General features: G+C 38.9%; 1 protein-coding gene across 1 annotated transcript; it reads right to left on the bottom strand.

The window, feature by feature from the left end:
- Positions 1 to 509: 509 nt before the first annotated feature.
- On the bottom strand, positions 510 to 46189 carry LOC135496239 (FMRFamide receptor-like). Its single transcript, XM_064785432.1, has 2 exons — positions 45859 to 46189; positions 510 to 2326 (listed from the first exon to the last, which is right to left on the bottom strand). The coding sequence occupies exon 2, from the start codon at positions 2323 to 2325 to the stop codon at positions 1024 to 1026; it is 1302 nt and encodes a 433-aa protein (XP_064641502.1). The 5' UTR covers position 2326; positions 45859 to 46189; the 3' UTR covers positions 510 to 1023.
- Between the last annotated feature and the right edge of the window lie 14759 nt (positions 46190 to 60948).

The following is a 60948-nucleotide window of genomic DNA, read 5'->3' as shown; positions in this document are numbered from 1 at the left end:
ATATGCATCCATCTGGTGCCTTCAAAAGTAATATCATTAACCGTGAAATTTTCCTGAGCTCAGTTGTTTTCGTTTTAAACGTGCAAAAATTTAAACAACAGCATTTTATAGTATTACGTTTCAGCAGCAAACAAAGATTTTATTATGTACAGCCATTGAAAAAGATAAATTTTGTCAGCTTTAGGCATCGTGGAAATTTCACGGTTACCAATCAAGATAATAAACTTGTCCGGATTAGAACACAATATGCAGATAATCTGAGAGTCGACTGAAATGAATGGGCTATGTTGACATCGTAAGTGCTCCGCGAACATGTGATTTCTATTACCGCGACCGGCAACTTACGTAACCATGACAACGTTGCAATTAAATGCAGTTTTACAGGTTGGTGGCTGCTTTCAAATCACTCTCATCATTTTGTCATTGTGAAGATTGCCGCTTTTATATTGAAATCACTTTGCTCAGCGTGTTATTGACAAAATTACACAACGGGGGTCAACCATAATAACAATATTTCAATCGATGTATTGAAGACATGATTTAAGACAGCTTATTTACAAATCAGCATAGAAAACACAATTATTCAGAAATTGTCATCTAATGTATTTTCCGTGTGATCATGTTCCAGAGGCTCTTTCCAACTTGGTTGACCTTGTCACCTTTTGTTACTTTCCTTCCGCAACTTTCCCCAGTCATTTCTCATAGAAATCATTGATGGAAGAGCCCAAGATCCATATATCAGCCAGGTTTTCTCACAATTTGGGTTGTCTTCGATCGTTGTTTTTCAGTTTCCTGGCATTCTCAAAATCTATTTAGAAAGAGCCTTCGGGGCATGCAACAGTACTGGGAAACCTCCACAACATTTCGAAAATGGATATCCGATTTGATTGGTTCTGGTCAATGTTTGATCTGAAGGGTCTCCACTTGGTCCGGACAGCACTGATTCCAATTTGGACCCCCTGGATCGACAGCTTCACCCCTGCTGCAACAGGGCCTTCAAATCCCTGATAGAGAGGTACTGCTCTATGTCACAGTTCGGTTTAGAAGACACTGTTTACCGGACCTGTTATTCACATCAATCATCTCAGTTTGATCAGCGTTCCGGGAGCGATATGTACAGTTGTAGGTCCCACCATTTACCGTCATGCTTTCAGAAACCATTTGTGATCTGTACTGGTTCATTTCAGTTTTCCAGCAAGCCAGACGAGAAAGTTGTTGACGGAATTTCTGCCCTGTTGCGCAATACAGGAAAAAGTTCATAGAGTGATTTATATACATGAGGTACTCCGTAATCGTGCTCGCTAGCGATATCTGCGCTATGACTTTCAGATCGGTATCTGATTGCAGTATGGCGCCAATGATCATACAAATTACCATTGGTAATGTTGTTAAGAGGAAGGTGAAAGATATTGACAAAAGCATGACAGTGATTTTGTAGCCAGTGTCTTGAGAGGTTGTGCGGCGTTGTGAGTCATTGGATAGAAATTGTTCCCGGTCACGATGTGCAAGAAACACTTGCCGTATGATTAGAAAATTTAGACTCATGATTAGAATGAAAGGGAGAAATGAATAGATGAACGCATCAACCCACGGCCAAATGCGGATGAAATCCTGGTACCGCTCCCCTCCTGTGCACTTCTTAACATGTTCACCAAATTCTTTGAACTCTACGACTTTTACTGTCCACAGGAAGTGTAGGTTTATAGTTAATATCACGGCCAGTATCGCCAAAATCACAAATAAGGCGCGTTTTGTGTTGCACATGACGTTTGCCTGTAGCGGAAAACAGACGGCAATGTAACGTTCAACAGTCACAGCAACAATTATCCATACAGAAAAATCGCTGGCTGTGTAACCCAACAGCATAAATATCTTGCAGATAGCATCGTGTTTTCCCATTATATTGAAATCGGCCACTTCTCCTAACCATATTCGAAACAGCCCCATGTAGAGGACGAAGGTATCCACAATTGCTAGAGCACCAAGATAGACATAGGTTGAAATCCGTGCCATTTGCCGCCGAAGCAATATGATACAGGATAGGATGTTTCCTATTGTGCCGATCACTATCAATATTGGTGGAACAATCAGCCGTAGATGCTTGCTTAACCAATACTCTGTGATGTTCATAAGTTGCTCTTCGTACGGTTCGACATGCATCTCGTTTTGCGATAGGAACAGCGACTCTAAATCTCTGATACTTTTGATGCCTAGTTTATCGAAGAGGATGTCTCGCTCTTTTGGGAGGAGGGTGTTGATGTACTCAGTTAGGATGGTGAGGTTGAGTGCCCAGTTTGGCAACTCACCAGAGCTTGACCCTTGCATCCTGCAAAGAGAAAAAAAATGTTGTATGGTATTTTTGTCAACTTATTGAAACTTGAATTGAAAACAAATGGTGAATGTGACTTGTTGAATTTAGGGCCAAATCTTGCTGCTCACCTCTGAGCATGATAGGTATTGTATCCTAAAAATTTACAGAAAAATATTTTAAATAATAGTATATAGACATAAAATCAGTTACAGAAGTAGCGTGCTCAATACTTGCGCCACTCCTTTTACCCCTAGTGACATCATAGCTTGTACTGGCGGCAATGAATTCGAGAAGAGTTCAAGCTAATCATTTATGTTCTTGATTACGTCCCATCATGTACCACTTGCTCCGCACGCGGAAAATAATCAATATAATCTCCAGTGAATTGATGAAGTTTTGGGTAGGCTTTCCTTTGACTTGTCTTATCATGATCGCTTTTCTTGATTGTGATGAAAGACAGATTCTAGTTACTTGTATATACCTTTAATTTAGCCTGGAGGTATAATGAAAGTAATTTTGTTTGAAGTTGTCTTAGTTTGATAGGACCACTTTAAACAATTTATGCATGTAACAATATGAAGTTCAGAGAGCCAAGATTGCGCACCCCAAAACATTAATAAAGTGGTCTTATCTCCTGGACGAAGAGATTCATCTTTGTGTCCTTGACCAAGGAACCAAACCCCGGACCTAATCCTGAACTGCTTCTCTTTGCAAAGGAGTATATAATCGGCAGTAGTTTTACTTAGGATGTTAATCCAGCTACTGGACTGGCAGTTGGACAAGTGGAAGGGATACAGATATACAATGTGAAGCTTTACTCTTGACACTCCGAGTATTTTATTGGTATGGGATACCAGGATAAGTCTGTCTTCAATTTAATCCACTAGTCATCAAATTGTTGGTCTTGTCTGGAAGAACTATTATTGATGACAGTATTGACATCGTAGAGTGCCAGAAGCCTGTTCTGCCAGTTTTGAGCACATCCGCTCCGAGTTGGCCATGTCGTCTGGAGTGCGTCCCTGGCGTATTTAGTGAGACAAGAGTTTGTCAGGGATCACTGTCTTTATTGTTGAGAGCTTGCTATCGTATGGTCACAGTGACAACAGTGATTTATTGGTCCGGGACTTACACCCTGGTATGGCAGCTTGATCCGAAGATATGATGGCAATTATACAAGGTATTCAGGGGAATACCTTGTTGCGCTGAGAATTATTAGGGAATACGTGACCTTTCGATTCTCAGTCACGGCATTGATTGGTTCTATTTCCATGCCTCCGCTGTGACATCCACAAAAGAGTTGTATACAGAAATGGCAAATGACATTTCCAACTCTGGTTCTGATATATCAGTCTTCAAGATGGATTTGGTTTGATACGGAATTTGGGGATAAAGTCTTAGTTGACCTGTTTCCATTGTCTCTTGGAGACCTAGATGTAAAGCCAACTTTGTTGTAAAAAAGCAAAATTTGAAAATGTCTAGATATGACAATACATACTTAATACATAACTTTCAACAGTGCCGTTGTGTAGACGGTGTACACTACCTGATTCGTGGCAATTGTAATCATTCACCTGATAGTTGTTTTCTGTGGTGAATAATCCTCAGTTCATACCATGATCATAACTTAGCAAATCATGGTCCGCAGGGAAATTATCGCCAGTTTTACGCCATTTCATCGCCATTACATTGCTATTCTAATGCCGTTTGTGCAAACAAATTCAGCTTAAAGGCGGCCATCATGATTGTCGTCCCAAATTGCAATATTGCCGATTCCAGTTCATTGACCATTTATGCAGTCATAGAGGAAATAATACCCGTTCTTTTGTTTATATCGTGAACGCTGACGTGATTGAAATGATGATTGTTAGCCATCAGCTTTCGGTGCAATGTTCTGCTCGGAGGCAGTTGGGTGATGAAGTGTTTGAAAGCAAAAGCATGTCGCAATCTGACAACAAATTGTCCTTAATGGAAATTTTTCAATGGAGTCAACAAGTCAGATTTGATCTCTCCAGTGGTCTGCTGTTGTGGATGATTATTTGCGTTAAATGTTTATGTGAATACGTACGAATGAAACACGAAAAAAAATCACGAAGAAATATCTCGATTGATGGACTTATTATCTCGAGCGATCGAGATATTATCTTGAGCGATCGTGGTAATCTCTCGATCGCGGCACTGTATGGAGTATCTGAGGTAATCAGGGGTATAATGTTCGCTTCCACCCCCCCCCCCCCCCTCTATGAAATTGCTGATCCGTGGAAATATCTTTTTCATTTCAGACATGATTTTCTTGGATTGCTCATTGGTAATGGATGAAAGAATGAACCACTCACAGACAATTTCTACCCTATTAGAATGTATTTCTTGGACAATCAAGCACGACCTCTTTAAACAGCAAGGCCATGAAGTTTGTAAGGTTAGATCTTTGAAGCATTGAATTGTCTAACCTGGTCTTGCATGTTTACTCCTAACCTCTCATTAGCTCACCTCTGGGGAGCTTATATGATACCGTGGCATCTGTCGTCTGTCGTCCGTCGTCCATCGTCATCTGTGTTTGCAAACAGTAGCAAAGGTGGTCATTTTCATCTTCATTGGACTCTTGTGTGGTCATTTTCCCTTTGGTGGTTCACCACTTAAGAAAAGCTAATGCAATGTGCCGAGCTTGCCTTAAGTAGTTTATTTCAGACAGTTGTTCTTAGGTGGTTAAGCATGGACTTGTCCATTTTCTGTTTTTTTACCTTGTAAGTGAAGATTGGAAACAAGGAATGACCTCCTAAGCAAGAGTTCATAGGCGGTAACCACCTAAGGTACTTACAGTTGCTTCATCCATCGTCGTCGTTAGCGTAGCACGTTTTGTCACCTTTAGGGCTAGATGGCTAAAACTTGGTGTGATGGTAGCTTTGGGCAATATGCCCGGAATTATTTTTCTTTTTCGCGATATGACCAACTTTCTGGCCTCCAGGCGGCCATCTTGGAAATTGGTTTTTTTCCTTTTTGAAGTTAATGGTTTTACATAGAGTGACAACATTTTTATGGTTGGTATATCTAATAAGGTTAATGACGTATCACCTGGGTTTTTGATTTGACCTACTTTTCAAGGTCATCGGTCAAAGTTCACTAAATCACCGATAGGTGGCACGTTTCGTTTCTATTTGAGCTAGACGGTTCTAAACTTATGAGGACATGTATCTGAGGACCCTCTATTCTATCCAAAAATTTGTCCTGGTCGGACTTCAAATATGGCTGCCAGGCGGCCATCTTGAAAATTAAACAAAGTTGGATTGCAACCAAATTTCATGTGATTGTATATCTTTGTACTCTCTACAATATCCCTTATTTTCAGTCAAATCCATCCACCAATATGGCCGCCAGGCCGCCATCTTGAAAATCCAATGAAGTGCTATTACTCCTAAACTGTTGAACAGATGTCAACCGATTTCCATGTGACATGTACACTCTTCAATAACCCTTAAATTCAGTCAACTTTATAACCAAAATGCTATACTTAGATGGTACTGGTAATTTTCTTTCGCTACTATTGAGCCGAGAAGAATAATATTATTCAATGGAATCAAAACTGGTGAAACTAGCCAGAAACTGTTCTCCCCATTTCCACTGCAAATGACATGCATTACATTACCCGAGAGCACATGGTCCCTAGACCATTTCATGTACTTGCAATATGTTTTGTATAATGTTTACCACTTTTGCTCAGTATGGCCGCAGACACTAGAATACAGAGACAAGTCTCAGCACCTTTCTGCTCTCTCGGGCAATTTACTTGAAGTCTTATAGGGAGGCCCATTTTAATTTAGCTACAAACTGAGTAGAATGTGCAATTCAATATCAGAACCATCAACAATTCAATGAAAAATATTCTCTGCACAGACTGTATACACATAATTTATCTGATAATAAATACATACACTATAAATTCTTGCCTTATATTGATATGAACAAGCTAAAAATTAAGCCAGTTCTGTTATACAAATGAGCTACTTACTTATTGCCTTGCAAAATAATAATAACAATAATAAAAATATGAAAATAATGATCGAACTGCAATTAAACAGAGTGTACTCATCACTGATCGCTATGCAATTTGTCGTTAAAATATTCGTTATCAGTTTGAAATTAATGGCCAACTGAAGAAAGGGACGAATAACTCTTATATCAATTAGATGACTCAAAATCAATGTTCACATCACGAAATATGGTATGAGCCAAATGGCGTTTCCAACGATGTTGGTACGGTACCCTACATTACATTTAAATGTTTTTCAAAACAATCTCACTGATTGGAAAATGGACCATTTTCTAGTCATAAAAACCAAGAAACTAGGCTAACAATGTGAAAAAACTGTTAACTATCCTATCATACTGTTGCAATTAAATGAAAATATTTGAATAAAAGTAAAATCAAATTTCTAATCATGTTAACGGTTGATGAAAAAATTCGACACATTTTGCAGTTTTTAGACATCCGTTTTCTTTCTTTTTACCACAAGCGAAATTAAACTCACATGAAAACTTGTTGTAGTAGGTCAAAATAAAAATGATTGGAACCCGTGTATCCTATGAGAGGACAACAAATAAAATCATATGATAACCTTAGATATCCTAAAACCAACAACAACAACATTCATTTTTACAGATGTTTGGAGTAGGAAATTAAAATGCTAACTACAAAAATATATGTGAAAATGTGGAGAAGAAAAATATTTTTACGCATTTAGAAAATTATTGTTTTGTCCCAATCCCCTTTTTTTTCAAAACTGTCAGTGGCTTTGATGTTGATGCCATACGTTAGTCTGTGTATTCTAGTGTTCGCGGTATAGATCATGAGAATACGTCGATTTTATCAATTGTTGTTCATTCGAAAACATCACATCGCGAAAATTTGACAACGTATCTATGAGCAAGAAGTTTTTTAGACAATGTACCTGGGGAAAATACTGAGGATCTCCCGTCCACAAAGAAGTAAAAATGTGTCAGTCCGACACGAGGTGGAGATAACTTCAGGGAAGAAGCAAGGAAGACCAAGGAAAACATGATGGATGGACATCATCAAAGGACTGGCCCCACCACATCTCAGCATCCGGAATGCTGGAAAAAATGGATCTACTTGGGGAAGCTTCTCTGCTACCAGCTGCCATGATCTTATACGACCTTAGGGAGCATGTTTGTCTCTCCTGGACCCTTCCCCACAGAAAGACGATCAACAGCTTTTGTTAGTTACACGTAATATCAAAAGAATCACATAGACGAAAAGATGGTGTGGTTTTCCACATAAACGAAAAGATGGTGCGGTTTTCGTCCCCCTCCCTCCAGACAAAAGTGCTTGTTTTTTGGCTTCAATAGGATTTAGACATGGCCCTTTTTGGCTCACCGTAGGGGAGTCTTTACAACACCGCTGTGTCCGTTGTCCGTCATCTGTCGTCATCGTCTGTTGTCGTCTGTCGCCGTCGTCGTCCGTCGTCGTTGTTGTTCGTCGTCGTCGTCTGTATCCTGGTTCAAAAGCAGTGGCACATTTCTTAGTTGCTAGAGCTATGAACTTGAAAATTTGTACGCAGAACCCCCCAGGTCAGGTGACCTCTGACAATGAATTTTGGTCCGATTTGATTCTTGACTTGGCCACCAGGGGGCCAAAAGTGGAAACCCATTAAGTGTTATATCTCTCTTATGAGTGACTTGTTTTCTGTGATATTTTTATGGTAGGTTCTCTTAGCAAGGATACGTCACATATCCTATGGGTCTTTGGTTTGACCTAATTTTCAAGGTCACGGGGGTCAAATGGTGTAAATTGGCTGTTTGAGTGTAACTATGACACGATTCTCTACCGCTTAAGCTATGAACTTTAAATTTGGTGCACATGACTCCCTCTGTCATGTAACCTCTGCCACTGAATTTTGATCCGATCTGAATCTCGACTTGGCCACCAGGAGGCCAAACCTAAAAAAGGAAAAAAGTGTAATATCTCGCTTATTTGTGGCTTGTTTTGGATGATTTTTATGGTAGGTACTCCAAGCAAGTATACATCACATGTCATACCAACTTTGGTTTGACCTATGTACTATACATGTAGCATGTTTCTTAACCAGGATAAATTCCTAACTACCAAATATCTATATGGTGAGCACAATGGCCCCTGACCATTTCATTAAGAACATGGGACAAAGAAGAAGTAGCAGTAGTAGGTGAACACCCTTTAGATGAAACAAGAAATGTTACGTCATAGGACCATTTCATTTGACTTCACCAGTTTGAGAATTCGGAGAGCTGGACTTACCAGGAACGCTCTCACTGCCGCCAGTAGTCAGCCACAGAAAGTTTGAAAACATAGTCAGATTCAGCAGAGAATATCTCTTGTTATATGAAACCAAATGTGGATTTACTGGTAGGTACCTTCAGATGGTAACTTTTAACATGTTTTAGGTTAATGTTAGTGTGTCTGTTTTGGGCTTTGCCTTATTTAGGATGTCATGTGAATTTATTTCTTCAATATCTTCCTAATTTGTGAATATTATGGCATTGTGTTGTGTGGCACGTATGCTTGAATAGGCCTATGAGACAGCAAGTATTGCGTGCAAGTGTTGTAACAAGTAAATTGATAGAAAGCAGACTGTCTGGTATGGTTGCCACTGGACCTGAATAGGATGATTGAAGTTGTAGTTTGCTTATCCCATGACATACTGCAAATTAAGCAAAACTCTTCCCAATGGCTTCATTCAACACTAGTAATGATAGTAGTAATGATGATAATAGGAAAAATGATTTATTACCCCCAGATTAGGAAAAAGTTGCAATTTTAGGTATAACAATACAAGACCATTGCATCAGATCAGTATCATATGTTAGATCAGTACAATATGTCATACAAAAAAAAGGTTGAAATCAATGAAGAATCCCTTGATATAACCAGAGAATGTAACAAAATTACAGATACGCATAAGACCAGTATTCACTGGGGTTCAATTTGTGCACAGGCCACTTTGTTAGGAACAGACATAATCGAGCGAGATGATCAAGCAAGAAAATCACCGGTCCTGATATTCCAGGAACAATTAAATAACTTCTTTCTGTCATTCCAGATAACATGCGCGAATGTTCTCGATGTCGCCACAAATCGATGTCACCAGAAGCTTCACTCAAGATTGTCATCAACCACAAGTTTCACCATCATCTTCAGACCCAAATTCAGCTGCAAGAGCAGTATCTCTGTAAGGAGACGAATTTGCTGTGCCGGGAGCTTCACAGGTTCAATATTATTCAAGATCAAGTGACAGGTTTCCATAAAGGATGCTGACAAGACAGGCTGCAGTCTTCTCTAGATTCTCAATAGGATGTTGTCAGGTGCTGATATTTGGAAGCCAGTATGAAGCTTCCATTCTGTGCAAGACTCCATGAAGGAGAAAGACAGGTAAGACATCTTCATTAAAAAGTTTCTTGAGTAGTTTGTCCTGCAAGCTTCCCTAGACCAGCAACTGACACCAGTACAGGTCTATAGTAATGTGTTAACTAGTACACACTGACATCCGATACACTGATTTCTAGTCAAGCTAGCCAAACCAGGCGAGGAAGGGATGAATGAGCTTGTTCTTACCACATTCCTTTGGAATGATATGTCTGACAAGAGATCTATCAGATGTCTATTAGACAGTTGATCTCTTTTGCACATCTAACTAACTTGATGGAAGTCATTTCACGTGTTATAGACATCACCAGATTTTCCCTGTGAGAGACTAAACAATGAATCCATCAATGTGCTCATAGATGCCAGCTAGTCCGACTGATGAAGTCTTTTTCTCTTGACAAGTCGAGGAAAGTGATGAAGATACGGTTGCCTGGTAGATTGATTTCCGGAACATGACACGAGTGGCAATGCTGGGGTTTCCAGCCCAACTGCATAACTTGTCCATTATAATGTCTTCTTTATAATAGACTGGTGATACCATGGAGTGACTTAGGAAAAATCCTGTAGTCAAACAGGAACCAGCAAATAATACTGTAACCCAGAAATGTGCATTTATTGTCGCATGTACAGATAATTGCAAAATTATATACCCTGAGAGTTGTCAGAATGCTAAAGGGAAGTAAGGTCAAAGTTGCTCAAAATGGATGGCCACAAAAAATAATTTTTGGTTTACAGTATCTTCTGTCAGCAGTGTTGATCCTTGTATCCTATTGCAGGTAAGGTTTTCACTATAAAGAGGATTTAGTGAAAATTCTTTACAATATGACAGGCCTCATTTGCCATCTAATGATGCAGTGCATGCAATTGCATGACACATTATCGAGTCGTAGGTGCCCTTAGTATGTAGCATGATGTCACACTGTGTCGTTATTAGGGCCAGACTCGCGGTATATTTTTTATTTGTAAAGGCCATGTCTCAAAATAACTGTTTTGCCAAAAAGGCTGTCAGAGCTATTGAAAATCCCTTTAACTGCAATGTTTATTGCCCGATAATTTCAAAATACATGTATTTTCAAAGAAAGGTCAACAAAATGTCATCAAAATTGCCTTCTAATTGCAATGTTTGTTTTTATTTCAGATAATAAGAAAGATACACAGCTTGCTGGACCATAGATTTGTCTCACAGCAGCAAACATTAAAAAAAAAGATTGTGCAACAAAGGTCTAAAATAAATAATGTAAGTATAATAGTCTGATCTTTGTCATCTCATATGACCGTCATTCTCGTACCGTCATCGAGAGTGGCACTCTATCACTACACTCTCTTGGGCAACAGTCTGCAATACGAGTGGATTTAGTTATAAAAATATCCAAACCCGAAGAGACTGTTAAAGAGAGTCAAGTGAGTGATCCATTTTATCCAATTTCGGGAACACTACCAGCCTGTCAGATACATAAAATGGATGGAAATTCGAGTTTAAGTTGGTGTGCTTTGTTAACAGCTTTCAAATTTCTTTTTCAGCTTATTTCAATTGTAAGTGGTGGTCTCCTGGGTTTTCGACCTGTTTTGCATCCCATTCAGGTTTTTATGACAGGCAAGTTGTTGAGGGAAGTGCTTGAAGAATATTGGTAAAGAGAGATTACATCAGTTTGTTTTTAACTAAAATTCGATGATGGGTGCCGATTTACAACTGAAAAATGATCTCTTGTATTATCGCTTGAGGATGTTTGCTTCTGATGATATACCCTGACCTCAAAATTGGCGGTGTCTGCAAACTTAATTTGGTTTTGCATCAATGGGATAAGGATGCGTGAATTTGATTGACTTTGAAGATTTGTGATAATCATAAGCACAGGTGTACATCCAGGAACAGATCTTGCCACAGAAAAGGGTTTCAGCTGAATAACCATGTGTGTACTTTGGTCGGGGGGGGGGGTTAGGGGCAGATAGAGGATTTAAAAAAATTAGTACATTAAGTTTGGACTGCCTATGAAAAAGATGGTAAAATAGATATTTGTTTGCCTGATTTGATAAAAATCCTTTTTTGTGAGGAGAATTGGTGATTAAGATCCAGATCAGTGTGAATTTTCATCCCTTGCCCCTTTTATCAAGCAACAAGCCATTCCATGTGAACGCATACTCCTTCCCCTGATATTTTCGTTTCAATCTGCGAGCAATCCTGATTAACGGCCCTGCTTCAACAAGTCTAAAATTTTGTGCCCAGACTCTCTTGAGGACTGACGACAATCCAGTTATACGTGTTTAGATGACATGATTGAGTGTGCCAATATAAAGCTAGCGGTCTGTGGTCACTCGGGCTTGTTCAAATAGTTCCCGCCTGCGGTATATTTGCATGTTGAGGGGTGCTTCTGGCTGGTCCATTCATGCTTAAGCTTGTTAATCCCTGGTCCCACATGACCTTTGGCCATGGTAAATTTAGCAGGTATCTGTTCCTGTGATAGGGTTGGTTACATTTTGAGAGGGTAGCCTAGGTCACGAAACGAAAATTTCAATTTCAGAGTTTACTGATTAAGATGACGTTAGCACAAAGGGCGCTTTAAAGTACCTCGCTGCTGTTAAGAATCATATTTTTGCTGATGAGTCGGCTTCTATCTATGAAAAATCTTATTCACAGTTCATTTAACAGATCCAGATCTCCTCGATTCTTGTAGAGTAGAAGTTTCTGAAATCAGCCTCTGCTCCACGTGGTAGCAAATTTCATTTTAATTGCCCAGTTAGAAAATGAGATTGGATCTTGGGTAGAATCAATCAAATGGGTCTCGTTTCTGTAGTGGTGGAAACCCTATATTAGATTTCTACTGTTTCCAGTGTGTGGTAATAAACTCGTGTTCTTGTGTAATTAGCAGTTTCTTCTTATTGGGAGAGGATCATGTTTGAAAAAATTGGGCTCATCATGTTGAGGATTGAAAAGTTTATGATATTTTTTATTGTTGAGGGGGCGGCCGAGCTGTTCAAAACAAGTTAGTCACTAACTTATACTTTTTTTGCTACGATGGACCAATTTTGCGATCCAGGTCTTGTCGCAATGCAATGACGTCACTTCATGCTTTGCGTCATGCAAAGTGTATTTGGTGTATGATGCCACGAGACTGCCAAACTGCTGGTCTCATGGTGACATTGTTGTCTAACGAGCACAGTCCGACTGAATTATGCTATTCTCTTGTCAATCCCGACTGGACCATATGCACCAAATTGCTGAGTTTTCCGTCATCTAAGAACTCTCTTTATATGTCTCGGCGATAAGTATTCTGCTCAGATTGGTATCTTCTTCATTCAGGGTTGGTCAAGCAAGTGAAAATTGCTGATGGATTTATCAGCTCTCTCAAAACAAGATTCTGTTTGTCTAATCATCATTGGGATCTATCCTAGATGAGACCCTGCTGGATCCAATTTCATGATAAATGGAGGTATGTTGTTGTCTGGATTGACTTATTGGGTCGTATCGATTGAATCGTCGGTGCAGCTGTTTATCAATCTGTGAACATATAGTTTTCCGTTAATTTACAATTGATCACAGCGAAAGGGATTGGAGTTACTGATGAATTGGTAACGACGGTCAGGAAAGGGACGGTTGGACGGAATCCCTATCTGGAATTATTCTTCCTGTTTGCGTTGAGGCTGCCAGTATACGTTATATGCTGATTTTCACTGACTAGGGTGCCGGCAAAGTCACTTGAATCCGAGTCCATTCCTCCCGAGTACATTCGCTGGTTGTGCTCATTGTTGTGTCATAATTTCTACAGGAAAGTAAAGAAGATGACACTATATTTTGTTCGAAGACCCGACCCAAGCTTTCGGCACTAACTGTGTCTTCATGTCTTATATCGATCACAAGGCAACCATTTAATCCAGGTAATCTTTGGCAGGCTGTTTGTAGAATACAAAGCAATAATTACCAATGGCGAGGCTTGGATATTGTAATATTTCGTGACAGATATTCTTGTTGGGTTGATATCTGCCCTTTGCCTTGTCTGTGATGAACACTTTTAATTCCTTCCACTGTCCAACAGAAGTGCGTGATTAGCCTACACTGCCCCTCACAATGACCTGCGCCGCAGAATATTTCCCATTAACTCCCCATTGATTGACTTGATAGTAGTCAGGAAGATGGGAAGTAGGAGATTGCTGCATCTTTCATCACCTTTCAGGAAATGTGAGATCCGGGAGGGTCTGACTGCCTCTGGCAACCAGTATAATCAATACAACGAATCAATACAGTTTAAGTGACACTCTGCCAACATGTACGTTTCACAAGACAGGACACAATCGAAGGGTTTCAGAAGACTTCAGATTCAGACATAAGGACAAAATGCCGTGGTGCAATAGTCTCAAATAGCGCATTTTATTTGTTCATCACGTTTTCCGATGGAGCTCTTTACATGAGAGGCGTTGATGTACTGGAAGGAATTGCCGTGTGTGGCCCATTGATAAACGATATTGTATATGATCTTAACCTTGGCATGTTGGATCGATTTGATTGGATGAAATAAGTTGTGAACGGAACGTAACTTCCGGGCTTGCGTTGTTGCAGAAACTATTCGTCCTTGAAAGACGGCTGATCATAACAAACCTTCAATTCTGAATCTTGGTGACGCAAGTCATGCTTAATCTTCGCCTATGGCTTTCCATACTCCAAGAAATTAGCAAGATGCCCTAAGTTGACAATCACTGAACATCATCGATACGAGCAAACCTAATGCACTTTGGCAATTTGATCCGACAAGAAAAAGTCTTACTTTTGGAAATTCGAAACTAAAAGGAATAATTGAATTCGGTCGGAACTGGTATGCTGTCTTGCGTGATTCCCTTTGAGTAAAACCAATCTTTTTCCGTTTGATATTATCGAGATTGAGGGCGGGAGACAGTTTGATCCTTGGATGGAGTCAGCATGTGCCTTTTCACGGATAATTTCACCAATCAGACTATAGGTCTTGTTTGGTTTGATCAAAGACCCTTGCTTTCTGACCAAGAGTTTTCCTCACATTTGAGTTAAGGACACTGGAGGCAGTCAGTTGTTATTTGTCTTCCTTATTGTTGATGAGCACGTTTACTTTCGCCGCCTGGCTAACGGAAAGTCACTTATTAATTGCTGTTGCTATTATGCTGGTTGCTGGAAGGAAATTTGTTTGTTAGGTGTCATCCGCTGGGACGATTGTCATTGGGTATGTTTATTACAAAAAGGATTATTCTTCCACACACTGTTGTCAGTTCCCTTCTGTTGATAAGAGAACTACAATACAGCCTTACTCAAGTTTCATTCACTTAAAAAGGTTAGATTTTCAGGGTGAAGTTGCTGGTTGTAAGAAGTGTTTAAATGTTTAAAGAGATCCACTACAGTGTCAACGATTTTGGTCTGGTTGCATGTTCTTCTTTTGTCTGTTAGTAAATATAAAAGTTAGATTATGGTTATGTGGCATACTGGACCACTGACAGCAGACTACAATATCCAAGAATCCGGCCCTAAAAGAGTTAGGCAATGTCAGGTTTATAATGCCTATTCCAAATGATCAGCTAGGTTCTTGTAAGGAAGAGGTTTTTAACAATTCTGCTTTAAGAAATAATAGGTGTTTTGATCCCAATGATATAAACAACTTGTATACAGTTATTTGGCATTGTCTGGACAGATCTGTTGGAAACATAAAATCCCCTGCCAATTGCAGAAAAAAAACCCTGATAATTAGCCACATGTTCCATCAAAAAATTCTCTTTTTGACGTTGACAGACGATTGCCGATTGTGTTGTGATCTATGAGAACCGTAAAAATATTGTGTTTGCCAAGTTCCTTTCTTCCAAACGAATGATGCCATTGACCGCCAAGAAAATTTTGCTTTGTACAGAACAGATTGGGCCGATTAATCTTCTGAGTGCCATTTGTTGTCATCGGGTCATTCATCATAACCCAAGTGGGAACTTGCTGCAAGAAGTTGTGACAACTTCGTTGCCATGCATCATGAAAGTTCACGGAGGAATATGACTGAACAAGGACTCATGTTTTTTATCATGCAACCTGTTGCTGTGTATGAAAGATGAAAGTCAGCTGGGGGTATTGGTGGAGTCAAAGCGTAGTCGAGTTTCTATAGCATTGGGTGACTAGGAGTATTGTTCCCCTGGATTATTCGGTTCTATTACAGCTAAAGTTCAAAGGGTTGAAAAATGCAATGTAGGGTTGACGTCTTACGGTTTTTACGCAAGGTTGGCAAACAAATTATTTTTCTACATGCGAACATTCTTGAAAAACTTGAAGCTAGTCAATATTACCAATAACGTATGGTTTTAATAATGATCTTATAAACCTCATCCAGTGTATTATCAATGTTCAAAACGAGCTTGTCTATCTTGACAGTAGTTTGATGAATTATGTCCTCCCAACAGACTGACAAGTGCTCAATAATTAAAAGGCAGTAATAACCATTCTCGTATCCGTACATTTTTCTTATTGACCAACAAGCGTCATATAGTTGACATGTATTTTTCCAGCCATGGTCATTATCCTTGGGACTGCTCCCCTGTCGCGGAGCTATAATTGTATCGTTATATTGCCGACTGATGCAATTTTGGGTGCCAGAACGTCATTATTATTTCTCTCCAGGCGGCGGCTATTGCCCTGATATGGCTCACAAACAAGCTATGGTATCAAATGGATAAGTGCATCTTGAAGCTTCAAGCCTTATAATTGACCGTTTTGATTTGTTCTTTACCATTATTTCAAATAAGCAGATATATAGTGCATAAGTTTATAAAAACCCTTGATTGGTTCAAATGGCAGAGCTGAAGTTTTTTTGTTTTTTTGCGGATTAAAATCCTTTCGGTTTTCCCATCAAAAGAATAATTTTTTGAGTTCCCCTCCCCCCGAAAGTCAGTTATCCTCAAAATCCGTGATAATAGAACGCTGTGTGAAAATATAGCAGCGTGTAGCAGATCGTACAGATGATAATCCTAATAAAATTTTTCTTATTAGTACACTTTCCCGGCAATCTGCCACCACGATTGCATGTTCTCATTCAAAATACAATTAGTGGTCTTGCCTTATAATCTCGAGACAGACTAATGAAGCTGGGGACCGAATCGTCCCATATCTATTAAAAGATTTAATTTAATGATGGGATTGTTTCTTGAATGATGTACTCTGCATCGAGGGAGAATTATTTTGTCACTTGAATAACATCGATTCAGGTAGAGAAATGCTTTAATACTTGGAGGATTTGTGATACAACTATTTGCTTTTACTTCACAACATCTGTTTAGTTTATACCAAAAAGCTGAGGAGGTGGGTCAACATCTTTGGATCTATTGCAAGCTGCCTCGATTGGAGGCATTGCCCCATATGTTGAGCAGTCATTTCACAGAAAGGTTAAACACTTTTAACCAAAACTTGTCAAAGTTAACAAGTATAAGTAATAAGAACAAAGCTGTTTAAGAGTAAAATTCTTCGATCAACAGCTATTCCCTTAAAATGTACGATACAATTTATGGGTAAGAAAGACATGTCGTTTAGGATAAAAGCGAAACCACCTTTAGTCATTGGAAAACAACTTTCTTAATTGCAACATGTTCAGTTAAGTAGGATTTTCAAAATTTAAGAATATTGCGTTCCTCATCTGGCACCTTTTTCTAATGTATTTGAATATTTTTCCTAATTAGAAATTAAAGTTTCGTTAATAAGATATTAGTTGCAATCACTTGTTTGTCTTTACCTCCTCTGGTTATGGAACTTCAGGATTGAAAAAAAAGCTAAAAAAATCCGTTAAAGTAAAGGAATTTTGCATTACATGTTGTATGGCTCTCTATTTTCGCCACCCAGTTCAACTCACCATCGGTCGATTCAGTCTCCTTCTTCAGCATCGTATATCAGCCTAATGTGAACTTAATGGGCCATTAATCCTGCAGCATTCGGGTAAAAAATGATCTATTGGCATTGCAGATTGACCAATCAAGAATCAAGGCACATAGAAAAGGGACCGATCTTGATAAGTGGGGTGAATAGTCCTAGTACAGGGGTTTCACACATTGAGGCTTTTGGGCCACCCGTGACGTGACTGATATTATAACAGATTGACCCCCATGTTGTATACATGTATATCACCCTGCATATGCGCATGCCGATCCACCGTCGTTGTGCGTATATCGGTGAAAGGAGGAGACTTTAGGACTGATGTTCACCGCCGATAAGTCGGTATGGCATATGCGTAGCAATAAGTGAAATAGATACCAATTATCGTGGACAGAATCTATTTTGCCCATACTGGATTTTGACTTATTTTAAACAAAACGAAGTTTTGTCTTTAATAAGCGTACCTTTCAATGAAGGCTGAACCGTCGATTTTGTAGTTTTTCAGGCTTATAACTGGTGTGGAATGATCACACGTGGTTTGATCGAATTTCCAACGGGTCTGTGACATTAAATCCGGTTGACTGACCATACTCACAGCATGCATAATGCGTCATTGTGACTGGCTGCATGGGGAGCAAGATAGAAAAAGATCAACGGATGCTGTGGATGGCGGGTTCAAGATGAGATGTGATAAGACATAGGATTAGGATGGGGGAAGGAATATTGCCTTTGATGGTCGCGTTGATATTGGAAATGTGAGAATGCATTATTCAGCTTTCTTGGTTTGATATGCGTTTGTCCATTTGGCTTGTGACTGGAGTGATGAATAAGGCTCAATGCAATGCCACAAGTGAAAGTTGGCTTTTACCATATTGGCCACTCATTTACAACAATAATTGAATTTATTTTCTCCTCATCTGGTGTTTTACTTGGCACTAGTTACTTTTAGGCTGCAACTATAACCCATGTTTCAAACTTCTACCCCGTTCCTAATTTTCGAAGTAAAATGTGTATGTTGTAAACACCACAATGCCACACTGACTGCTTGGAAAAGAAACATCTTGACTCTGCTTCACTGAGTTACACAAGGCTTCCTACTTAATTCCTATGCAGAGAGAACACTATACATCTTACTGATGGTCATCGATGATTAGCTGAAATCCCTCAAATGTAAATGCAAGATATTTCTAGTTGAATAGCAAACTGCGTTCAATTGTGATTGCAGGAATTGATGCATAAAGATGCAATTCAGAATTGGATCAAACTTTTAAGTCAGCCGTGCAGCAATGATGTCACAAACGTGATGGCAAGAATTAGACTCTTGATCTTCCATAATATGATCTCGAAGTGATTTTTGATTAGTTGGGCGATGTAAAAACAAATACATTTTCTGAACACGAAGAGAGACTTTTTGTGTTGTGTTTTGCGTTGAGAGTGGTTATTGTTGAGTTTAGTTAAATGAGAGACGTGAAGCAATTTTATTATTTTATGCAAGGTTCGTTTGTTCAAATATTTGTAGTAATTCTGAGCAAAATTACTCTTTTATGAAATGAAAACTTCCGTTCAGTTTTCCAATCCAAAAATCTGGCGTATCAAGGTTAATTCGACGAAATAAAACTCCTGTGAAAAATATTGGTTTACAGTACTCAGAAAATTATTTATCTTCTGAACAATCTAATTTTAAAATCAGATTTTCAGTCACCACTGGGATATCAAATGAATTTGCTGACTTTCCGATGAAGCTAAAGGACTTAATTTCAAAAGGATATTAGAATAATCCTGTTATCAACATCTGCAGTCTTCTTTGAGTTCAAAGTAGCTTTTCTTCATATCCAATATCATCTGATTGTCTGTTCTGTCTGTAGAAAATTGCATAGAGAGCTCATCAGTGTCCATAAACAATCTTAATTGGTTAGCAATGTGATGCAAATGCAGACTTGAGGGGACAAATCTGTCTGACCTTGATTGCTACGAAAATGTGATTGGCAAAAATGCTGTTGTTGCTTATGAATCTATTCAAGTTAGTCTATGAGTGCGCGATGGCACAGTGAAAGAATGTCAGTCTTGCCATCGGCTACCAGTGGAAGAATGTCCGGCTTGCCATCGGATGACCGTGGGGTTCGTTTTTGGAGCGTTGCGAAGTTTCTCTATTGAAAAACTAATTTGAATTCCTGATCAGACCTGTGCATAAGCTAGAAATAATGAAGTCGTATTTCAAGTGTCGTAGTGATGTCCTAAGACTTGAATAACGACTTCTTTATATCCATTTCTTATCCGTCCAATAGTTTGGAATTTAGAATATAACGGTAAAGATGCAGGTAGAATATCAATATGAAAACTTTCGTGAATTTAATCAAATCCAATATATCACTAGATTACTGTAATACAACCTGTGCGATAAGGTCAGAGGAGCACGCAATCTTTTTTATTAATTTCACTGTGAGCAAGAATTAACGGAGTGCCGTTCTTGATGCTCACGAACTCGTAGAGTGATGGAACTTAATGCCAGGATTATTGGGCACGCATTGCTTTAATAATAGAGAAGTGCTAGGGACCATATCAAGGTTGAATCTTGGTGAAAACTGACACATATAACTACTTCTTTATCAGAAGGTCATCGCTTTCAACTGCTGACTTACGTCTTGCAACGCAACGGTGCATATTTCTAATGGGAAGCAAAGTGTGAAACGATTTCAGCAACCCTCGACAACCGCAACACTATTCTATCAGTAAGAAACCGTATATTTGCTTTATATGGCCTTGCCACTCATTTCATTTGATTTCCGTTATTTGATAATCATGACCTTACGATGGCGCCTTGTTTGTGCAAACAGGCGAAATTGACCATTCGATGGACCAACATTGGGCTGCGCTTAATGAATACATTATCAACGGCTGTCACAGGAGAATGATTTGGGACCATGTTTACTGTAATGGTGTGCCATGTTGGTGTATCCCTTGGGGTGACCTGTTTCATGGAAGTGTTGCTGCAGGTTGCTATTTCGCTAGTATCAACCCTGCTACACCTCCCCTGTGATAAGGGCGCTGCCATTTTTGTTCTCTCTTGGATGGTCTATTGTTGCCAGTCAGACTTATGTTAGATCGCTTATGCAAGTATCAATGCACGTCTTGCCCTCCCCTCCCTAACAGCAATGCTGAAAACATGTCGAAGGTTATGTGTGTCTTGTCAGGCACTTTAGTGGACGATTTTTGCGAACTTATAGGTTGTGATAAGAGGTCGATGATCGAGGAGTCACATGAGATGTATTGTGTCACAATGATGATAACATATATCGAAATGGGGCCTCGCGCCTTAAAATGTCTTAATGTAACGCAAAGTGGTGTAAATTTTAAAACAAAATTATGTTACTTTTTTGAGACTTACTGTAGGAATTGATCGACGTGAAATGTAAATTTTGACATTTTGCCAAACGAGACCTGCCATTTCCACATTTCCTTGTTTTACGAAAATCAAGCATCATTTTTCACCGCAAGGAACAAATACATCATTGGAGGAAGTCATGTTTACCTGTAAATGTGCATGACAACTGTTTCCTGACTGAAATAGCCTTTTAGGCATGTCAAGAGAGATGGGGAAGTTTTCAAGGGCATTTTGGAACCAAGATTTGTCCTAAATCTGAAAAAGAATTTAAAAACCATCCAAATTAGCCATCGAGGAGTCATCATAATCTAACAGCCATAAATAGAACTGAGGCTATCAATTCTTGTCGTTCCATTTAGAGGTTTATCTGTCGTGGTGGTGAAGCCAGGCATTGCCTCAAATGCAATGTCGGCAATTTAATCGTAAATCACCCCGAAAACGAATAATTATTGTTGTTGTAGCCTGCAATCATCATCGTAGGCGACAAAACCCTCTCATTTCATCATCATCAAAAAGCCATCGTGGCCCAGGAATTGGCCTTTGCGGTAGGGGTGTTCGCAGGTGCTTGTGACAAGAGTGGTTGATCGCTGCAACCTGTAATAATATGAAACCAAGCAGTTCAAAAATGGCTCGTTTGCGAAGCACTTTAACTGAATTATGAATACATGTAGATAAAAAACAAGATCAAGTTACCGAAAACAAATGGATGCAGTATAAACAAAGTTAAAACACTTTAAATTTCTTTATAAAATAAGACAGGTCTCTTCCTGAGTGCATGACATCACTCACTGCTCTGTTCTAAAGGCAAAACTATTCAAGTTTATCAATAAAGGATGTGTCTGCCCCAATTAACTCTAAAGAAAGCCGAGATGGGTTTCAGCTAACTGGATAAAGGACTGCTTGTCCCCCAACAACAATGGACCCTACCTTTGACCTTGGAAATGGATAATGGATTCTTTATACTCACCTGAAATTACAAGGTTAATATAACAGTTAATTTTTTATGACACAACTAAAATCTATGAAGAACCCTTGTATTATCTGGTTGATTGCTGATACATGCATTATCACATCAAGAAAAGCAAAAAAATCATAGGTTAGCGCCCATGTTAGCCTTCAATAGCTGTTCACATCACTTTATCATACTCGGTCGTCTTGTCACTTCATCATCTCAGAGTTGTCTTCGTCTTTTTGAGCAGAAGTTTTAATAAATCATGCAAACAGTTTTCGTATTATGGATGAAAATGGCTGCTCTGAGGCATGCTGTAAGAAAATGATTGTCTGGCCGCCAGTCAGAGAATTGTAAAGTCACTACACTTGAAAATAATGAGCCCTGTCAGGCACATTCCGTTCTTAGCGTCCTAATTTGGTGATTAGCGGGGATGTAGTCGAAGGTTTATAAAAACCCTAAGCCTCCTTATTTTCACTAATGAGCGGTGTTGAGTGAAACCTCGGCTAGCTATCATGCATAATGAATTCTGTAAGCCGCATTTGCACCTCTTTATTTCAGTCATTCGTGAAGATTTCTGAAAAAGAAAAATTCACGATTTTGATTTTTACAAATTGCGAAATCTCTTTCGGTTTCATTATTAGAGTCACCTGAGATTATCCAAAGGTCTGTTGTTCGAATCCCAGCCAACTTTTCTCTTTGCTGTAAATGCGCTTGATAATGCTGTTGATTCCTTCATACTACTAACAGCAAGTGTAAATGGCAACCATTAGGTCAGTAGCCTGGGGATGGCAGTTCATTACCAAGTCTTCTAACTAAAATTTGATATCATATGGGTTGAAAAAATACCTTTTAGTTTTCATTCATGTTGTAACTAGCTCCGGGCATGGAATTCAATATTTCTGATGTCGGACTCCCGAATGAAGCAAGGATGAGAAGAAAATATTTAATCTGTCAGAGTCACGGAAATATACAGTTGCTTTTCCTTTATTCAAAATTCAACGTTGCATTATAATATAAGCCAATTCTTGATTATTGCACCACCTTAATGTAATATTAGGATATTCTGCCTTACAAATCTTTAGACCTAACTGAACTATCTGCAACGGTAGTAGATAATTGGGCGTAATCAGTAGCCCTTCCAGACATGTGAACATAAGACTCTAACTACTTGGTCATGACAAGCCTCCCCAAGGCCAGCGTCATTTTGAAAGAAACCCCTAAGTTGCAGAATAATTTGCACAAATACTGCCTCTGGTGCTAATATGGCCTTCCGATTTTCGGTTTCTAGCCTTTCTGGCCAAGGAGACTTTCAGGGCTGATAAGCCGAAGTTTAGGCAGGCAAAGTGTGTTGTTGTGTTTGGTGTAAGGCGGTCTGTCCGTTGGTTGGTCGTTTGGTCTGTTTGTCAGTTAGCGTAACTCTCTACAGTCTTGATCTAGATAATATCAAAACCTTTTCTTTGTGGATCGACATGTAAAGATATGACCCTTTGATATTACTATATCGAAAAGCAGTTGTCAGTCTGTCTTATTATTTTGAAACGAAGAAACGATTGAAGTTTTCCACTGATATGTTAGCGATACTTTTTTCCTCCAAACGCTGCCAGAAATGAAAGACTTCATAACTTAGCAAACCCTAGATTAAACTCGGTACAATTTATGACTCCCCAAAGTGTATCGTGCCTTTATGCAGAAAAGGCAGAGTGGTGTATCACGTTGCCTGTGTCTGACTGATAAGTGGAATTGATCTCTTCAAGTCGCACACTGCATTTAGAATTTCAGGCAAGATGAATTTGTCGATGACCTTCTGTAGTGCATCTTGCATTTCATTTTATTCTAATTGTTGAATTCTTTTTTGTTTGTAAATATTCACGCAAATACAAAACAGCGGATTTTTTCAATAATTTTGTAAAGAGTTAACATACTTCCTAATGCATGCTAAAAGAACTTGCATTCATATATTTACAGGTGAGAACAGTGAAATAGGTGCTGGGAAACCTGCTTTAGAGTTCCTGTCATGTTCAAAGTGATTTCCATCAGATACAATATCAAAATATCTTCTTTTATATTCGTCTGCATGTAAGTCGTCAGTCAATGCGATTGATGGTTCATAGCCGTGACGCTTTTTTGAGGCTGTTTGCCGAATAAAAACATGTTACCTAACTAGTCCGCAGAAATACGATGCCGAATGAATTCTGCGCGGCTATTCACCATATTCCATACTCTGCACCTCATAATACAATCCGCAATAACATCGTGTAATCCCACTTGGAGTATTGCATTCAGTAACTCTATATCAACCCTTTAATCATATTGCTTCGCGGCAGTCAATTCTGAACCTTTTCGCCACAGACATGTAATAAGTCTATGTCGTTGCAGCTTTTGTTGGCGGGTATTTCTTTTCACGTTGTTGGCGATACATCACTTTTCATCGAAGGATATAATCCATCAGCTAGCATTCATTGACATGAGGTTATTAAATTACTAATGGACAATTTTCATGCGGAACAATATCGCCATATTTTTATGAGCATACTCTGAGAGTTAAAAGCTGCATTCTATAATCTGCAATAAACGGGAGATTTTTGTTGCAGCAATGGCTATAATTATCGCCTCAATGTACAATGAAAGTATCTTTCATTTGTTTGGTAAAACTAGAAATTGTTGGAATGATTTTTATTGCAGTTCATCACAACGACAACTGATTCTTGTTGCTGGCTCGGAACCAAGAGTTTTTGTCATCTTGGGTTGCCTTGGAACCAAAGTTGTTCACTTGCGGGGCGCTTTGAATGCCAACACGCCGTTTATTAAAAATTTGTAATTGAATTTGAAAATTTGGAATGCATAAGTACGTACTATATAATAATAACTAATATGAATTTCAGCATTGCCGTTGTGTGGACAGATATACAAAAATACAAATATATAGATACTAAGTTTCCGTAATTTTGTATCCATAATAACTGCAATACAGCGTTGTGTATAACTGCATTAATTTCCTGGACCACCAATAAAAGTAGTTACGAACGGCGTACCGGTGTCAACATGTCTTGCCTCTACATTCCCTCACCTTCGAAATGTCACCATATCCAACTAGCTATACGAAATACTTGTGTTCTTCATAAAACATGTAGAAATGGTCCTACAAATCTATCATTTTTCTGTATGCCCACGGGCCACATTTGCCATATGAAGCTGTGTTTGTGGTAGTCATTGTAGGTGAATGTTGAATGATTGTGTACATGTTTACACACTGATTACTAAGTAGTTTGTGCTTTCCCCTGAACATCCAAATGACCCGTATTGTACAGGGCGTTGATGAACAAGTCCTCCTTATAAAGAAAAACAAAGATTCATCCTTCTTGAATTAAGTGATATTTGTTCAGAGTTAATGGCTGATACGAATAAAGCTAATGCTTTTACTTCCGTTTTGTACAGAAAGTGTAAATGTACGTGGAGCTTTAGATAAAAGTATTTGCTAGTCTTTATTCATATCACCCATTGTCTGTAAATTGTTCTTCTTTACCTTCATAGGCTTTTAGCCAAAAGCTGTTTCTGAGATATGATGTTCTTTGAGTTCTTCTTTATGTTTTTGCTAGGAGGCAAAAGCCTGTGATATTACAATACCTAAATATATACCAAAAGATTCCATCATGATATAATCAAGGGTTGATGTTTTTATCTTCTGCAACAGCAAACAGGATCTTCTTGTTTTCAGGACCATACAACAACAAAAAACGTTTTCAGGACCATACAAAAAAACCCCGGATCTATTTAGCTGAAAAGCTGGGGTCAGGATAAGGAGAAGGGTTCAAAACTGAATTGAGGACTCATGTTAAAGTAGCCAGTGTGGCAAAGGAAGTGGATTTCAGGACTCACATAAAATTAGGCGCAGATGATATCTATATCTGCCAGATTTATCGATTGTCAAAATACTTTGTAATCACCCTTTCCTCGCTTATGGATGAATCCTCAATTCAAACTGAAATGCTATTATTTACTGCGGAGTCGGTTTGAGCATGGTAATTGTGGCTTAACTAGAACTCATTTATTTAGTGTCGCTGTATCGAGGATGTCGGTGCATGAAGGTGGTTTTGACTATTGCTAATTCAATTTTTACGATAATGGGACTTTAGAGTGCCATTGTCGTGAAAGTGTCACTATCATCCAAATTGAGTTCAGTAATGTAGCCCTCTCCAGGTCCGCTGTGAATACAAAAATGTCGTCATGGCCAATAAGCCAGTGAGAAGCATTGAAGTTGGATGTTCTAATGCATTTCCCATTACTCTCATTGAGGTTTTTGCCGATTTTTTCAAAATGGCATTTGGCCTTCTTTTTTCCCTAGCATCTTCAATTTGAAAACAGACACTTTTCTCATATAGGGAATAATACTTGATTTGTTTCACCCTATTGTTATAACAATATGCTACTCCCAAAGCCTCCGTATTTGACTGTTAAAGGTCGTGTCAAGAAACTGGTTGCAAGTCTCTCACAGCAGGGGTTGCTCTCGTGTTGTAGTTTTCGATGTAATGACGGTCAATGATCCCCAAGTCCATTCTGATATCAGTCATGTGACGTGCGGACCAGAAGCTTCATTAGTTTCACTCGGTTTAGTGATCTTGTACGTCATGTCTGCACCACTGCTTCCATCACTTCATCAAGCATGAATGAACGAGTATGTCATGAGATTATATCAGCCAACCGATATTCATGCGTCATTTGTGTGATAGTGAAAAGAATATTCCGAATTGAAAGGTCAGATGCTCTATACCTTCATTAAATGAGGTTTGCACAACTGAAGCAATATACAGTAAGCTGATCATGTCTGATATAGAATTCCTTAGAATGTCTTATTTTATGATGTTTATGTGACATAACATTACATTTTCATTTGGAGTGTCTGTTTGAATTAACATGACAAAAAAGCTCAGAACAATGTTTTAGATCATATGTTCTTCCTGCACCAAGGTAACTCAACATTTGCAGAAGCAGCCATGAGAAAAAAATTATACTAGTCCAGAAAAAAATTGAAGTTTTCTTTGGCTTAGCCCAAGCTAAAAATAAAATAAGATAAGAGGATTTGACATACCTGACATCGTGAAATATTTTTGTGGCTTGATATGATACGTGTCAAAAGAGTCTGTAAATGTACGTGATAGTCAGCAGGTGGAGCCAAGTAATACAATATCTTTGTAACAATTTGTGGATGCGTGCCGTTTTCTGGATCTTCTTGATTGAACAAGTTCTGTGTCGTCTGGATAATAATCATAGCAATTGCTTGTCATAATTGCTTACCTAATAAGGAACTGGTGACACGTCTTTCGTTCTTGGTTTAATCACAAACTGCTGGCATAGTGGCCACATGTAATCAAGGTTATTACTGTTGATCTTGTTCTATGGACTGTCAACTCATGAGCTGATGTAATAGCCTAGTTATCTCTACTGAGTTATTACTGTTGAACGTGTGGGCGTGTCAGCTTTCCATCTTTAACAGTGTTAAAGCTGATAGAGTATGATGGCCATTGTGTTCACTTGAAAAACTCCACTGATTTAATAGGTGAAAGGTGTCATCCCTTGCAAGATGCCTTAGTAGAGCACGGGGCATGTTGAGAGTTCGGAATGATAACACTGAAGTCATGTCATTAATGTAAGGTGACAGCCAAAGGTTATCTTCATCAATGATCTATCAAACATTACCTTGAAAATGGCATATCATAAACCTGAGGGTGTTGCCGAATATTGCCATTTGAGCTCTCATTTAGCAAGAGAATAGATTTAATGCTGATTTTTATGGGAGAGAGTGGCTCTGGTATTTGAGTACAGATACAACATATAGCAAAAAACATCCTCGTCTGTATCATCGCAGTTGGTCTTCATTAAATTGTGGTGTAAAGGTATCCCCAATAGGACGAAATGCCAACGTTTGCAGTGTTAATATGGGGGGGGGGGGGGGGGGGAGGAAGCAGCCTGTCAAAAAACGACGTGACATTGACAGCAGCTGACCCCTTAACATGGCAGTTTCCGCCCACGGCGCTGTGTATGCTGATCTTGAAAAAGGCGAATTAAGCTTCATCTAAATGCTCACGTTTCACTGTAACACTACACTTGTATTACAGTTTCATTTCCTCATTAGGATTTATCAAGGCTTTTCCCTCAGGCCATTCGCTCAAAGTTAGAATTTTTGAAAGCAAGCAATAGTTATATTATAAACATTAAGTAGTTTTTCGCCAACTTATAACACAGTATCATCTTCTGCTTTTTCTCCCCTTTATCTTCATTTTAATTTGACCATGTACATTGTAGTCTTAAAAGGATGTTAATCTATTGGAGTATACTGCTCCCAGAAAAATATTGTTTGCAGGGCACTTTACTCAAATGCCGCTTCAAAGAAGGCAACCTACAATACATTAACTGACACTTCTGTTTTTGGCGAATTCAATTCAAAATCAAAGCAGGGTTTCTACTGCCATTCACAAATTTCAAAGAATTTCTTTATCTCTGGTTTATAGTCTCATTACTTCCTCTTTGAGTGAGTATTGATAGAATTTTCAGGCAAGTGACTGATCGATCGATGATCAGAATGTGATTTCTTTCACCTTACACATGCTTGATGGGATCTTTCTGATCTTCCATCTGAACTTCCAGTATGGATATTTCATAATGTTTATCAAGATGATTTAGAGGTATTGATAAATGACGCAGAATCGATGTGCTTATTGCTTCAGAGCAATATTCTTTCAAACAAGATTGATGAAATAAGCCCTGGCTTTCGTTTGAGTGTGAAATCGGTCGCGAAACCAATTTGCTTTCTACGACTGGGACAAATGAGTTCATTCACTTGTCTGGGAGTTGCTTTATACTGGAGATGTTTCTGTATTGGTGAATTGATTTCCGACCAGTAAATTTACAGTTTGGTGTTACTGTGAAGTGTGGGCTAGTACATCGATCTGTGTTTAAGGAATTAATACCGAGCTGGCGGTCATTGGTTGTATAATCAAGACCGCTCGGGTAGACCGAAAATGCAGTCCAAAACCCGAGGCGCTTCGCCGAGGGTTTTGGACGTAATTTGAGGTCTACCCGAGCGGTCTTGATTATACAACCAATGACCGACAGCGAGGTATTAATTTCTATTCTAAAAGGTTTCAAAATTAAACAAATTAAATACGATTTGAAAGGTATATATGTTCCGTTTTCGTCAAAGAATGATCCAGCCTGGTGTCCGGAACTCCGCCATATTGTTGCTTGTGAAGATGACGTCACGCAGCAAGGGAATTCCCAGTCTGCTAGCTCGATTTCTACCATTTCCTCGTCTTTGACCTCTTCTGAATCCTGACTGACGACCTCGAAAGAGTCCTCGGGTATCCTCCCTACTTCACAAATCACAATATCGGGGAATACTACAAAATCTCGTGTTCTTGTCATTGTTTTGTGGGGCTGAGTCGTTGCTTCTTGGTGAAAATAATTCGTCTGCTAAAATTCAGAATTTTATACCTACCCAGGCGGTCATTGGTTACGATACCAAGACCCGCGCTCCGATCAAAACGAGGCGTAATGTATTTTGTATTAGAAACAATGATATACTGTGACTAAGGCCTTTTAGAATAACATGTACAGTACCAGGCAGGTTCCATTTAAAGACCAGTAATTTTACAGTTTGGTGTTGCTGTCAAATGTGGGCTGGTACATCGATATGTATTTGGACTTGAAAACTTTTTTTTCATCATGACAAATTTGCCTCAATCAATTTCTTAACAGAAATCATCGCAGCATTCGTCTTTTCAGTTCCAATCATTCCACTTTTTAGAATGCTCCAAATGTGTTGGGTGATAAACGGAACCTGCCTGGTACATGTATAGCGATACTGTGCTTAATACGGAATTGCACCATCATCTATGATCGTAGCACACCACCCTCGTACTGATCACCCCCTTAGATGCAGAAGGCGTTTGAAACCATCTGTCTTGATCATTTGGTAACTGCTGCTGGGATCGGTTGGCACAATGCTAAGTGTTATTTAGCATGAGCAATCAGATACGTCCTTCCCACAAGCTGTTTTCTTATACTGGTGATGTGCTGTGGCCAATTGTGGTGTCAATATAGTATGTTTGCTGATGCTTTGTCGTTTTGTAGTTTACTTGGTGAGGCACGTCCTACATTTGGAACTTCCAGGGGTATTTTCTCTGTTGCTTTGTTGTACCAGGGGTCATGCTATGGAGAATGGATTCAACGCCACAAGTCCAAATGTTAACAAGCAGACATTACATGGATACACACCCTAGCAGAGAATGGCCCCGTTCTACAATAAACATTAACTTACAATAATGTAGCTTGTCTATATGTCATTGCGCAGGAAGCAGTTCAACCTTGCCTCATATTCTTGGTCACAGATTATTGTCTATTTTTTGGAGAGCAGATGGGTTAAGTGCCAAGATCCCTTACTTAATGGCATAGTTTTATTGATGATAAGTGTTAGTCACGGTCATCAGTAACCCAAACCGGATGGCATCCGGTGGGTGACAAAAGCCATAACCAGAAGATGTGGTGTTAGGCTTACTCTATCAATTGAACTGATCAGTACGAATGGCAATTCCAGACATCGTTGCATCCATTTTAGCACAATGCAATGAAAATTGATGAGAGTCGTAGCTATCAGTATTCAACCGAGGTTCTGTTACATCGGTTCATGTTGTAAGCCTTGTGTTTGAGTAACGCCGTTTGAATATAAAGCGTTTTTGTGGGAAAATAGGTCCAAGTAGAGATAATCTTCTTTATGCCCATTAATGATAAATAAATTTTATTTTTTGTGCCAATCAAAACACTTTTTCACTGTTTTGTGACTATTCCTCTGATGCAACGCCTACATGATTTCTCCTCTCTAAGCCTACGCTCATTTCGCTTGAAGTTGAGTTGTTAATGGCATATAGACACCCTGGCAAATCAAGGGTGTCTACCGGTCGTCACATGTTATTCTCCATTGCCATTATTTATTTGTCTGGTTAGTGAGGCTGGGAAACTGAGCATTTGTTCAAAAACCCTTTCTGCACTGCATCCATTGTTTCGCTGTGATAAAATCAAGGTCCTAAGGGGTAGCAGCGCTTTGTCAGAAGGCTAATCCGTTATGGCTGTCAGTTATAGATATGTTTAGAACCGTGGGGCAGGTTTCTAAACGTCTCTCGGGAAAACCTCAACCGGGTCATGACAGTTTACTCTGACTTGTATCGTCTTGTTGCAGTAATTCATATCTGTGGTGGTGTTTTCTTTTAATGAAAGAAAAAGTCATGAGGAAATGACTTGGTGATTTATTGGTTGCTGAATCATAGTTAACAGCGATTTATTGACCGTTTGGGCGGATTTCTGCGGAAAGTTGGATTTATGAGGTTTCTGTGCAAGAAAACTCATCATAATGGCGGTTAGTCCGATATGCAGTTATAGCTCTTGCGTCATGCATAGTGACCAGGCAAATTACACAATAGGAAGAGCAGTGCAGCTGGAGCAGCATGAATAGTACAATGTTTATTCCTAAATGGCTAAATTTTAGGACAATTTTAAATGTGAAACCGTTTGAACAGGTCGTTTAAAACAGGATATGGTTAAGAATATGAATTTCATCGCCCTGTCTTGGTCCGTAATTAGGGATATTGAATACATCTTTTGATATTATTTTTTTCCGAAAACTATAATTTAGAAGATTAGGTATGGATGAGTATCTGTCTGCGCAGTTGGGGTGATATGGTCAACAGGGTTGGTTGAAAGATTTTAATAAAGCTTTCAGTGTCATGCCATTTCTTGCTTTTCCCATGATGTACAGCCTGGCCTCTAAGGAAACGGCAACATTAGGGATTGTCCTGTCTCAGATGGATAGAAAACTTGTCGAATTTGATTGTACTTCAAGAAGTATTTGGGGTTTGAAGGAAAGGTTCTTTTTATTGCTTTATTTATGCCAACTGGCTTGATTGGAGTATTTGTTAGAAGTGGCGTACTTTTTTCATGCCAGAAGATAACTCCTATCCATAATGCGCCCACGCGTCGATGTCATTTTCTTTGACAAGGTTGACTGGCTGAGGTCACTTGGTGCCAAGAAAATCGTCTGAGTGATCACCACTCTGAGATTATTCCTTTGATTTCTTTTGGTCTTGGATATTTCCTCGAATAAAAAAACACTTTCTTTGATGAAAGAATCAAAATAATCGCATGAGGAGGTTGTGCTACATCAAGTTTATAAAATCCTCTTTAAACTATGAACCATGCAAAAGGTACATTTTCGCCGTGATGTTGTCGAAGTGAGAATTCCTCTGTTTTCACTTTTGACACTCGCTCCAATTTGAATTAACATTCGCAAAGTGCCGTATTCACGACCTGTCTGTTAGAAGATATACTAGAATCTATATGACAGTATTACGTTTATCAATGTGTTATCTTGTGAATGAATTGTCAAAGTTTCAAACATTTTTTGTCAATTCGTAGTGACAAAAATGTCTCTTTCACTTGAGTCGAAATTGTGATGGAGATCTAAGGAAGAGATAAGATAATGGGTGATATGAATAAAGACTAGCAAATGCTTTTACTTCAATTTTGTACAGAAAGGCCTAGTGTAAATGTACATGGAGTTTTAGATAAAAGCATTTGCTAGTCTTTATTCATATCACCCAATGTCAGTGATGGCTTATTTGAACTTGGACAAATCAGGTGGGCTTCCCTTATGATTTGCTAGGGAAAGAGTAATAATTTTCAGTTATAGCAGGTCATCTAAGATAATCCTGTTGATGAAAGTAGAATGTGATGACAAGATAATGGGTAGATAGTCTGCATGTCATCATTGGAATGGTGATCGAGTATAAGACTGACAAGCATCGGATGCTTGTTGTTGGTGATAACCAAGGGTTGCAGCCTCAATCAGTATCTCAACAAATTGCTTATAACAGCAGTAAATAGTTGAAGCTACAAGAAGTTAATGGCGAAGATGGTAGAGGATGTTGCATATATGTATTTTAGTTATAGCGTTTTATGAAAGTATTTTAGTTATAGTGTTTCATGAAAAGGGTTTTGGCTTAAAAAATTGCCGCCAGCGCGAAGGTGGCGAAGAAATGTTTGGGAGAAGAGAATCTCCATGGCCTGCAGTTCAATATCAATTCTTTCAGACTTAATGGTGTCATTGAGGAGCTTATCATGTCAGCATATGGCTGAGTTACTGTGGTTAGCAGGACTCCCACAATGTATTAATTTCCCTCTATCCAGGATGAATGCAAGACTTTACTTACAGGTATGCCGTATAGATGGTATTTTTTAGATTTCGCTGTTGTCACACATGTGCCGGTAAAAAAAGCTTTGTTTTCCCATATGGGCATTAGGAATCAAGAAAAGTTAAGACAATGAGCCTGGAGCATCTTTCTGAAAGTCGTTTGCCAAATAAGTCTAAACATTGAAAGGCTTTCTGTTTAAACAATGAAATCCTATGCTAGTTTAGACATCATGGCTTATTACTAAAAGCACCATTGTTGACTTAAAAGCACCAGAGGCCATTTGAAGATTAAAATCTCCCGGTAATTATTACTACGAAAATGCATTCTTTACAAGATCATGTGGTTGCTTTCTAAAAGGCAATTTTTTCATATTCACTCGAGCTTTTCTGTTTGCAAATCAACACCCGTGCTTTTATACTGGAAATAACGCATTGAAGGTGCAGTCTATATGACTTTTGTTTGTGTGGAAACTTCAGAAAGTAATTCTCATTTATTTGGTAGTCAATGAACTCAACGCAAATTACTTTTGGGTGTAACAAGTTCATTTCTCTCGAGCCTCATGCCTTGATTCATATTCATGTTCAACAATAACAATAGTTAATTCATAATGATAATAGATAATAGATGACATCCTGCTCTAGTATCATCTCATCGATACGTTTCAGTAGTTGATTTGTTGACTGAATTGATTGTCAGTTTGCCAACAACATAAAACCTTTACCCCAGATGGTTTCGATTCTTTGGTAAGGGGTGAAATAAACTTGTTGTCACTTTGCAGGGAAGCGTTACAAACTGGATGCTGATTGGGTCCCTTTTGTTCTACTGTTATTATTGGCATTGCCCATCCCTGGCTTTAAGGGGGTGAAGTCACATCATAATCTCACATTGCTGCAATACAATCATTTGTCTGTCGTGGTGCCTTAAGTCAAGTTAGTGATCACTCACTCTTATGATATCTCACCCTTACTACCTGACACAGGTGTCACGTAATTATTAGGCAACTATTTCTAATCAAAGGCGATAAAGCCACAGGAAAATTTCGTATATTTGATCACAGTGTCCTCCTTGATATCAGGTGTTATTTCTTTGGCCGGTGTTTAACATATGCTAATTACCTTTAACAGATGCATTATAATTACATTGTATATGTACATCACTGCAATAAAAAAATCCGACCATTACCTGATGTAACTTTGTCGTTGTGATCAATGGTACACGTTGGTGCTCTATCAATCTGTGCTGTTTGTAGTTATGATAAAAAAATCCTTGTACAAGCGTGATTAGTGCCAAGTGCCAAACTATGAGTAGTAGAGATACATTGGCATCCTGTAACCAAATCCTGCCTTTTAAACCCTTCGAAACATACCTTTGTTATCAGTGTTGGAGGCAATGATACAGAATATCAGGCAATTTTCCCTGGGCCATATATAGCGGAGCAATGTTTCATAATTGTCATTGTCACATGCCCCTGGTTTCTTTCTCCTACCTCCAAAACTGCCAATCAGCAGCCTGTCTGACGCGTTCGATCAGATGAAAGCATCCTGGCTCGGCCATCTAATTGTAACACCATGTGAGCCTGGCTTTCGGCATGTTAATTCTGGTTCCACGAGCTTTGCCACTGTATACCATAACGTTTGTTGGGATTAATTGTTGGTTGGCAATATTGCTCATTTTCTATTGGTGTTCGATTGGTCGAATGTCATGATAAATGCATTAGATATGAAAGCTTGCGCATCTAACGTTTAGGTTTGACAGAAAATGCTTGCAGAACTTGGAAAATATTTCAAATGCTACATCTAAATTTGCAATAGACTTCAGTTGCCTGCTAACAGGCCATTTATCACATCTGTTGAATAGTCAGTGTTAAACTTTGATATTGAAAGGTTATTGACATTTGTGTTACCTAGCGGACAATAAGAATTGGTAACCAAAATGGGCTGCAGTGACACAATTTCAACAATAAAAGTCATTTCTGCAGCTGTTTAACTATAATTGGAGGTCTACGAGTAGAAAGGAAACTGAGAGCAAATTGCCCGTTAATGTGATTTTCATTCAGTGATACCAATAATGGCATAATAACTGCCTTTGATGCTTCCCATTTCAAATGTATCGTTTTATTTTTGGTATTATTAGTTAAAAATTTCGAATTTCATTTTATTGCTTTGGCAGTATATCATATTAATAACACCGAATGAACTCAAACGTTGGCGCATTGGCAATTCTTGCATTTCATAATGGCAATAATGAATTTCAATTGAGTTGGAAATGCCTGACATTCCTTTTGTGGGACATGTTTTTTGTTTGTTCTTAGTTGAGGGTTGGCCCTACCTACCTTCCAGACCTAGAAACATTTAGTTAAAAAATCATTGGATGGGTTACATGTTTTGCTTTCAGGCACCATACATTTCTTTCCTTACCCATGCCCAAAGCAATAGTATGTTCTTCCATTTATTTGGGATTTTTGTCTTGCTCTGCCTGAAGAAACGTTTATACTCGGTCGTAGTCCATTTACAATGACGCCAAGGGCTTGCTACAAATGTACAACCAATCTCCCTATCTGATGTGCATGAAAAAGCGGAAATTGAATTCAATTCTTTGCAAATGAAGTACATTTCACATTGATAGTAAGTCAATTCATTAATTTTAATGGTAATAACTTTAGAAATTATTTTCGAGATTAATTGGAGATTCCAAGTGAAAGGTTATTTGATTAAAGCACACATCAATGCTTCTTAATAAGAAATGAGAGAAGAGTAATTGAGCAATTTTAGATTGTGTTTGTTTGAATATGTTTTGAGTGAAGTGAATGAGCTTGTTGATAACCTTGATACTCTTTTAAGATAAATGGATTTGGCGTTGATGTTTTCAACTTAAATCTTACCTTCCCAGTGGCCCAATAGCGAATATTTGCAATTTTCCCCTAGTATGTAACCCTGTCTTTCTGATGAGCCGATCACGGAGTCAAAATGGCTTCATTTTTTAAATGAAAATTCCTAGCTGCGCTTGTACGACCGACTCTCGTCGTAAGAACAGCCTGCTAGAAATAGTGTGCGTTGAGGTAAGAATAGCCTAAGTATACATTGTCTGTGTTACGTATTTAAAACAATTGAGTGATTAGGATGCAAACTAAAAGCATTGGTGAGTGAGTAATTTGTTTTTAGATGGAATGTGACATACAGTACCTCGTTAGCTAATGGAGAGAACTTTTTTCCCCATTATTGAAACATCTTCAAGGGTCGAAACGATCCTAAAATCCCTGGCTATTCTCTGATTAACTAATGGCAGTGGTACCAATGTCTTTTTATCTCATTTCAATCAAGGTTAGACGATTTACAACCCTGTCATTGCTGTTATCGAAATGTACAGATCTTTCTATGAAGTTCTTTGTGAAAAAAGTATTTTCTTGGTCAACTCAACTTTGTTGGCATAACATCGCTCCTACCCTGACCAGGCCTTTTGGCTGATATGGGCACATTGTTTCGTTCCGTCATTCACATCATGCTCAGCAAGCTGGCACTTTACAGTAAAATATTCTTACTGAAATGTAGAGCAGAACAGATTCCCCATTTCTTCTTTTTAGCCTAATGGATGTGATCTTGACAACTAATCGACTAATTCCCCGGCATTTACTAATGGTGTATTTTCTCACATTTGACATATGACCTATGTTTTGGGCCAGTTAAAGAATGATTTCGGAAACTGATTCTATAGTTTTTACTGGTTGTGTGTAGAACGTTTCCTGAATAATTTTGCAAATGTTGTTTTGACTCCAGCACACTTAAGAAACACAGAGACGCAAGTTTTATTAATGAATTACATTCCAACTCCGTTCTGCCTTTGAAAGCTACCCTACGCCATGGCTTTAGAAGCCTGCCTCGTTCCACGACAGCGTCATTACATCAGCTTGCTTGGCCACGGAGGCTTTGCCAAGGTCAATTTCTCGAGCCCTTGGGTCACATTTTCCAACCACGCTTCGCATAATTAACAGTGGTGTGAGAAATAAAATCACGTGTTTGAGGATACGCGTTCGTTGGCGCTGTCTTCAGTTCACAAATTGTCTGTTTGATGTGCTTTTTATTGGTTAAAGGTGTTGATACATAATAAAGGAAGAACTCTGCAGTGAGCATAGTGATTATAATTATGCTTTGTTATACTCCTTAAGGCAATTATTTGCAGTTGACATGGCAGAAGTATGCGGGATGACAAGGAAAGTTGTATCTTTTGTTGCCAATTAGTTGTAAGACACTTTTCAAAACAAAATTTTCTGTTGAAGTGGAATTCACGTTATTGAATTACAATTATTTCGGGACAAAAATGTTGTGCCCTATTTGGCCAGCTGATACTCCATGTAGTTGATCAATTTATTGCTTTGTCAAACTTGGTGTTGATCGAGATGGCTAACCTATTAAATGATATAAACTTAGAAAAGTTTATAGAAAAACTTTATAAAGAAAACTCTTGCGAGAACAAATGTTTTATTTTGCTTAGCAGTATGGTTGGTACGGAAACTGCAAACAAGCATTTTTATGGCTTTCGATACCGAGCCAACAATTCCAGCAATGAAGCATTTATTAAAAAGTTTGTTCTCCATCATTACTTCCTTGAATTTCTTTCTTAGCAACGCCAGCATGTGGCGAAAAATACTAATGCCCGAAATACACCTCATTCATAAGTGTGTACTGAATATGGATATGTGGTGTATGTGCTTGCCCAGAAAAACCCGATTTAGGAAAAAGTGGAAGTGCAAGTAAAAGCCACAATCGAGCCTTACGGCAGAATTCGTTTGCTGTTTCAGACATTTCCGTAGCTGTTTTAGGGCAAATATCAATTTTTCAGTATGTTATCTCAAGTTTTCAATGATTTAAACTATGTTTTCATCCGGAATTCATCACTTCGCACGAGTGGTGATCAACTCAATCTTACAGGTACAGTATGTGTAGGTGGTAACCTACATGTTCCGGTCTACAATTTGTCTGTCATCTTTTAGAACAAAGTTGAAGAGTAAAAAACAATAATCTCATGTGCACGAATTGCTCTACTCCACAAACAAGAAATTTTTTTGCACATCTAATCACAGTTGATTTATCCTTCATTGTGAGGATATCATGACTGAAGCATTGATCAAACACTAGTTTCTGTCTCAAGAAGCCTGTTCTCATAATTGCCTTGATCATAATCTCAAGGTTTGAGTGTTATTCAAACAACTTCGTTTGCCTCAAGACTGTCCAACCAGGTATGAGCTATCATCCGCAGGTAGTCATGCCAACAGAGGTGTCAGGCTTACAGAGATTTCCCATAAAATAAGGTGTGACTCCAGATGATACAAAATAACATCTCTCAATGCATCAATAGATTTTGAGACTATTCCTTTCCTTTAAATTTCTTTTTGTGAGCGCTTCTCTTTTCTTAAGTCCTAAAAAGGATTACATGAAATCGTGAAACATATTCCATGTTCAACTCCAGGTTCAAGCAGGGAATATTTTTTTCGTTTCATATCGAAATTTTAGCAAATATTGATGTATTGTGTGTGGTGGATTCGTAACAGTTGCCTGAAAAAGAATTACTAATCGCATTGTTGAAACAAACAAGTGATGTGCAGTGTACATTCTATATCTATTGATGTCTAGCTGAGATAATTTCCTGATTGATTTGAAATTTCTAATCAACAGCAGAGTTGTTCCAATTAATGTTACAGTATAATTGGGTAGAATACAAATGTCCATTTATTGCTAGGATCAGGCTGACAGGTTTGAAAATTGACTGCGAGAAATTGCTCATCCTTATCTTTCGGCTTTACAGGTTTGGTTGCAGCTGCGGGTAGCATTGAAGGACATTGGCATAGTTCGTTGATGAATTGCAGAAATGACTTGCGCGAAAATCGTGGACCCACTGATTCATGAAAAAATAACATCACAAAATGTTATGATTATGAAATCTAAAAATGCTATAGACATTAGAAAATGACATTTCTTCTTCTCCTCTTAGTGTTAGAGAGCAGCACACAATTCTTTAGTCGGCTGATATCACGATCTTGCTGTGGCCTTCAGGTCTACCTCCAATTCCCACTGTTTCTTCTTTAGAGTGATATTTAGATAGGGATATTGAATATCGGCTGAAAGTGATTTATTGCATTAGAACCAATTCAGCCATACGTCCGAATATAGTGTTCTGATATAGTGTTCTGGTCTCGTATTGACTTTCTCTTGAGTGATCGATTCAATGCCACTCTACTTCTCGTGGTCGCTTCAGGCAGCTTGATCACCTCAGGGCACCTGACATCAAAGTTCTTGTCATGAACTCAGTTGCCAGATGGTAGGTTTGTCATTTAAAGGCCTACGCCTTTCGCTAAAAATTTGAAATTTGTTATTGAATTTGAAATTTTCTATTCCAGGAATACGATGACAGATATTCAAATACTGTTTAAATCAAGATTCAGCAGAGTTGCATGCATGATAACTGTGGTATTGTGTATTACTGCATTTTTCTTCCTGACCCACAATTAAATACGGATGACATACAAATTCAAAGACCGAACAAGCTGCGTCAAAAAGACTTGGAATGACGTAAAGCGTTGATAAGGTTGAATAAATATGTTGCATCAAAGAGCTGCCTTGCACATTAACCCCAGGAATGGGTTATCATCTGACCACCAGGGGAAGTCAACTACTGGGTTTGCCTTATTCAAGTTTCCTCAAAATTGGTTGTCCGCACAGGAGTGTTCCTTCTATTTACTAAGCACGACAGTCTTGGAATGCACCATCTTCAGCGATTCAATCAGAACAAAATTAGGTTATCTACCATTGACAGTAGTCATGATACTGGTTAGTTCCTAGTCTGAAGAAATAAAAAGCAATTTCCGAGCAAAATTTCAACTGAAACAAATTGCGGGAAAATGATAATTAAAGTTCCTGGTGTTAGATTGAAGGTGCATGATGTGGTAATCAACGTCAAAACTTGTAAATTAGTTTTGCGGGTTTTTGAAGTGATTAATCGCTCGCGTGTTGCTGAAAGAAAAGTTAATGCAAATCTAATGAATCTTTCCAGTTTCTAGTGGAAAAATTAAAGCAATATTTTAGAGATTGGGGTGGTGTCTAGATTTGCCTATGAATATTTACCTGAGGATATGGGCAGATCTAAAATTGACATTGTGTAACATTGAGCTGTTCTATTTTATTCATTTTACAATCAAAGGGACAAGATGGGTGAGGGAGACTCTCAATTGATAATTAGCAGTTTTGTCGTCTTTATAAATCACCCATAATTATCCCACCGGTAGTGATATAGGATTGCCTTCCGTGTGTGCGCGGGTCTGACTGAGGCAATTACTCAGATATGGGCAGTCGGACTGGTTTGGGGTGTGGAGGCTAAACGGGTGCATAGCGATTTTTGCCCGATCCGATATCAAAACTGGATTTCCCATTCTGGACTGTTAAACAAGTCATTGGATGGGCTTGAATTTTGTGGGCAGGGGTCGGAAAGGTGCCCTATTGATTTGGGGTTTGATTCGATATCCGATATGGCTCCCTGGTGGCCATCATGGATTTCTCATTCTGGAGTTTATATAACTGCTGAATGAGTCACCAGATAAGCTTGACCTTTTTGTGGCATGATGGGCTCGGAGAGGTGCGCTGTAAATTTTTGGCCCTGTCCAATATGCCACAATAATTGAGTCAGTTATGATTTATCTGTTTTGGTATCTCATTGGTGAACTGCATTTCGAACGATTTTAGTAATTGTGATTTCCTGACTCTTTTATAAACTTTGGGAATTAATTAGTGATGCAGATAATGAGGGGTGTTTGTAAAGTATTGCTTTGGTGCTTGGCACTTTGATGATTTGTTCAAAAGGTTCTTTGGCTTTGGTATATTTTATCGTTGATTAAGCTTAAGGAGTTTGCAAGCAAAGCTTCCGGCTCATATGGGAAGTGATTTCTATTGTGGATGCCACTGGGAAGATGCTGCTTTTAGACACTGAAGACTGGGGATAGGGCTGACATTTATTTAGCTGATATTATTAAAATAGTGTACTGAAGGACGTGTATAAGAAAAGTTACGAATTTTTTTAATCAGAACATCCGAAAAAAAGAACTAACATGTAAAGATTCAGTTCTTTGGTACATGACGCACTTCTACATCCAAAAGACAATTGAAAATTGTAACTCTTAAAATCCATTTGGTAAGCCGACTGAGTTTGGGGGGGGGGGGGGTCTATTTTGAACGTACTTACAATTCCAATGTTTCAGTCCTACCTTGCTCTTGTGCGAATGCTTAAGCTAATTAGAGCCCGGACCACAACCTGTGTACGTGTGCAAAAAGATTATCAGTCGATATTTGTTCCCCTGAAATCAACAATTCTTCCTCTTCGTAATTGTTCTTTTTGGGAATTGGCTGTATTTAAATTTTTTCAGACAACTTCCGAATCCAGTTGCTATCAAGGTCCAAAGATCAAACAAGGATCGGAAGCATGTTACGATTTTTAAAAAGCTTTTGGACGTACGATTTTCATGTGATCAAAGGAGGCTTTGACATTGGTACATATGTAGCAGTGTCTTTCAGTTGATAGAGCTGCGAGTGTTATCACGCGAACTGTAGTTGTGTTAACACTGGGAGTGTACAGCGTAACTGACTGGAGAATGGGCTCTTTCTTGAATTTCAGATATCTTCCAGTTCCTTCAAGTTTTGCATAAAGTGATTAACAGTAAATACTAAGGACTGTTAGCTAACAAAGTACTTGTCGCCTACGAAAAAGTACCTAAATGATGATACTCTGGTATGATAAAAAAAGGACCGTAAAACACATCAGTAGCAATCCTTTGAAATCAGTAGATGCCCATGCATCGGGATTTTAGAATGTGGTTTGTTTTTTTATAGACCCCTTTGTGATTCGCTGGTGGATCGTTTCCTGTATAATTTTGTTATCCTTTGGTATTGCAAAAACCACCCGTTGAGGCTGAGAATTAATGGCACAAAAAGTCGGAGACTGCAAAACCACAGTGCCGCTCTGCTCTTCTTTATCGATATATTTGTGTCGATGCAAAGAGCAAAGATGTCATTTCTGCTCACCGAAAAAAACCCGGTGGTACTTGACCGCTGGGCTATCATGCCTCTTCTCTCTGAAGTCTTTTTTGTCATGGAATTTAGACGAGGAACCCGTTGTTGTCAATTTCTTTGTGTAAAGGCTAAGGGATATAGTTTTGGTACATTTTGTTTTTGGAAAGATATTCCTTCGGTAGTCGTCTGATCAAACTATTCTCTATTGGTGTTTACATATATACCTGTTTTTTTAATCGATAAAAATCTTTGGTGATACGATCCAACAATCATTTTCATAATCGTTGGGTGCTTGGAATTTGGGCATCATTCTCAAATTTAGAATTTTGTTTGGAAATCTTTGTCCTTATTTTCAAGATATGGAATTTAGAGACTTACTGTAAAGGTGATGTATATATTCCTACTTCAAACTAAGTTGCCTAATTTATGACGAGTAATATGCCAAAGTGATTACTTTTGTAAGACTTATTAAGTGGCAAATAGACCAATGCTGGCATATTCTTTGCTACGGTAAAGATGGCCGCCAGTATCGACATGCACTGCTCCTATCGTGACAGGCGAGTACCAGAGTGTGTATAACCTGTAAAGAGAAGAGCTCTGACAGCTGTAAACCTGGGGCATGCGGTGACCTTAGACATTTTCCCACCCTTGACTACAACCATTAAAGATAAATACAATTTTAGGCACAGTTAAACGTCTAATTTGCTTAGAATAATTTCTGATTAATCAGTTCCCATTTATTCTAAAAGTTAATAACGGAGTCAAAAAAGCAATTAGCTCAAAGTAGTTTTTAAGATCTGAGTTTTTGAGACATTTTTGAAACATTCTTGAAAGTTTTATTAGTTTGAGTATGTGTTTTAGTATCACTTCCCTACTGGTTGTTGGGAATAAAGGTTAATTGGAAATATGCAAATTTGCTGTACTGATTTGAATCTAAGAAGTATAGATCACAAGCCCCTCGGCGAGATTGATTCACTTGGTGTAATGGTCCAATGTAGCTCTCGTTGTGACCACGACAACCTAGGTGCTTAATCATAGCCGTAATAGTGCAAGCTCCCCTCCCCCCTTTCGTCAGAGCAACAATTGTTTAGGATGCCTCTCCTCTCGCATCAAATGACTGCTTCCAAGTTTAGCTGATAAGTTGCCAACAAAACCGCATATTTGGCACTTGTTTTCAAATGACTATGATGGCCGCTCTCTATTGCACCTTGTGACAAACCGACTGTCACTATTGATAAAACCAATAAAGCCAAGTACCAAAGAGCTGCCTTAAATTCTGTTTGTGAGCTTAAAACTCGGATTCCTGTTGGCATATCAGTGACCAGATCCCAATATGAATTCATGACCCACGGAGAGCCAGTTAGGCACCTTAATGAAAAAGAAGACACTTTAGAAGCTTGATCAGCTGTTCCGAAAGATCTATCAATGGTAAATGTAGCCTAACCTTTACTCAAAATTATTTCTGTTAATAGGAATAACACACCTGAGGTGTCTGATGTACCGCTTTGTTGATTTATTATATGACAGCTGCTTGGCTGGAGGATATTTGACTTCATTTCCTTCAATTTTTAAGAAAATATTCCAAAAATGTTTAATCATTGGAGAAAATCAATTGCTTCTTTCAGGAAGATCTTCACCCATCTCATAGTGGGTAAAACTTCTGGTAAAAATAGTTGTGATATGGCGCCGCCAGAGTCCTTTCTTGGCGATTGTATACAGAACGTCTACATTTAGTGTGCATAGATTTGGCTCAAAAGTACCCCTATACTATGATGTTTCAATTATTATCAAAAATTTACATGTGTCATGAAAAACCATTTCCCAGAGTTAGGATTTTATAAGATTCCAATATCAAATACATGGGAAAAAGAAAGATAAGTGAAAACCTCAAATTGATTCCTGCGCACAGATTTTGGCCAACTCAAATTACATGTCCAAAATTGGCCAGTAAGACCTTTTGTTAATGTACCATCAAAAGGCATATTCCTGGCTCCTTTAGAATTCACCAGAGGTTGAAGATTTAATCCAATTTCATCCATCACAACCATCTGTTTACCACTGCATTATATTTTCGTATTCCCTCGTTGACTACATGCCACACTTCGAGGGATGATGAATACATGGCTTTGCCCATATGAAGTGACAATGGATGAGCGTCGACTAGGACATTATCAGCTTTTTATGGAAGAGGAAACTGGAGACCTTGTAGGAAACCTGCTTTGTCAGGAAGAGTCACTCTCTCCCTACCACTTGGAGAAGTTGGCAGACTGTGACAAGCGCTAATGTTAATTTCAAACCTCTTGCTTATCACGCCATGGGCCACGCTTGACACCCTGAAGTTTTATTCTAGTAAGGTCTGGGCAGAATACAGATCGACATCTCAAGCATGGGTATTGAGGAAGCAAGATTCCTGTCTCTATATATTCCTTTGAACAAGGCTAAAACGGAAGTTGGTACTTACCCAGGACCTGCATATCATTTATTAAATTGTATTCAAATTACTATTTAAATAAGTTACCGATTGATTACTAAGATAAATATTGCTAAGATTTAAATTGCAAAAAATTAATAAGGCAATTCTTAGCAGCTTATGTCTTAGCAAGAATTTATGAGAAAAAAATTGCTCAGAAAAAAAATTACTGATCAAAATCTTACAAGAACTTACAAAGATTATTATTGGTATGAAATATATTGGCAATAACTGCAGGAATATAATTGCCAATTATTTTCCTAACAAGAAATTGGTAATTTCTATCTTCCTTTTTTTCATTAAATTGGTAAGATAAGTTATGTCTTGGCAAAAGAGTAGTGTTAACAAAGCAAACATTATTCCAACCATTGGACCAGTTATCTTTTTATGAGGGATATGTGGTGGGGTTTTCTTTTCGGTTGTTTATGTTTTTGATAATTGTTGCCTCTGGAATTGACCTGTCACAGCTAACATCAAGTGGGAATATTATTTTTTCAGTTTGAAATATTTAATGCTACGTTATGGAATAGCAGCGGCATGCCTTTTCGCCTGATATTTTCTGACCCAAGTGAAATGTTATGTTTCTCATTACAAAGTACGCAGGCAGCCTTTGAAAAATACATGTTGAATTATGCATTGGCAAATGACTAAAGATATTATCTTATATCTTAGCTTAAATCGGTAACATCTGATGGGTATCAAATTAACAAATCTGTACCAAACCTTTGATTTTGTTAACATCTCCGGATGTAATTTGCATTGCACTCTTGAGTACCTTTGATTCTTGATTTCAACTTCCAAATCTAGCTGCCTTATAAATATTGAAGAGGCGTTTTTATTTATAAACTTATATTCATCAACTTGCTCGGGTTGGACACTTTGCGGGGAATATTACAAGAACTTGTGCTACAAGGTTTTTTTTGCTGCAGCGTATTCGCTTCGTCTGAGTGATATCAAGAGCAACCCTTATCAAAATAGCTTTTGCTGTTTGCTCTGAGGCATATTTGATGCCTGTCGGTTAAATACCATAACTTCTTAAAGTAGCAAAGACGCACCAATGTATCAAATTTGAAAACCCGGCTCCTTCTTTGGGCTAGTACAATCTTTGAATATGTATGGCCATCTTTTAATTATTTTGTTTACAGAAGAACTTTCGAACGGGAAGAAATTTTTAAAAGGAAACCACTTACCATTTTGATGAAAATGGATGCAGCAATCGTGTGAGCTAAAGTATCCATGATTGAAAAGTTGTGGAAAGTACAATGAGTAATCCAGAAGAAAGTGTGCTTGCAAGTTTTTCTTATCTTGAATCCGAAATGCGTAAAATTCCTATGAAATCTTTAATCTCCGTCGAAAAAGACTAAAGATTTGAAGTAGACCCTACTGATTTCACTATTTCTGGAAAAAAACCCACAGAATTTTTGAACTTCTTGCTTGATATCCAAAAACGTGAGCAATTGATAGACCTTCGTTTGATATTCTATAAATGGGATAAGCTCTTGAGGTTGTCCCCGTTGTGAGTGACTGTTAGCGTCAATAATTTTGTCGAGTTGTCGAGCGATCTGCTGCAGCCGTTGCGTGCTCACTGGTTGACGGAGACTTCTACAGGACACTGTAGTTAGACTTTGTGCCTGGTGGTGGTAGCACAGGTATAGAGACTTTCATTAAAGGTGTTGTGTCATTGGATTGAGATGCAAGCTGTTGTGTCATAAGTTTAGTCAGTGCCTGGTTTATCTTGCAGCACAAAATTTGCAATACCATAAGTTCGACTCAATGTCTGGTTACCGTTTGTGTTTTTCGGTTACATTTTGTTGAAAATGACTTAAAGGTTTGGGAAAATTCAGAAAGTGTTACGGGTTGAGGTGGTGTTTTTTGCGTGGCTGGTAAGAAATGAGTTACAGTGTACCAGTAACCTGCTTAACTGTGCGAAGTTGGCTAAACACATGAAGTCACTTTGATCTTTCTTAAAGTAAAAATAGTTTTTTTTTCTGACGAGAAGATTTGAGCTCTATTTGAGATTTTACTCGTATGGTATATGAAAGAAACTTCATACAAAGTCGCCCACTTTCGATTTGGTAAAAGATAACCAGATAGTAGTATTCAAGTCTGCTCTGTTGAAGCCATTATCAACTTTGTCTGGGTGAGTACTTTTATTCTGAATTTGGAAATATTTGGGGAAGAAGGGTATTATTGGAACGATTTGAGTCCGACTTATGATTAGCTTGCAATTATTGTTTGACTCCAACACACCATAAGAGGACTTGAACGCTGAAGGGATGACTTAATTCAAAGGATTTTTGCCCTTTAGGCAGTAAAGCTTTGATATCGTTTCTAGAAATATCTATCAATGGTATCAGGTAATATCACTTAACATTTTTCTTCAGAAGAGTAATATTTCATTTCTGAAATGTAAAGGAAATGTCACTTTTAGTTCAAATGTAGTTTAGAGCTGTAAGGTTTGCCTGTAGCATTGGTGTTGGACAACGATTTTCTAAGTTCGGTAATACCCAAACCAGGCCAGGGATAAGTTCAATTGCATAGTTGTTTTAGACTTACAATGAGCAATTTACTAGTATCGGGTTATTAAGAAAAACATAGCCTGACCTCTGGGAGCAGTTGTCTCAAAAACTCGTAAAGAAGTTATTGTATAAGAAGTCTAAAAAAATGCAGATCAGTTGGCATAGACAGATCTTGATCAGCTGCACATTCAGACCAATAATTCAAACCGATATAGTGTCTCGTATTAGAATAGGGAATGCTGTCAGCGGAATGAAACCCAACTGTAGAGCACAATTATCTCTTTTTCAGGCCAATCTGACATTTCACATAACACGAATAAAAATGCTGACAGGCACTGCCAATAAAGGTCTCAAGCAGAGCTAGTTTCTCTTAGTTCAGAGTAAAATGCATGACGTCCAATAAATTGTCGTTATACAGGCATTTTCTTTCAACTGCCAGACTTTCACAGATTCATGTACATATTACTGTCCTGCAGTTATTTGATACAAGTAATTTAAAGAAATTGCTTGAGACGGCGCGAAAGGATGCACAATGTGTTTCGTGTACCTCTTTGAACTTCACAGATTGCAAAATAAGACACTGGGCATTTGCAGTTGATACGAAATGGTGATTGGTGTCTTAACTTGGTAGTGTTGTCACCTTTGTTTGTCCTTTGTTACGGGCTGCTCTATATTTGAAAAAAAAGGTTTCAGCAGCACCCCATCAATATATAAACTTGCTTGATATATAGAAACTGGACATTTTGTTGACAAGAAGGGAAACTTTTGAGAGATTGTTGTCGAAAGAGTTGTGCCAAAAAAGTTTAAGTGGAGATATTGTTGGTAGGAAGTTTTGTGTTGCAACATTGACAAGGCGTCCCTTTTGTCTGTACATTCGTAAATACTCATAACACTCATATGCTGATGAATTCGCTGGGGTTTGTGTGGATACCCGCGATAGAACCTCATTCTCTGGTACATGTAACACTTGAGTCTTTTCCTAATTGGGACGGCGGAAGGTAAGGAAAGGTGTCTCTAGATAGGCACAGCAAAAGTGTTATTGCATTTTATTGAAAAACTCCTAGGCATAAACGGATCATGTTCTCTCAGTAAGAATATTTGTTTCCTATGAAAGAAGCTTAGTGGAAAATTAGCGTTTCAGCGAAAGGAACAAGCCACATACCATCGGTTTGCAATAATGATAAATGTTGTTCATGTCATTGCTTCCTTTTTCTCCCTGCAGTAATTTAATTTAGACATGTTAGATACGGACTTTGTTCACAAGCAGTAACATGTTTAGAGAAAAAAAACCTATCCCAGTTTTCCATCCTGATACTCCTATTTAGATATCATTGTTTTCCTTTTGTGAGAGAAATTCCTTTTACGCAAATGATAATTTTTTCCGAAACTTTGAAAATAGAATCTGAGTATTCTCTGGCTACCTCAAGTTACGGAGCTGTTCTCGCCCTGTGGTACAATCTTACTACAATCTCAATTTTCCGTCTCAGTTATGTTCTGCAAGGGGACAATTCGTCAAGCTTTTTAACGTAAATCCCAGTGTCTGAGATAATGGCGCTCGCCTAGGGACCCCCACTGTCTTTATTTCAGTTTTCAAAATGTACGATGGATAAGTGCTTGGCTATGTTTTTGTCAGTCACACCACGGATGAAATAAACTCTCCAGTATTCTTGGGTTGTTTACTTAGGTTTCAATGTTGGTGATCATAATGACATTAGCCTGCTGCTATTACCAGTTTGTCAATGTGAGAAGCAGTACACAATGTATATTAAAGGCATTACTATCTACTAAACAAGCAAATTTCGAGAAAGATTTTGCACGGAGGGATGACATCGCTTCAATAGCCATAAAAAATTCTCTACCTGATGATTGCTTCGAGGATGTAGTTTACCCTGACTTTGAATATTCGCGGATGCCCTGCCCTAGTGGTTCGAGTCATGTCATATACGCCGTCTGTCCCTGAAAATCAACTGCAATAAGTCGATCTCAGTTACCATCACTGGCTTACGTATAGTCGCCTTAGGGTTTCACTCTGGCTGGAACTATTTATTATCTAGCTTTTTCTAAGATATTGATTTCCGATGAACATCCGGCATAATCCACCTTGTTAGTTCTCTGAACGGAATGGGGCAGATTATTCGCCCCGCTGGCTTATATTTCCTCGTCCATGAGGCATGTCTCAGAGAAACCAACCTATGTTTTAGATAATTCGCCATCGCAAGCAGTGATGAGGTACAACCAAATTTGAAATCAGTGTTTCGGAATGGCGGTTACTTTTAATAGTAGCAAGATTCCTTGTATGATTGCGTTTGAATGCAAAGGCTGGATGCTGTCAAAGGTATTGGATGTCTGGAGTATTAGATAGTAGCTTTAGGCAGTAACTAGTCAGCCGGAATTAAGTATAATGGTGCGACAGACATCCTCCGTGAGGGTTACATGGCCTTTACCCTTGTCACAAATATTACTTATTGGCCACATTCACTGTTGGTGATGAACTAAAAATAAGTAGAGGTGGTTTCCTAACAAGCATGCTTAAATCGGCCAGATCAATGTCTTTTTCCAGAGACAGCCTCATTTATAAATTAGGCTTCTGAACCAGTCTGCAGGAGGTTTCAAGTCGCATCATTTTGTCTGTCGTGAGTCCAAAGGTTACTTGTATTGCGGATGCTTGTCCACGCCATCACTACGGGAAACCAAGACAACCATTATACCATGTACGAAGCTACTAATTGGTTAGCACAGTCTAGCAAGGATGACAGACATGCCATCTGTTGCAGTGATGGTAGCATATGATTGACAATTGCTCCTGCCATGGAAGCAATGAGAAATACATGTATCAACAAACGTGGGCGAAATTCCCCATTTATCCGATGATATAGTGTTTATCCTCGAGCAAAAATTACCTCGGGAATGGCCATCTATTCTTAAAATGACCCTATGGCATAGCAATGACCAGGCGACTGTTACAGGATCTGTCAATAGGGCGATTGGTATGGGATGTATTAGGTTGGTCCTGGCTCATAATTATTTATCCCTTGTCCGATGGGAGACCATGACATAGGTGAAAGCGACTTTTTCGATCCGAAACTTGAACGTGGAATTCAAAGTTCTTTCCGTGGGAAAATTTAATGCATTTGTTTTCCCTTTGTAATCTTTCCCAAGGAGGAGATCATGTTACTGAAACAGAATAAAATTAATAGCTATAATCGTGGCTTTCTTTCAAATTCAGAGGTGCATTTAATCGAAACTTGGTGATAATCATTGCATATAGTGAAATACCAGGTCTGTAAAGGTTATGAAATCATACTGATGAGGAAGAAAAAAACAATGTATGGAGAATTTACTCTCTGTTAACACCCAAGATTTTGACCCACTTGACCGAGGAACTAGCGTGACTGCCAAGCATGACTTTTCAATAATATTGACAATATTATAATTCAGTGCACGGTGATCTTAAATACCGAAGATCACCGAAGAGAACAAACCCGTGTGAATTTTGCATCCTGATCCCGGACCCAATCTCCACCACCTAGTTTGATCAGGAAGATCTGCGATCATTGACAACACTTTAACACTGTTGCGGCATGCCATTTGCGAATTAGTCTTGAGGTTGGGAGTCTGTGACGTTAGTTCATTGCGTGGTTTCCTGTAAGATGTTGGTGACATGAATAAACAATAGCAGTTAATCCAGTTAATGCGCAGATGAGGATGCTGTTTCTTCTTTTAGTGGTGATTATGGAGAAAGGAGTGTAAGAAAGAGGTTGTCCCTGAGGAGAGATTCTGGCCAGTTATGAACTAACATTTTTAGTTACTAACTGAAAAGGAGTTTGTGCATCCAATATAATTTTTAATTTTGTACGCCCTATAACTAACTGGTCAAGAATGGCACGATGATTGGCGGTCATTGACATACCTCCAACACCATGAACACGGTTACCACTTTGCCATTTGCTGACTAAGCCAAAATTGCAAAATTTGTGGCCTCAGTTCATTACATTATTTCCTGTAACCTGTGGATCACATGAATAACGATTTTAGCAATGAATATATTGAATCGAGATGAGGATGTTTTGTCATCTTCTTATGTAGATTGTGCACCTTTAGAAGATGGAACATCATTGCCCGTTATAATTGGCAATGGAGGTATGTTTTCTTTAAAACATCACTTGCCTTAAAAAAATGGGGTGATTACGTGGTCGTTGGCAGTGCTGTCGTTGAACTAAGGATGTGTTTGTCCTTGCCGCACTGTTCATTGTGAGTATGAATGCCTAGGAGAATGGTACCTATTAGCTTTATTTTGGTGAATGCAACTGCAACCTTTGCAATTCTCGTTTTCACCTCCTTGAGGGACGTACCATCCTCTGTTTGCGCATAATCTTGGCACCGTCAATACAAGTTAGCTGGTTTGACTGCTGATTAGTTCTTTCACTATGTCAAAGGCCACTTTGGTGTTGTCTGCACGCCAACTGGACTCTTATGCTATCACACTTGGATCCAGCTCTCCTTGGCTGTCTCCTCTTTACTGATATCAAACCTTTGTGTCATCTCCTGTTGGCTACAAGTGAAGGCAAGCGTGAAAGAAATATGTCTAATCCGTTAACTTCTCAGTGACGTCTGCACGAAACATGATATTATTTCCTTGACACATGAATGGCATGAAAAACTAATGTCATTCGTGCAACTTGGTATTCTTGTCAAGGAAGATTTTTGCTTTGCCTTTTGTGTCTGATTGGTGGATCAGGCAACTGTGAAACTATTTTGTTCCATCAATGATATTTTTGTTGCATTTGCTGATTTACAGTTTTGAAAGGTTTAACTTGGTTTGAGTTAACTTGTAGACCTTATTATTTAACGCTTTGATGTTGGATTAGTATTCTATAAGTGTTTCCCTCGAATCGCGGACTGATTAGTGTCAACGCACACAAAACAAGTTGGAAAGAAGCGTAACAAAGTGATGTCCCAAAGGTCATTCAAAATCAGCTTTTTGGCCTCGATAGAGCCAGGTGTTCACATCTGTCTTGAAAGAAGCACAGCTTAAATGCAAAAAATTGTCACATGTGGTATTCTGCTTGTGTTATATATCAGCTGGTTCGGCTTTGATAGTTCATCATAACACCTTTATATGACACAACTCAGGAACCAGTCTATTCACCACTTTCCTTTTGCAGAAACGTGGGACTTCGGATCAGGAAGACGGCTGTCATGCGTCGGAAGCATGGCCTTCGCGCTTACCGGGCTTTTGATCGACCAAACACTTGACTGAAATTCTCAAATTCTTACTTGTAAAAGAGTTGCCAGTTTCACTGCTTCAGTCCTTTAGATTTCAGTTATCCCCAGCTGTCAGGTATATAATTGGCCTCCTTGCGGGTTCTGTATATCGTCATCATGATCTCGGTCAGGTCTTGATTCCGGAATTGATACCACTGATTAGTCCTTTGGCAGGCACATAACGTTCCTGTTAATTCGCTTGGCACTTACTAGAATTGAGGTGGCAATCTTGATGAAAGGGAAGAAGGCTTTATTTGTCCCCAGTCCATTAGGAACATAATGAGTTAGAGTCCTTTTATAGGAGAATATACGCAAGAAAGTAATGGATTTTCATATAAACTCTCTGCAGGCCCTGCACAGGCGAAAACACAACAAACCGAACAAATGATATCCCATTAAATGTATGATATCATTGCCCCGTGGTAACTTGCATTCTTCTTTTCGCATTACGCTATATTGTCCTTCATGTCTATATTCTACCATGGTTGACACACTAATTACGTTGGGATGGCAAACTTATCAACAAGGTGAAGAAGTAGGCCTTCTAGGGTTTCTTTGTCGAAATTAATTCTGGTACCATCGTGAATGTGAAATATCATCTAGGTATCATCTTCCGGTACATTAATCCTAATTAGTGTTTTCCGATTAGATGACATTGTTCCGTGGTAGGTTGTCCTGAAATCACATCTCCAAGCAAGCATTTACTTTCTTTCCAACAAACTCGGAAATGGTGAGCGTACAGCTCAAGATTTGATAATAGCATCTCCGAGTTGTCACTTGCGAAGAAACCTAATCAAGATTCAAATGGATTAAGTGGTGTTATCCCGCTGTAAAAATCATTGTTCACTGTCGAATTAAGACACTTTATGGAACACTTTTTTTTTTCTTCAAAAAGAAATGTATATTTGAGACAATGTTTTTGAATTTAGATCGAGAGTGAATCTTAAGGATTCTTTGAGGAAGAGAAACTCTTTAGTGACAGTATCATTTTTCTAGACCTCATGTTTCTTCCTGCAATAGCCCAGTATATGGAAGATAGCGACAGTTGCGCCATTTGTGCCGTTTATATGTTTTCTCCCTTTAGCTAATTCGTGTTTTTTTCTGTCTCCAGTCTGTTTCCAGATATCGTCATAGGCGTTAGAAATATTGGTACTGAATCCTGATTTCCAGAATGCCTCAAGTACAACCCGAGCAGTTTCCAAGCAAGAAGAGAAATAACAAGCAGCTTAAATGGATATACCGGATTGTCACCAGGTGTCCTCTGTTTAGTAATCCTACGGTACATGACATGATTATGTACCAAGGTCAGGCACAGCAACACCAGTATCACCCGAAGAATTGACCCAGACGTATGTCAGCGATCACGGGGAGTTTTGGAATCGCACTGCAAACATGATGATTGTTTTATTTTGAAGATATCTATAAAATCAAGGCTCGTACCCTGTGTATGATGCCTGAAGTGTAAGCTCTTTAAAAAGAAGATGGGCAGCGATGAGGTTAGCTATCTTCAACGTAGATGATGGATGTGACAATAACTGGACAAACTTCCAAAACATGTATAAGTACAATGTATATTGATATTCATCAGATTTGAGTTGGATTTTATGAACTCTGGACCCTTGTTTCTAGCCCTGAACTTTATCACTGACAAGTCACTTATATTGAGAATTGTCAGCTGCTTAAAAAGTACGCGCATCGTTGTTTAATCGCGTTGAACATATCCAATAGAGAACCACAGTTGATTTTAAGAATACGTCACTCACTGATGGATGTGTCTCTTATTTAAAAAACAAATTGATGCTGAAAGCCACCTCGCACGACATTACAGCTTTTTTCAACATCTTTATTGACCATTACTCATTCCTGACACTAACGGGGTCCTCAATTGCGTCTCATTTTAGGGATCAATCGCTATAAATAATGCAGGCATTCTACTATCAGTAATGTGCTATCATTTCTGCAAATTACAAAATGCCTTTGGAATACTAATGCGATCGTTGGACGGGAAAGTTTCAGTATGGTTATTGTCAGGTATATTGGGCATCAGCCATCAATACTTTGATGAACATGATAAAAGTTATTCTTGAGAAAATTTAAATGAAAGGTCATGGGTGCACCAATTGACCATTTAAAGTATGTTTTTGTATTTGTGAATTGTGTAAGGGCATGTACATTGTAGTTTTGCTGGGAATAGTACAGTCACTGCATAAGGGGAGGGGGAAGGGGTGAGGGGAGTCACAGTGGAGGGGTACACTTATTCAGCCTGAGTTAGCTTTTTTGTCTCACGGAAATCAAAAGATGAGGAAAGTGTAGCGCCGATTATAAGTTTTTTTGGCTAGATAGTCAAATGTTGCTATTGGCGCAGGATCCATGCATGTTCTTGAGATGACAGAACACGTCCCAGTTGTCAACATGATATTAATAATTCCAACAAGGTCACAGCCCAATGCAAAGAAATGATGAAAATAACTTGGTCATGAATACCGTGTCATTGGGCGCAAGTCATTGCATCGTTGATATGATAGTGACAGTGATAAGATTGGCCATGTTTTATAGCTCCCAAGGGTGGCACAAACCGAATGCTACTAATGTCATCTAATGTTATTCGAACTTTTGATGGTGTGATGAATGAGGCTGTGGGGCATTGGTAATCCAACTATGGTGATGGCATGTTAGGGGAGGGGGCGGGGGCGTATTAAATACATTTTGAACCACATCTGAATTCGTAATTGTTCTTCCTGCCGTTCCAAAGATGATGGGAGGAGTGGTATGGTCGCCTGGGGTAGGTTTTGAACTCATACACCCAATATTGTTTGTTAGACATCTGACACGAACAACACATCAACTTGGACAGATCACTTTACCTCGATTAAAACTGCGTTCTGTTTTCCTGTGCCACTAGTAAATACGAACGGACGCCGATTGAGCAACCGGTCTCTGATGCTCCGTATTTTCACCTCTGTCCTCTCTCAATTGGCAGAATAGGATAACGACGTGGTAATTACTGTAATACTTGTTAACAACTTTTCCCATCATTTATTCAGCATCGTGAACATCCTAAATGATTGACCTTGAAAATATCACGCTTCGGTGAATCTGATGTCTCCTTCAACGTGCCTGTCTGCCAGTTCTTTGATTAACTTTACCAAGCTCGGGGATATGGCCTTTGTTGAGTGATGTGGAAGGTGGTTGGTTTGTGTTATGGCTTGGCTATTGTCATTGGTAGTACGTTCTGCTAGTGCTGTTATATGACGTCTTGTTTTAACCTGGGGTCAGAAGTTCAGATAAGATTCTCAGTGAGTTTCGTGCACATGAATATGTAAATTCGTTGCCAGATTCTTGTCAGCTTCTTCTTAGGAAAGATCTTAACTAAGAAACAAGCGTTGATTTATCCAGTTATCATTATCAAAAGGTGTCTACCATGTCTACTGCAGAAGCGCGGACAAAGCCTGACTTTTGTAACAAAAAATACTTCAGCAGCCACCGGCGGAAATTTCCCTGAAGTGATAGCCTGTCGCATAAAGCAGCGCCGGGGCTTGGAGATTTATCTCTGTCCAGTTCCTCTGTCATCTTGTTCAAACTAACGGCACTTACAAGCGATCAAAATAAATGGTCGAAATTCCCTGGTTGCGGGCATGACTGACTCCTGTTGCGAGCACACTGGAATGTGTCGGTTATTGATGAGTCGACATTCGCAAAGGAAATGGTGAGAGACAGACACATAATCAAGACGGATTTTGAGTTGTGATGTTTTTATAATACCGGGGTTATTTCCACGATTGTCGTGCAAGCTTCTCTGCGGAAAAGGGAAACGACTTTGTGTTCACGAAGTTTTTCATGTACGGTACTCACTGTCTGTGTAGCCTACGTGACCGTCGCAGATATTACAAATCTCACTTCTAGATTCGAAAAAAAATGATTGATATTGTCAGTTATTTTGAAGTGAAAGTCGGCTTTTTTATGATAAAAAAAAACATATTCACACAAAAATTCGTCTTTTTTGGCATCATTGTTTTGGCTTTAAATCTGATGTCATTTTCAGTCTGATGGCATCATTGCTCTTGCACGTTTCGCATATAGTATCGCATGTCAAAGTCAAAGAGCACGACTGACGATGTGCGATTGGTTGGAACCATCCATGACCTCTACCATTGACATGCACAATAATGAAAATGATGAATCAATCAAACAGTCAGTTACTCAATCATTCAATCATTCAATCAACACTCAACCTTGAGATAAAACGTACTTGACACATTTTGAATTACATATAAATCATAAAGGAAATAGCAAGTCTGTTTCATATCATATTTGGACCAGTCGGATGTGCAATGGTGCGAGGTCGACAGATTTTGTATGGTCTAATACCCTCGAGCAAAACAGCGAAGTGAATCATTTTGATGACCATCCTGATGTGATAAATCTTCTTGTGTGTACAGCTGTAAAGTGAAGTGCGCATTATCATTCATCAGCAGTTAACAAAAACATCTGCTCCTGAACAGCTTTTTTCTACTCCTGAACAGCTTTATTCGCATTGACTAGACAGTATGGCAAAAAAATTCGCTTACCGAAAGGTAATCAAAGGCATCTATTTGTATTTGGTGAGAAAAAAAATCAGATTAATAGAGCTTCCCTTTTTTGTCAGATATTCTCATTATCAGCCCCATTTGCGTGGTATCAGTAACTTGGATACCTATCTGCGGCTCATCTACTTATATAAGTATACAGGGTGGGGCATGAACTGGTGTGAAATTTTATGGTCATGAAATTCAGTGCTACCTCATTCATTTTGTCGTCTAATTGCTATGTAGTACTTGCAGGACGCAAGCACTTGAGTATCTTCTCTAAAAGGAGGGACCATTGCTGAAATGAGTCGAGAAGCATCAGAAATCATTGAAAATCTCAGACTTGAACAGCCAAGCAGCCATGCCCTCTACAAAATAACACGATAACCAGAGCAGGAGACTCGTGAAGCATATGAGGCAGTACGAAGAATTGATTCAGCATCGTAAAGACAGATGTCTCTACTCAATCGTTTAGAAAGTGTTGAGAGTCATATAAAATCATCAGTGCGTTTGAACTGGTTGACAGGCATGGAGTTACGAAGGCAGATTATGAATTAGTAAATCTCTATAAGGGAACACCCAGATCTTGGTTCCCGTGACCTTGATGTACATATTGCTTCTGGTTCGATCAGGTAGTTTGGATATTTAGGTAACTGTGACATATTCATCAGGTCCCAGTCCTTATAATCTTGAGTGAGTTATATCTCAAGACTTTTTTCACTGGAGCAAAATCAATACAGTTATTTGCCATAGATCAAGGTTATCTCAATCTCTCCACAGACTACCTGGTTTCCCTATGTGAGCACAATGATCCAAGATTTAGATCAACATGTTTATCCTTGTTTGCTAGCCTTTCACACATGAAGGTTATCAAATGCACTATTATTGCATTTGTATCTATCGGTTGTTTTCCCCCATTCGTTCTCAGATATCAGTCCCCTCTTAAATTAAATGTATGCCTCAAGCCTATCATATGTTGAAATATGATTTTTATGACAGTTCTGCGGAAATTTCTGGTTGCCTATTCTGCCCCCGCAATGATATTGCGAGCGGCGCTGTGTCAGATCCTCTAAAAGAGGAAAGTTCTTTTTGAGGCAAAGCACCGTTGCGCATGATGAAGGCGGCAATTTTGAAATTGGGTTCAAACAGATAATTTGTGACAACGCAAATTTAGGAAATGTTGTCTAGTCAAGTATTACCAGTATAATTCGCAGTCCAGCTTCAAGGCTGGAAGTCCTATTGATAGCGAGCTTGCCTGAAAGTGGTCTCATTGATGCCAGCGGTGCGTAGATTCAGGGTCAGCGACTTCCTATCAGCAGACTGATTGGTCTGGCCTCCTCAGTTATTAGGCCATGCCCACTAGTTACCTTTATTACGGTCTTTCTTGTGCCTTGCTATATCACATTAATACAAATTACCGCAACCAATTGCTGAGCAGAATTAAGCCATTTGCAATGAACTCGTGTAATCCCTCGACTCCGTCCAGGTAAAACCGAGCATGGCCATGTCCTCGGAGAGTCAGACCCGGTAATGCACTTAGTGCCACATCGGACATGGAGTGCATCAATTACCTTTTAAGCAGTCAGTGCGTCTTGCTATGTGGCTAGCTTTGTGTTCATTCTTGCACTCTGCTTCTTGACCTTCTTGCCTGCGAGGTTCTCCACAGTATCCCGCAAAACTTTGGTGAATATGGTTACTACAGGTCAGCTCATGGATAAAAAGTGTTCCTACAGGATATCAATAAAATTCACTTGACTTGGCCTTGGAATACCCAAGGTCATTTAACATATCCTCAAGTTCAAGGTCAAACAGTCGTTGACTGCCATGACTTAAGGCAAGAGTCAGCACTACAGACAGTTCGCAATGAGCGCTGTGGTCTAAAGCGCATGAAAAAAAACTCGGGGACACGCACCAGATTCAGAGAAATGTTTTTCATTTGGGGCACCTTGGTTCCAATCTAGTCCCTCACATCCTGTCAGTCTGCTGAAAAAATATGTCTGAATAACCTTTTCATTGATCCCTTTGTAGCAGTATAACTGAATAGTAAGGCAGGTGTCAGCAGTGATGTAGCATCTCTTGAACCACAGTAAGCGTGATAAACTCGAGTTTGTCACAGCTGAGGACACATTATCCAAGTGTTCCTAGAGGTGACAGTGAAAGTATTAAAGATGTTGAACTGAATCATCTATAGTGTCCTTCTGGTCGATTCTTGAAACCTGCTAATACTTCCACGTCCCACTGTCTGACTGAACAATGGGTAACGTGGGACTTGAGAATGTTTCGCTTGTCATTTAGATCATGTAGTCAAGCGTGTTTCTCTAATTTATTTACCATATCAGTGATACAAACTGTTTCTTTGTCACTTCAATGCCATTTGAATTCCTTTGGACTTTGTGTGTACATTTAAAGTTATGCACCATGCAGTGTTAATCCCAGATATCTAACTCTAAGTGTCGAGTTCAGTTCATTATGCTCATCCGCTCTCCAAGATGCATTCTGAATTTTGTATTAATATTCATCTAAATTTTCTATCTATAATCTCTATTTTTCCACATGGCCACTGTTACAAATGGCATCCCCATAAAAATAAACATTAGATGGTAATGTGATAGCTTGGTCCCATGAAAACGATCAACTTATTTCATGATTTCCCTTCAAATCGCTTGGGGGAAAGGGGTGGTTGTTTTTCGAATTGCTTGGATAGGCAAAACATCCGCCAGGATTTTCGGGTAAGACAACCTTGTTTTTGATTCGTCTGAAATTACCTCTTAGGAAACGCGACGTGCAGGAGGGTTGTCAATTTGATAACGTGCATCCCATCTTGCAACAAAATAGATGAAACAGACAGAAAGCAATAAATTACATTTTTGTAGGGAGGGGTCAAAGCCACAGCTTAGCCTATTCTCATTCCGTTATACACTAGAATATGAAGGGTTTGCTTCAGTTGCATCGTAATTTCTCTGGAGGTACGCCAGTATCTTTATCCACCATCACGAGGATGAGCAACAACAAAAACAGTAGACAGTAAACAGCCAAACACAGCAAAGAGTTCTAACTCCTGCTGAGGCAATATTAATGAATAATTAGGGTCTTCTTTACCGCAAAACACAGACGTGCCCCGAATCCTGATTACCCGTTAATTCTCCGCAAAACCTAAGCATTTCTTGAAAGACAATCAAGGCAATCAGTCACATCCTCTTTAATCCGCGTTTTTAGTTCACTCCATCCGTGGAGAGTCAGCTACATCAGTGTTTTTATGGATTAACCAGTAAAATGCATTCATGGCAGTTTGGTTTACTTGAGTTGGAATTATCCATCGTTAGTGATGATGCAAGCTTTAGTTAACCCTTTGAGCTAAAACGGTTTGTAAGAGACGAAAATGCCAATGGAAACTGCCTGTATCCTCGGGCAAGTCTCTTTATTACTCAACCATAAAATCGAGCTGCGTCAAACGACAAATAGCTTGCCTGAGGTTTCAATATCTTCTTGCGTGAGTACGCACGACGAGAAGGCTGATAATAGATCTGCCTCAGCAAGTCCTTTCATTGTGATTGGTAAACAGATGATTTGGCCTCAAGTTGATAATCGCTAATAGATGTGTCAGGAGGAATTGCCTCATGTGAGATATCATTGGATTGGAGATTCCTTTGGTGATCTCCTCCGACATGCGATGGACTTCCACAAAACGATAATGAAGTTGACGTCATTTTTAACCTAATCGCTAGATAGCGTTTCATCTCCGTGCATCTTCATGCCACCAACACATTTGAATTTGCTAAGCTTCTGAATATATGTGCACCTTTGGGCTAAAACTAGTCGTCTTCGCTGAGAGATTGTGTCTGCAGACCATCTGAATGTCCACAACGGTTTTTTTTCCCATCACAGTAAACGTGGCTGTGAGGCCATCATAAGAATCATCTGCTGACTAATG

The sequence above is a fragment of the Lineus longissimus genome, chromosome 11 (assembly GCF_910592395.1).
Source record: "Lineus longissimus chromosome 11, tnLinLong1.2, whole genome shotgun sequence".
Classification (NCBI taxonomy): Eukaryota; Metazoa; Nemertea; class Pilidiophora; order Heteronemertea; family Lineidae; genus Lineus; species Lineus longissimus.
Note: the sequence above shows the minus strand (reverse complement) of the source record. Positions and strands in the feature narration are given on the sequence as shown.

Bases quoted from the DNA above. Each gene is read 5' to 3' on its own strand.
- LOC135496239 (XM_064785432.1), bottom strand. From the start codon at position 2,325: ATGCAAGGGTCAAGCTCTGGTGAGTTGCCAAACTGGGCACTCAACCTC.